This window comes from Corvus hawaiiensis, chromosome 9 (assembly GCF_020740725.1).
Source record: "Corvus hawaiiensis isolate bCorHaw1 chromosome 9, bCorHaw1.pri.cur, whole genome shotgun sequence".
Classification (NCBI taxonomy): domain Eukaryota; kingdom Metazoa; phylum Chordata; class Aves; order Passeriformes; family Corvidae; genus Corvus; species Corvus hawaiiensis.
The window spans coordinates 19,767,428-19,828,375 of NC_063221.1; the positions used below are offsets into that span (position 1 = coordinate 19,767,428).

General features: G+C 36.8%; 1 long non-coding RNA gene across 2 annotated transcripts; it reads left to right on the forward strand.

Moving 5' to 3' along the window:
* Nucleotides 1-11,388: 11,388 nt before the first annotated feature.
* LOC125329824 lies at nt 11,389-56,204 on the forward strand. Of its 2 annotated transcripts, XR_007205288.1 has the most exons (7): nt 11,389-11,542; nt 15,016-15,056; nt 24,839-24,954; nt 26,632-26,887; nt 34,601-34,629; nt 51,266-51,420; nt 56,130-56,204. It is a non-coding gene; the product is annotated as an uncharacterized LOC125329824 (long non-coding RNA). The 2 variants fall into 2 exon arrangements; XR_007205289.1 differs by lacking the exon at nt 34,601-34,629.
* The last annotated feature ends 4,744 nt before the right edge of the window (nt 56,205-60,948 follow it).

The window sequence follows — 60,948 nt, forward strand, 5'->3', positions numbered from 1 at the left end:
TTCTGAACATGCCTAGAGGGTAGATTTTGGGATCATGCAGGGAAGTTTCACTGCAAAGTCCAGAATACTGACTCACAGTATTATAACTCCATTCCTGTTTCCTCTAAAAAATAACCCCCCAAATTGCCAAGGGAATACTCAGAATATGGATACTGATCTGTGCGCTATGGGGCTGTCAGAGACCTCCCTGAGATTTTATTCTCTGTCAGAATTTGGATAGTTTGCTCTCTTTGTATTCTTCTTCACATATTTCTGTGCTCAGGACTTAAGGGGAAGCATGATTAGTACCTGTGCTGCTGTTGTACACTGTCAGCTTAGGATGGCTGCAGACCTTTTCATCTAATCAGCACTCATGTGTCAGCTAATGCAAGCGTAACACTAAACATGTTCTGATCATCCCCCAGAGAAATGACATTTCATCTCTGGGTGTACATTGTGAGAAATCCTAAATGTTTTTCTCATTGGACTGAACACTATGTGAATATCAAAAACCCCAGCTAAATTCAAAAGGTCACATTAGACAATTCTGAGGTGAACAGATGTGACTGGATAAGGTTACAGCTAGGTACTTCATGTGCACTTTTTAGACTTGTGTTGGGAATTGCATTTCTGAAACAGTCTCATTGGTGCTGTTATGCAAATTCAAGTGTAAATCACCAGGAGACTGAAAACCAAGCAAGTCTAAACCCTTAGTAATACATTTATTGCACATTAGATGAGTTAAAGCAAAGCCCAAAGACGTACCCTTCTGTGGAGTTAAACCATAATTAGATGATAAATCTAGAATTTTATGATCTGATAAATAATTTTGAGATTTTTTAAATGACAATTTTTTCAGTTAATAGCAAATTATCTGAGGAAAAACACCTTTTAGTTGGCATGTTCTACTAAGTGAAATGTAAGGCTGTTTCTCTAATGAATACTCACAGTTCTCACCACCACTGACCACACGTGTGAGTGTACTGTCAAACCATGAACAGACTTCTCTCTGTATTGGGATCAGCAGAACTGTATCACAGTAAACAAAGTGCAAGGCAAAGTAATGTATTTTTATTGTGGGATTAGGAAAGGATTAGTGTAATTTGGTAAATGTTGTCTAAGGAAAACTCCTGAAAGGATTACATTCTCATCCCCACAGTTCAGAACCTCTCAGATACACTATATTTTCACTAATGCAGAAGCTACAAAAATTTCTGGATATCCATGTTGACTGTTCTGATAACAAATAACACATAAACTTTGCTTTTGGATTAGTGGATGCCAATGTTCAGTATATGAATTCCTAACCTGTTGGATTCTGTTGCAGTTCACAAGTCAAAAACTTGTGATGCTTCTCACTGACATTAACATTCTGCAATTAGCAAGTTCTGTGACTATAGAGAATCAAGCAGAGATCTCAATAAGGAAAAGGATTTTAGATTATAGTATCTTAAAATCATAGTTCCTGCTTTGGAAATATACTCAGTATGATAGTTTGTAAAGATAAAATGCAGAGAACAAAAAATCATATAAGTAGAAAACTAAATGTAGCAAATGGTCCCATATTTATATCTCAGTAGTCAGAATACAAATAAACATCCTTGGTAAAAACACATCAGTGCTTCCAATTAAGGTAATATAATTGCATGCTTTGAAGTGGAACAATGGAAAATTCTGACAATTCACTTTATTAATATGAGGCACAGACTTCAGAGATGTATGAAAATAACATTTAATCTGTTTAAAGCATCTGCTACTATATACTTTTTGTATAAAATTTGTGTGTTTTGTGTAAACATACACATTAGATCAGTAAGTAGATACCTAACTAGATAAATACCCATTACATGAGATCTGGTCCTGTCTTTAAAAAGCCTTACATTTTCACACATTAAATTTAAGTCCATTTTTAGTGGGCACAGATACTATAATGAAGTATGTGATTCTAATGCTCTTTACCAAGGAAGGAATCACCACCCTCACGGCCCTAACTGGCAACATTTTTATAAACTCTAAATAAAAATTATTGATGTTTCATTACTTATACTGATAGTTGGACAATATAAATAAATTAGTGGTGCTTTTTCTCATCATATCACATACTCTTTTTTTCTTCCTCCATCTTCTCATTTGGAAATTTGTGGTGGAGCATTCTTCAGTTGGAATCACCAAAATGTGTGCTTACATTCCAGTCTGTGCTCATGGGACTTGTTAGCCTTGATTATAAAATTGAGCTCTTCTTAGTTAAACATCTTCAACTAAAACCAGCTGTTTTGTCATAAATATTTATGTATGGACAGAGCTCTACATTAGTCATTTTTAAAAGATATGGGCTACAGTTATCTTCTTTGGGTGCACTGCAATAAGTGTTACAGACAGCCAGCTCATGGTGTCTTTCCATGGGAAGGAAAAGCAGCTTCCTAACAAAAATGAGTAAATGTTTACTCTGTCTGTTTAACAGTCTGGCCATTGAAGCAGTTTGTCTAAAATACTGTTCAGTCACCAGAGGGGAAACTGGGCCAGGCATGCAGATTTCACATCAGGAAGGCAGAGGGGGATCAAGTAGTTTCATCCTCAAAAGGGGGTCCTTTAAATCATTGATACTGCTTCTAGATAGCATAACTCAGCTTCTTTATGCCAGTGCAGAGCAAAGCAGAAAGGAAATTTACATACTACCTCTCCCTCTGGAAATGTTTTAGACCCTCCTAGCACTTAGTGGCAGGTTACAAAAAGGGCAGGTGGGAATCAAGAGCAGTGGTCTGACCCTGACACCAGGTGCCTGCGATTGCCTCAGTTTGCTGTTCCCTGTACCTGGGATTTGTGAACCTGGTCATCCATCAAAGTCCACTGCATACATAGCATTCCCCTGAGAGTGTAGGGAAAAGGGATACAGTGTGCTGCTCTGGCTGTGCCAACCCCATGCTCTTCCTGTGGGGGTTTATTCCACAGAGCATGTTGGCACTGTTGACTTCCTGGCTACAAGCCCGGAGCAAGTTTCAAAGCTGAGTCTAGAAAGTCTTTGGGTAGTTTCCATGCTCCCTCCTTGAGTTGACGTTAACAAGAGAAGTATTTGAGTAACCAAGGCTTTTGTGAATGGGGAAAAATGAAATGAGAATATATTAAGCTGGTTGTAAAAGGTGAGGGATAACATCAGTGTTTGCTACTGCTTGGTGGAGAACTGCAGAACTGCTACTGCGTTTGCTGCTGTCTCTGCCTGTGCTTTTGTGTATTACAGTCATAATGCACTGCCACAATTGCAAGAGTTGCTCTTGCTTTTCATTCTTCCTTTATTAGCGTAAGGAGATTTTTACTGAAATTTGTTGCTAATGTGTAATCCCAGTTGTATTTTAAAGCATAAAATCTCTTGCAGTACCTGAACTCTCCTGGCCTGAAGCAACAAAGCAAACATAATTTACTGATACACTTTGAGAAGGAACTGCTCTACATTTCCTTCTCTTTTGTACAAGTTTCTGTTCCCAGCTAGTTACTCTTGATGACTGGCATAAATTTACTCCATTTTCTTTCACATGATCTAACGCTGTTGTAACTGAGGGAAGATGCTATCACACAGTTTGCCTATAATTTGAGCAATATGTTCTTCTGGCCTGATGGAATCTTAGAATAATTCAGGCTGGAAGGGACCTCATGAGGTCTCTAGTCTGCCTGCAAGCTTAAAGCAGGGCCAGCTGGAGGTCAGACAAGACTGCTAAGGCTGTTCAGCTGGTTCTTGGAAACCTACAAGGAAGGAGACTGCGCAACCTCTTGGGTCCTTCCTGTTCTGCTCAGTTCCCTCCACTAAGCAACAAACCTGCCTGCACTGCGAGTTTAATGGCAGATAGGTGTCCCTTTGCCTGCAGCAGGTCTCCCACTACTGTCACTTGCTGCATCCTGTTGGTGAGGCTGCCCAAACCAGAGGTTTCTTCCTTTAGTCTGCTACCAGGGAACTGAACCTACTTTGGAATTGCAAAGCTGCAGGTGGAGAAGGAGCCAGGTGCCAGAAGCTGCAAGCCTTCAGGCTTCCCGGTCTTGGGAGTTGTCATGGTTTAACCCCAGCCAGCAACCAAGGCCCACGCATCTTTTTGTTCTTGTGGCTTGTGTGCATTTTTAAGGAATTTTTAGTGTTTGTGAAAGGATGCAACTGAATAACTCAGTAATGGATTCCTAGGGTAACAGCATTTTTACTTTTCCCCATTGCTACTGTACTTCAATCCTGATCTTCAAAAATTGTAGCTTGCGGGTTAAGGCAGCAGTTCAGAGTCTTTGGCCTTAGGACAGCACAGTCATGACAGACACTGATCGTACAGCGTGTGTCAGACGTTCAGGATGTGTTTAAACACAGGCTCCTGCTACATTACATAGAGAATGCCTGGGGTGATAGTGATTGTTCACCATTTAGTATTACAATATGGTTTTTTGTTGGTTTTTTTCAGTAGCTGCTATCTGAAAAAAAAGAGAATACTGAATTTTAAATAGAAAGTGCATATAAAGATTTTATTCCTTACAGTATTTTGTCAGTACAACACTGCCATACCAAAACAGTCTGAATTTAAGAAAATGAGAAACAGGAATCTTTTTCTTCTTCTTTTCTCCTCTGTGTACTCCTTGGATACTTAGAAACAACCTTGAGAGGTAAAAACTTAAGTACTGGAGCCTGAGTGTAATTATGCTTTAAGTTTAGAGTGTCACCCCTATAAGTTACTACAATTATTTCACATGCATTTAATTTCAAGTGAAATTATAATCTTATTTTTATCAGAAGTAATAAGCCTGTAGTTCAGAAATGAGAATGGGCTTGTGAATATGTAGCAAAATATTAGAAATATGGTAAAGTAGATCATTAGTTACAAAGTCAGTGCAAAAAGTCTACTAATAGACATTTCTTACAATCAGGCAAAAGGAATAAATATAAGCATGAAGTTCTCTTCAGCAGCTTTTTCCTGTGAACACAAGGCAATGAATGTGAACACAGGAAAGAATTTTAATATACCTTCACAAATATCACTTGTCAAGAGCTTGCAACAACCAGTATTACTTGTCAGTTTATAGAGCCTATTTAAATTGTATGTAAAGAAAGAAGTGTTAAGAATAATAGCCAGAGTTGGCCATGTTACTGTATAAAACACTATATGCTGCAGTGCTATTGAATTTGGGTCATTGGGCATCTTAATGTTGTTACAGAAATAAAAATAGTCTATGTTTAAAGGTCTGTATTTACACATTTCTCATACCTTTTGAACCATGTTTGTATTGATACATTTCTCTCAGCTTTTGAGCCAAGAAACCTAGTAGGTTTTTATGTTCTTTTGTAAATAACAGACTTCAGTTAACTATAGTTGAATTCACCTGAAAACGTCACTGAATTTTGCTAACTAAGTGGCTTCCTTCAGACAAAATGACACCTATTTGTGACTGTCAGTTGAGCCATTAGTGAGAGTGAACAAAGTCCTGTTTCTCAGTTCAGCTGCACAGAAGCTAGTTTTTTTTTTTTTTTCATTTCACATATCAGTCATCTTACTAGGAAAACTGTTAAAAATACTTAGGGAAATGCAGGCATGATGGGAATGGCCTTTGACTGAAGGGGAGTATGGAAGAAAGTGTTTTTTTTTAAAGAGGAGTTACTAGTTATTAATTAAAAACAGAATTATGGAGCTTCCAAAAACAAATATTGAAGTTCTTGATATTTTGTTTCTTGTCTCCTCCTGAGTTATTTTTGTACCACTTCCCTTCCATCTTGAATAATATAATCTTTGTTTCCTTTACAAAATACTTCCATTGTTTTCCACTGCATTTAATTTTCAGAATGGAAACATGACCTAAGAAGAATATTGTTGTCTGTCAAGATGAAACACAATGCATTCTTGTGATATATTTCCCTTGTTCTGTCCCTATTTCTTCTCTATTTCTAGGCAGATATTTGTGGTCATTTTCAACAATGTAAGTAGTGAGGCATTGGAGAAAGAACAAGAAAAATGACTGATTTTTAATTGCCGGGCTTAAATACCTTGAATATGGTCTCAAGTGGGATCAAAGGTGGCAAGAGTTTCATTACCCGTAATTAAAAAGAAAGAAAAGAAAACAGAAATACAACAAATGAACTGAAATGGACCAGAAAATGGACAGGGAAAATTGATCTATTTCTCTCACTGGTATTAAGGTCAAGCAGATAACGTGTTTTAATACTCCATTTTCTTGTAGTCAGAACTTACTCCACTACTATTGCTGGGCACTGGTTAAGTCCATTCTCCATTTTATTAACTTATCCTTATCATAAACTGCTAAGCTTGGCTCCTAGTGAACTTTTCTGTGAACTCTGCCAAAGTTCAGGGCCTGAAGTCAGAGATATGTCTTACTCCTTTCCACAGACTATTCCTACACATTGCAGAGTGTATTTCAGGGAAGTCTGTCAGCAGTAATCTCATATTACCTCCTCTAGATTTTTTTCATCTCCTCACTGTCTTTACTTTTCTTTGTGGTCAGTCCACATGTGCCTGTGGCAGTATTTGTCAGGACCTGCTAAGTGGGTGGCTGGGCCAGTTGCATCCTGATGAATGTGCAGGGAGTGCAGGGAGGTCAGCCACAGGCGTGCTTTGCAGTGCAGGCAGCACAGGGCCAGATTGCTGTACAGACAGAGGATTAACTATGTGAAAATACAATTCAGACAAGACCCTTGACAAATTTTATGAAAATGATCTACAGTGAGGAATTTGACGAGGCGCTCAGTGCTGCAGTCAGCACTAAATCCCTTGTATTTTACAACCCAATAATCAACCTGCTGCTGTGATTATCAGAGTGGAAGAGGATGAGTGGCGAGAGTAAGTGGCTGTTGGTGTGGTGCCCAGACTTACCAGGGCCCTGAAGCAGCTCCACCAGGAAGCTATCCCCATTTGACATCCATGTAGTCTAAGAAGACAATGAAGATTTGGGGAAAAAGAGATTCATGAAGACCTTTATTCACTCGCCTTTGTCGTCTATTTACTCTGATCAGAATCCTTTCTTCACTCTTTTTTTCTACTACCCCAAAGTCAGTTAGGAGATCATTTAAGATTTTCACCTGACAAAAAAAATGTCATCTAACAATCTACCGCTTTACCAGCATTGATTTATTCTCTCAGACACAACTGTCACCAGCTCTAGGACTACCAACTGTTTCACTGTTCACAAAATATCTCTAAGAAAATGTCTTAGTTTTTCATTTCTTTTTGTTTCCTTTCTTTTCTTTAGAAAAAGTCCCATTTCTCCCCAGGAGAAGACAAAATTTTTTGGCAGATTAAAAGTATTATATCTGTAAAGCCGGCAAAAATAGCAAACTTGGGTGAAAATATCACCAAATCACTGGCTTTTTGAATTTTAGAGAAAGATTTTTTTTTTTTTTCCCAGTTCCTTTTCAGTTTATGGTGGCTCTTTGGCATTTTTAATAAATCTGATACTCCTAGGGAGGCATGAAATCCTGAGTGAGAATTCCTCTATTAAGAATTACTACACCAAGACCATGTATGAAACCTGAGACCTGTCCAGTCTTTCTTGTGCTTTTCATTGTATCCTGCCTGAATTGCTGTGGTTCAAGAGCTCTTATCCACTCCAAACCTGCAAAGAAGGGAGCAGGCAGTGCCCTGGAGACCATTGCATAACAATGGACTGAATGGTTTCCAAACCAAACAGGATATTAAATAATACAGATATTGAGTAAGTTCTGCCAGTTCAGCTTGACTGCAAAACGAGAAATTAGGATTGGAAATGTTCCTTGTCCTGTAACTGCTGTCTCACCCTCCAGAACTGGCAATGTGATAAAGAGGTACAGCTGAGGGTTTTTCACTTGCTTTTTCGCTCTTAAGTGTCTTTCTCCCTAGGATGAGATTCAAGTTAGCAACCCAAGTCTATCCTTTACTTTATCCTCAACTCTTCTTTTTCTACTAAAGTCTTCATTGAGCCCAGCTCAGATGGACTGGAGGATCCAGTTTGGAGAGGTAGTTCTTGTTGACATGTTCTGCTTTTGTCCTTGTCTGTTGAACTATTTGCTCTAAGATGTCACTTGTCACAAATTTAAGGGTCACAGAAAATCATGTTTCATATGGATAAGATTATTACTGGAGGAAAGTGTCAAGGTTATAAAGGTTAGATGTGTTCTTTCATCACCACAGAATTAGGGGAGTGCAGTGGAGGGAAGAAATAAATATTTTCAAAGGATAAGTTAGTCTGCACACAAGAGGGAATTCCAGTGTTTCCTTTTGAGTTATTTAATGCAGTGGCAGAAGAGTGCTTTTTTTGTAAGGAAATTCAACTTCTCAGTTGCTAGGAAAAGTTGAACTCTTGCTCTTCAGTGACTTCGAAAAGATTTAAGGATCACTGATCAATGGCCGTGCTTTCATGTACATGAGGGGGAGGATATCTGATTAATGACCTGTGACACAAGCTTCACCTGTCCGTAGGAATCTGCATACCAGCTGAATACTGAGATGACAAATTAACAAAGCATTTTGTATGGCCTTCACTGAAAAAACCTATGGGGTCTGGAGGTCAGTTTAGCAAGTGCAAATGCATGGTTATTTTTAATTACATATAAGCTGCTCTTATCCCCTGAAATATTAGAGAGGGAATTTTGCCATCAAGTTTGAGTGTGGACACACTTCTTTTTTCTTTTATTGGCCTGGAGATTTTCCCAGTGTTAATACTTTAAGAATACAGCTCCACAGCTTTTTTTTTCTGCTTTTTTTCCTACCTTTTTTTTTTTTTTTTCAATTAATGTGTTACAACTGACTCCTTGTTTGTAAGCCTGAATCTAGTCTTTTGTTTAGTGAGGATAGACAGATTAGACACACTTCTAAATGACCTATTATAAATCGTAAGGGCTGTGTTTAATTGGGAAAAAAAATAACAGCTGCTTAATTTATGGATATGCACAACAGGACAAACAATTTCAACATGGCAAGCAGAACACTCATCATGGATAGAGCTGGCATAATTTCCTCATGTGTCACAGTTGCAGTAGGAATCCCTTTCTTTTGGAGTTAATTTAGTACTTTAGAAAGGTGCCGGATGGGGCCCTGGAGACAGCAGCCCTGGGATGGGTGCAGCATCAGGTGCAGTGCAGGTGGCACAGGCAGAGACCTGGCAGCTTCTGCTCCAGCATGGATTTGCTCATCCCATGGGGAGGGAAAATCACCAAAGGAGAGAAAATGAAGGTGCCAGTGTCCCATGGCCTGTGATCTGAGATTGGCAGCAGTGGTGTCCATTTTGAGACAGAAATTTGTCCACTGTAAAGAGCTGGGTTCTTCTCAGATTATAGTGAGCACTCAGTAGATAGTAATGAAGCTTTTGTCACTACACTGGCACCTTCTCTTTTGTGAGGAATATGCTCATTAAAGAAATAATGTTCATTTTAACCCATAGATTTGATATGTGCAGGAAAAGAAAGAGCTAAATGACTGGAAACACGACTTCACAGTCAGGTAGTCCATACCCTCAGCTCTACATAAGCATTGTGCTGCACTCATTAATCTTTTGTGAGTGCCTTTCAGTAGATTATTAGGAAACATCTGTTTAATATTTATTATTTTATTTCCTTATTATTTTATTTCCTTTCTTTTATTCTCAAAATATTCTCCCTAGGGGCAAAAACATGTGTAGTGGAAGCTATGATTTTGACAGTATAATTGTTTGTATTGATTCTTTTCTCTCTTTTCATTTCATTTCTTCTCTTTTCTCTTTTCTCTCTTCTCTTTCTCTTTCTCTTCTCTTTCTCTCCTCTCCTCTCCTCTCCTCTCCTCTCCTCTCCTCTCCTCTCCTCTCCTCTCCCCTCCCCTCCCCTCCCCTCCCCTCCCCCCCTCTCCCCTCTTTCCTCTTTCCTCTTTTCCCTTCCCTTCCCTTCCCTTCCCTTCCCTTCCCTTCCCTTCCCTTCCCTTCCCTTCCCTTCCCTTTTTTAATAAGTATTTCATAAATATTGTATGATCACAGAAGTGCACATTGAATTTATTTCTGCCTTCCATCATTGGGGGTGTTCTGTCTTCTAAGTAGATGAGTCGTAACTCCCTTTCTGAGCTTTAGGGTACCGAAAGAGCAAAGTTGTATTTTAAGTTGTTGAACCCAAAATTTAATTTATTCTTCTAAAAATCTTGGCCCCAGGCTACTGTTTGTCTTGAAAGTAGTAACTGAGATTTTCTCTTGCTTTAGGAGTCAAAAAGAAGTCACTGTAAGGGAGGATAGATTTGCTCAGGGCAGCTCATGTATTACAGCATGTTGTACTAATTGGAGTTTCCTAAGGTGTGATGGCTTCATGCCCAGGAACTCTATGGCTATAATCCAGCTGAGAGGTGACGCATGTAAATAACCAAAAGCTGGGCTTCGTCTGCCAGGATAGGATGGAACCTTGTAGCAATCAGTGGTAATAGAAACTGCTGCTTATGGGTAGTGCTGTGTAACTTAGTTGCATCAAGGAATCCATATCTCTCAAGCTACGTAAATAACTGGCTAATTTGGGGCACACTTTCAATCAAAGAATTCACCTTCCTTCATATTCTTTGTAATTCCTCCCTCTGCCTCTCAGTGCTCTGTCTTTTTTAGATTCAAATGCAGCCTGCTGTCTTTATAAATGAATTGATTTTATCTAAGCACTTTGTATACTGGAATTGTGCTAAAACAGAAAAAGCTGAATATGATCGTTTTAGTGACATACAGCTCTAGATGATCTGACAAATTCTCCTTGGTGATTGAGAGTAATACAGAAAATGACTGGAGAGAATGGAGTTGTGTGGGATGCCACAAATGAATACAGCAAAAAAGAAAATCATTATGACTGTTTGAGGAGAATTAAAAGCTGTGTACTCTTGTCACCTCTTTCAAAAGATAGCAAGATATTGTCAGGGAAGCTGGTGTTGAATGCATTTGTGCAATAAGTGTGAATGTCTTCCACCTATTTACAATTAAATATCCATCTCAATTTCTAAGCAATTTTGGTGCCATGGTTCAGGTCTACTAAAGCTTCTTTCAAGTCTAGAATAGTTTCAATCCTTTAATGCATTTACAGTTAAATTTTGTCCATCTCATCTTTGAGCCTTTTAAAATATATATTGATTATCACTAGATGAAGCTGAATGGGATATTCAGGGTGATCCTATCAGTGACACCTGGGAAATAATGGCATATTTGAAGAAGGAAGAGAACAGTCTCAGTTTGTATTGCTGACTGGCAATTATACCAGAAATCAAAGGGGCTTCTGTCCTTTAACCATCCACACACAGCTCTGGCATTCCCTGGTGTGCAACTCAGTTCTTTGACTCATCAGCCTTGCTACCATTGCACTGCTTTCATTCTCCACAGCTAGATTATTGGTAGTTCTTGTTACAATGATGCATTGATTGCTTCAGTCAGGAATGTCCTATGGTTGTGATTTTTTCTGTTTTTCTTAAGACAGGAAAGATCCTTGCTGAATCCAGGTGTTGCAATGCAGGATGTGATGTGTGATGAAATGCCAGGACTGAAGACAAACTATTATTCAGCAGCTCTGGGCAGAGCAGCCCTCGGGATTTGGGAAGGCCTTTCAATGGATGTCATCTTTGAGTGTAACAAGGTGGTAAGTGTGATTCAAGTCCTTGCCATTATTGAGTTCTCTGTTTCAAAACAAATCTTTACTATAATCAATAATGTCTGAATAACAGCATCTTGTATTGCCTAATTTCAAGGGTGTCCAATGAGTCAAAAAAATGTGAATCAACCATGGATTTAATTATATAATCTTCTGTCTTGGTACATCTCATCTGGATAGAAATAGACAGGACTGGATATTTTCTATAAAGCCTTGTCTTACAAGATTTCTAGCTTCATCAGGAAGGTTCATTAAGTACTTAAAAGTTAAGAAAATTACTGGACCTCCCAGTCCTCTGAGACTAACTTTTTCCCAGCTACAGAGACCAATAAATATCTGTATCATATGTTGCATTTCATGAGAAAACAGTTGGAGCATTTTTTCAGTCTGTGGGTACTTAAAACTCTGTGCAGGATAACATAACATGTGAATTTGGGGGCCAGGCCAGTATACCCTTTCTTTTCCAGCCTTTAATTTTCAAGCCAAACCTGTGTATCATACAGATCAGTGTGTGCATTATTTTATAAAGTCTGGTGTGCAAGTCTTAGAAGTCATTGAGGTGAACTATTAAACTTGCTTTGGTTTCGAAGGCAGGTCCATGTATTTAGAAGGACGCAGTAGGCTAGAACTCATAAAAAGAATTTATCAATTTTTATTGTTAATTATACCCTAAATTATTAAATAATGGAATTTTCTAAATGCAATTTATTTTTTACCACCTGTTGCTGCTAGTCAGCTTCCTGTGCAATTTAGACAAAGGTAAAGGACTGATGCTTTTATTTTCTGTGCTACATAATACTGTATTGTTTGTGTTCACATATAATGCAAAGCAATGTCAAAAATCTAACAGATATTGTTTTAAATGGTATCATTACCTGTGATGATGTTACACACATCGATTAGTATGAAAACCATAAAAAGCTAGATCAGCGTCAGCACAATTTCTGTGGGAAATTTCCTATTATGTAATGGACAGCATTACCTTTTAACATGCAAGTATTCTGCTTCCCCTAGTCTTAGGAATGAATTTCTTCTTGTTGAGAAGGACTAGTGCCATAAAATGTGCTATCTAACTTCAATAGAAGGGAAAAAATGATTAAAAAAATCTCATCCAGATACAGACCTGATTATGATCTTTGGACATAATCCAGTGGGAGTTTTTCATGATTATTTTTAAAGTTTAAAAAATGAACTTTAAAATATGATCTGAAAAATGAATACAGAGTACCTTCTTATGCAGCACTGCATTGTAAAAAAATGAAGAGAATGGAAGTTTTCAGCATAATATCTGATAAACTGTAAAACCTGCATATATCAAGCAAACTGTAGTTTATGAGAGGAGGCTTCTTCTGTGCATGTGCATAAGGTACTAAGAGCAGACTCATCATGCTTGAGCATAAATGAAAATTTAATTGACAAGTCCCAAAATTATCTGTGTAACAATATAGTCATATAATTAGTATAAAAATAAATGTGCAAGCCAAGGATTATTATAGGAAATGTAGTTTTACTGTAACAAAGGATTGTGACAGAAAGATACTAAATACAGAAACGTGCTTAGAGTCTGTTTTTTAATCATTCTCCACAAATATTCATTTTACTCACAGTGAAATCCCAGTGGTTTTTTTCTGCAGTGTTAGTGTGGGAAAAGGAGTAGCTGAAGGACAATTGAAAATGGACACTAATATGATAATAATTGAGTAAGCAACCAAATGTCTCATCCTAATAAGAAGAGTAGACGAACACAGTATGTGCTGAAAAGATAGGACTTTTCTCAGCTTTGGCTGTGGTTGTATCTCAGATAGCAGCCTGCCAAAGCAGCCTAAATAACTGGCAGCCAAACTTGCCTGTTCACATAAGGCTCTCCCATTTCCCAGTTCTAATTCGTTTCTATCCCTGTGACAAACACTAATACTATTGGAAATAACTACATATCCACCTGCCAGTATCCTTGTGCAGGAATTTCTGCCAGTCTAATTGAGAAGGAAGTTCTTGGCTTAATATAGGAAAGAAGGTACCTGGTTATTTTAAGATCAGTCTAGAAATTGTCGTCTTGCTGCTAATTCCTATTCTCCACATAATTCAGAATATAATGCTTCCATGTTACGAGGTCTTGCAATGGTCCTGGAGTTATCATCAATCATTAAGGTAAAAGTTAATAGGACACAGTTTTAGAGGAGATAAGTATAAATCCCTTATCTATACAGATATGCTCCATTTTTCTAACATGAGTATTTTGAAATGTTTACTATCTGAACTCCCATCTCATATGACTTATCGCAGTTACCCCTTATACCTAGATCACTTACAGCCTCAGCATGTAGTTGCCACCTGCAATCGCTGCTACTAACCTCAAGCTAAGTGAAACATCCCATGGAATATCTATCAATATAAAGTCTATGCAAAAAAAAAAAAAGCTTTGGATTTCATTAAGATGACACTATTTACTGTGTTTCGGGTTTGTTCTTTGGCTATTGCCTTTTCACTTGTTTATTTCCTGACCTTTCCTTTTATTTTTATTGTATACCTGTATGCTGTTATGTTATTGAATTTTGAAGAACTTCCACCTTAAATATTCAGATTTTAGCCACAAAATGTTGTTTTCTAAATATTGAGCCAAACATACCTTATTTTTCAAAGGACAAAGATATAGTCCCAGCAAAGCTGATCTCTCCTCTGTCACTCTTTATTTTTCAAATGAAGTGGAGCTCCTGCCACAGAATTGAAATTAACTGAAGTTAGTAAAAATTGCCTGGATAAAACACAGTTTAAATTTTGACGTCTATCTTGAAGACAAACAATCTCAGAGTTAAAACATTAGAATGATTTCAGTGTTCTTCTGGAAACATTCCTCCCTTTCATCTAAATTCTTTTATAAACCAAAAGACTTTTTGCTGATGATCTGCCAAATGCATATTTTGGGGTTTTTTTGAGGGATCTGGAGCAGACAACAGATCTGGTTGCTGTCTAGAAGTCCCATGCACACTGGGGATATGTTTTTGGCTCCAGTCAGCTACTTGAAGGATATTCTGGGTTGCCTCTTCTCTTCAGTAACTCCAAATAGATGCATGGAGGAGGAATAATCAGCCACTGGGTCTGCTACACTTAGAGAGACTTGGAAAACCATCACAGAGTTTGGTATATAAGAGAGGGGCTTTTACTCATCAAATGAAAATGGAAGTTCCTTATTCTAGTCAGGACATCTGGTAAAGATATTTGTCCTATGTGATTTTTCACCTGATGTTGTCTGCATAATAATTTTTGCTCAAACAAAAAGTGTTCCTTGAAGTAAGGCAGTTATTTTTAACCTCTAAGGCCAGAAGCAAACTTTTCTGCTAAAAACACAAACACACTGTACAATTTTGTAGAGCCTTTGATAACTGAAAAGCTCTTTAATTTGTTTTAATATTTCCTTTTTTTCTTTCATTCCCCTTTTGCAATTGGTCTTTATGCTAAAGAAGAAGAAGCAGCCTTGGAAAATAGAAGGCAACTGTTTTCTGTAAGTGGTTTTAAGTCATTAGATTTCTTTAGCTCTTGCTCACAGCCCCCCCTTCCCTATTAGAAGAGTTTCTATCTTATGCCACAAGCAAATGTAATTTCTGTTGTTGCTTCTTTGCAAAATCCAATTTGTTATGATGTATTATGCATGCGAGTATAATTGCAGAGGAGGAGTTAAACTGAATGACAGTTTAAAGAGGTGCATTCCTTTGGCTGTGTCACTCACAAAGAGCAGCAAAAAGAAAAGTGGGACAAATTGATGCCCTGATGAAAGTATTAATCTGCTGAGACTTCAGATGAAACAATGGGACTGCCCTAACCAAGCCATAGCCTCTAGAGAACAAACTTATGGCACTGACTTCTGATACAGAGATTATTGTAGCCTCAGCAGCAATATCAGTGCTAAGATCTACTGTATTCTTTGTGTATACATTACTAGCAATTAAAAATGTGCTTGTCAGTAGCAATCTTAGCATAAACCATTTTTTCCCAAGAAATGTGAGAGTTTTATGAGATCCTGTATAATGAGTTATTCTTTTGCCATTTAAATATGTAAAAGTAATAAATAAGAGCAAAATAGCAGGGTGGGTAAGTATTCCAAGTGAAATCTCTTTAAAGAAAATGTGTAAGATTTTCACTGCAAATCAGGATAGAGGTTATAAATACAGCAAATTATATCTTTGTAATTCTGATGCTGGGGAACATGATGTATCTATTAAAATAATGGTAAAGTGGTTTATATTTCTTATTTTCTACAACAAATTATGGTGGTAAAAAAAGAGCTTTTAAAATAAAGCTTTTATTTTTTTATTCTGTATATCACTGAACTACAATTTCTTTGTAGTATTTCAGAGATAACTGCTCTGAAAATATTTGGGCCATGTGTTTCTGCATTGTTTTCTGTGTCTATCCCAGACAGCCAGATCAGATGGCAACAGATGTGTGGTGCAGGAAGATTTCATCAGTAACCTTTGATGCTGACGACTTCATGCTTGAAACTTTCAAAGTTACTCACAGCTGCCTACTGTGGGAAAGGACCCTGCAATCCAGGATAGTTCTTCTTTCCCACTGCCTCTCATTATCCAGTTCCAGGTCTTTGAGCAATAAAATGAATTGATTGTTGGCCTTAAGTAGTTACAGGAGTCTCTACAATACAAAGGTCTGCATGCAATGGGAAAGCAAGACTGATGTCTCATATTCCTTAATTTTGTATGAATCAGATTAGATAAATCAGCTTCTTAAATCTACAAATGATAGTTTTGATGGTTGAGTGGGAATGGGCATCGGAGTAAAACTAGTCAGTTGTAGCATAATATTGGCTCTCTTCAGGAGCACTGCATTTCAGAATAAAATGTCCTGTCCATTTCTCCTGAACATAATGAACTAGGCACTGGAAACTTGCCTGTTATTCCTGGAGTCTCTACTCATTAAGTATTTCAATATTTGTATGTGAAGGTCATCGATTTACCCATTCAATCACACTAAGCTGTTATTTGTGGGAGCTTGGACTTCCTGTAGTTCTGAAATTCTTAACTTTTCACCATGTCTCAGTACTTAAATTCTACATTCCTTATTAAGGTCAGTGGGAAATCTGAGAAAAGTAGGTCAGGTCCTCCTTCCTTGATAAACTAGTTAGGTATGAATACATACTACCAGATAAGAAAGCAGTCTGACGTTGTAGGTGCGACATTATGAGACCTCCCCCAAAACCCCAAAATGGTGGAAACAGGAACTTGTTGGGTTTTGGGGGTTTTTTAAATAGAAATGTCAGTATACTGCCATCACCTACTCTCCCAAGAAACACTGCATTTTTCTTTTTTTTATCTGGATTCAGACAAAATCAAGTCTCTGTATTCTTATGGACTGAATGGGATCCTATGATAATAGTTTTATCCCAGTGAAGATCAATTTGAAGAAAAAGACCTCACACATAAAAGCCTTTTTTGAGTGCTAGTTAGCAAGTCCTTTATAAACAGAGTCTGTTTATTATTTCCGCAGAGTTGTCTTATCAAATCCTCATAGAAATGGAATCTATCTAAAAGTGTCTTTAGAAATTGCAAACAGATACATAAATTGAAGCAAAGTCTTGATATTTGTGAAAATAATCTTTTTACTGGATATTTTTGTACAAAGTGAAATATTATGTTTGGTAATTTCAAAGAGACACTTTAGGCTTCTGTAATAAATAGTTCTGTTATCAACACATGCACAAAAGTCAAGTGACTACGAATTCTTAAAGAAGTGTCATGTACTTCAGCAATAAATATTTCTTAGAGTAACAGAGTCCTGAATAGAATGGAAATACTCAGAAAAGAAAAGAAAAGAAAACAAAACCCTTCCACGTTTTAAGCCCTTTTTTTGCCAGCTACCCCAGCTGGTAAAAAATTAATGTACTGGTATAAGTATTGAATATATTTTTAAAGCTGACACTTGTCTTCCCCTCTCTGTGTAGTGGGCGTGTGAGTGCCGGTCAAGCCACCAGCTCAGGTGAGAGAATTCTAGCCCAGGTAGCCTCACAAAAAGCGCTACTCACAAAGAAAATGTGAAAGAATCAGTATACTGATGCATTTTCAAAATATTCAGCTGCTGAAAGCCCTCCATGTGCCTGCTCATGGCATCTGTGGCAACCAGCCTCAGGATCATGGATCCACAGAATGGAGACTGCCAAGGCACACTATTTCACAGCTGAAAGAAGCATAATTCTCCCTCCAAAGTTCTGGTACTAAGTGTAAAGCTGAAAAAAACAAACAAACAAACAAACCCCATTGGCTTAAGAGTGCCTTTCTATTTCATAGCAGATGAGACACTGCTCATAAAAATCAGCACTGTCTTCTGTTATGGAAATCCTCGTGTACACATCCATCAAGTAAAGAATCTAGCATCTGTAGGATACTCAAGTAATTGATTTCAGAAATAAATAGTGAAATTAATAACAATCAGCCAGTGGTCATTTAGTCCATTTAACCATAGTATTATCTCTAGATATTTTTATTTTTCTGTTCTTTTGCTAGAATTTCTGTTTGAACAGTGTAGTTATTACAGATTTCACTACAAAGGTCACTCATTTGCTCTCACTAGGTGAAACACTTTTGGCCAGATAGCTCATAATACATAGAAGCAGGCAGATAGAAGAGAATTTTGGGAAACCATTAAGTAAGACCTATTAAGTTTGGCTCAACCAAGCTTTTTTTTACAGTGAATAACTTTGTTCTTAAAGCCCAGTACAGAAGCACTGCAATTTCCTGATGATTTCTGTAACTGGAGTCAAAATGCCTTCATTGCAACAGTGGTGAAAGGTGGGACTAATCCCTCCAGCCCACATTGATTTAGACTCTTCCTGCTGCTCTGAATGATCCCTGGTAGTTGGTTGTCCTAAGAAACCATGCAGGATAGATGGGATCATAAGTTTATCAATGTAATGAAATTCAGTGCTCTTTAGGAAGATTCCTTGTGGAAGAAGTAAGGAAATAGAAGAAGATATGGCAGTCTTGCAGTAGGTTATCCATAGAATAATCCCTATGATTCAGTTAAGCCATTTCAAAGGTGATTTCTGCTACCTTTTTTACCAGGGCACAATGAGGAGAGGCTCCAGACATTATTACAGGAAAGTGAATCATTCACTGTTAGGCATCTTTACCTTATTGCTCTACATGTTATAGCTCAAAGAAGAAAAAAAGCACCTTTCTTTTAAAGGTATTGTATTCTTGTTTGTTTTTAGAGTAAGTAATCTGTAAATAGCTGCTGGCATTGTTTTTTCATCTGCTGCTTGGATGGATAGGTCAGTTTGAAAGAGCTTCCTTCCCTGACTTTTAAATATAAGCTAGAAGCGTGGTATCAACTCTGGGTTTTTTAATCTCTTTATTCACACTGCATCATGATATAAGTGAGCATGATTATTAGTAGTGTCTTGTGATATATTAATCACAGGTTAAAAAAAACTGTATCAAGACTTATGGAATTTAGTCTGGAGTGTTTAATCTTGAAAACGCCTCTCTTTAGAAGCAGCTGATAGAATTCTCTACATTTTTAAATACTGGAACTTCCCAAACAAGTTCAGTTTTTACCGTCTTGTACTATAGACTGTAAGTGTCTAAGAAGATAGCAGGATCACAGTTATTAGAGGTTTAAAAAGACCTCTTTATTCATTAAGCCAGCTCTCTTTCAACCAAACCTATGTTGTTTTCCATAGAACATGCACTAGTGCCTTATCACAGGAGACTTCTGACATTGAAGCAGTTCCACAGAGCAGCACTACATTAAAGACATTCAGAAGCCAAGTGTGGGTTCCAGTGGATCACAGCCTCTCACCGAGGCTTTGACCTGGAGTCAGCCCTCACAGTCAGGAGCAGATCAGGACAGAGCAGTCCCATTGCTCTCACTTGCAGGTGTTCCACAGGCCTTGGAGCAGTTTTGAATGTGCTGTGAATTCCATACAGGCCTTTCAGATATCCTGTGCCTGGGGACCCCCCCTCACAGTGGGAGTCAAGGCTGGGCACCCCTGCCAGCAGCAGCCCCAGGGACATGTGTGCTGTTTGCTCCTGCACTTGGCCTGTGTTGGGGCTCCAAGCAGCAGCAGTGTAAGTACATCAGAGCATCTCTGGGACAATGGTTTGGTAGGAAGATTAAACAGGAATCCAACCCAAAACTCTGCCATTTGTCATGCGGAATCAGGGCCTGATTCAAAACTAGACACTTTTCTCTTACTTTCTGTGCCTTTATGATTCATCTGAGTTTATTTTTTTGTTCTGAAATTTATTAAAAGAAAGAGTGTGTATCAAAAGGGAAACAGGTTTCAAAATGTTAGCTTTGAAGCTTGTAATCTCCCACAGAAACCCAACTGAAACTTGCAGCGTGGTTTGCCCCACAGAGGGGGTGAAAACATGATTTGGAGCAGCGTGACAGTGGCTGTCAGCTCCAAATTCTTCAATTAAAACGAAAATCCTTCTGCCCACAAATTCTGCATTCAATTAGAATGAAAATGTAACAGAAAACTGGATGGATTAAAGAGCACGTGTTTTTCTTTCTCTTCGGTAGCCTAAATTCAATATAATGCAACTTTGTTGTTTCGTTTGTATAGATCTAGTTGCTTGCTTTGGTCAGGCATTTCTGTCCCAGCCTTCTTGAGCTACTGGAGTTGCTAGTGCCTCTTGCATTCTTTCCATGTTGTGCATACAGTGAATTTGTATTATCTATTGTTTGTTCTAAACTTCTGACTTTGTTTTGCCAAAGCTATCTGGTTTTAAATTAGTAATTTTCGCTCCCTCATGCAATTCTTCTAAATTACTTTTTGGAGTACTGGCTATTAATATTATCTTTGATGTTTTACTTTATAGTCTTCCATTTTATTTTACATTTCACAGGTTCCTAGTTGCAAATAATCCTACAGGCAATTTTCTCACATTGCAACTATTCCTTGAAAGATATGCTAATGTAGCAAGGCACTCGCAATACTGGGGGTTAAGTTAATCACCCAAAATGAGCCGTATTACTGTCAGTGGTATATAAAGACATCCCAAAGTGAATTACTAGGCAGACTAGCATTAAAGCTCCTTTATAAAATAACAGAACCTGAAGGTGTGCAGAAGTAAACATTTGTTTCAGAATCTGTTGAGCTAAGGAATCTGGGGTTTGTTTCTGTACTTGAAGATAACAAATGAATACAATGTTTGTGTTGTCTTTAAAAAAAACTTTGCAATATTATTTGAAAAGCCTTTGTGAATTAAAAAAAAATCAAAAATTTAATAATGAATGCCTTTATATTCATATATTTGCACATAAAAAGGTGTTTCCTGCTCTGTGTTCAAACTAAGTAGGGCACACAAATAAGAAACTGATAGATTAAATTACGTCATTTAAAATGAAAATTGCAATAATTCTCATATCCTTAGACTTATTTGCAAGTATCCAGAAGACATGTCCAATAGACATATATCTTAATATGTGCACTTGATAGTATTCACAGTATATGTTTAAACAGACAAATTGAACACTCTATTGGAAATATACCCCCCATACCTAGAACTATCAAACAGGGTGTCCCTCTGCTCTAGCTGGGCACACAGAACAGTTCAGCTGTGCAGGCTGAAGAATGTAGTCAGGATCCGCAGCCAGGTCTGACTTCTGTTGGTTGCATCATGTACAATGCAGCAGCACTGTGCTACATGGACAATAGATTAAGGAGTTTCAGATAGTCTTAATCTGTTCTGTCACAAGGGTACTTTCTCTTTTTAGAGGGAGGCAGAGGTACAGCTCAGGGCTGTGTTTTAAAACAGTGGTACAGCCGTACTTCTAATGATCTAGATTTGTGTTTCCTGTCTGGAAAAAAATGAAAATAAGATTTAGTTACATTGTAGTGATATGCATTTTTATTGGAACAAATATATTACAAAGAATAAAAGATAGGGAGTATGTAGGAAAGGTTTACGTGGAACACAGTATTTATTTGCCATGCATATTTGATATGCTTTCATTAAATACGCAATAGAAATGTCAACATAAAGTGCTGTTTAGATCGTCCTATAAAAACAAACTGCATTGGTATTAGAATTGGAATGCACTAATCTTTGGTTAAATACAAGCCTTATTTGCTATCCAGCAAAGAAATATTTGCTTGAGTGTTGTTAAATAAGCATATATTTAACCTAATTTAATTTATCTTTAATTTATAACGTCTGATGAAGTGATACGGTGTCAGTGTAACCAGCACTTTCCTATACCATCATCTGTCATTACATGGGGTTTTTGCTCTCTCTCACTCATTGGCATTCAATCACTAGCAATTATCACCAGCCCATGCCTAAATTGAAATTATTTTAGCGGTCTTGCTGAACCATGACCAATCCTTCTTACAAAGAAGAAATAGCATCCATCTCTTCAAGGAATATTTTTGTAGCCATACAGTCATCTGACACAACTGTAACAGATAAATCTGTTCACTAGTAAAGTAACATTTGAGATAGATGCCCGCATTTGTGAGCTGGAATTTGAAACTAAATGCTAAACATTTCTAAATTTGGGGATTTTGGTTTGCATTGTTTGATTGCGGTTTTTTTATTTTGCTGGTATATATATGCTGACTTCGAAATTTCACTCAGGTTTTTAAATAGTGCTTATAATGATGGCTAATATATACTGAAAATAGTCTTCTACAACAAGAAAAGGAAGAGTACTTTTAATCAGGATATCCAATTAAGGAATATAAAATATACCATACAGGATTGTCATCCAAACCTTACCTGTACCAGCAGTTTATAGGGAACTTTAAATTGAGGTTTATGCCCTGAAGCATAATAATATCTCTCCCTTATAGCCTTTGCAATTATTTCGTTCTCTGTAATGTAATTGTGGATGTTCCGACTGTCTATGTACCCAGTATTTTGGGAGGAGCCTTACTGCACTATATTATTAACATAATAGTATTTTTAGAAGGAGTTCCATAGGTGTACAATTTATCTAAAAACTGTCTTTCTACAGTCTTTCTGTCGGTTTACCCAGCAAAAGTGCCTGCAGTGAAGTGCGGAGAAACCGGAGGCGGATGTAAATTCAAGCCCTGGTAACAATCTAAGCGAGGCGGCCCCGAGCCCAGCACAGCCAATTTACTTTGCTGAGGAGCTCAGTAAATCAGCTCCTGCTGAGCCCGTGCTGCCGTGGTGCCTGCCGGAGTCCAGGAGAGCGGGGCAGAGCCACCGTGGGGCTCTGCAGGTGCTGCTGTCATTCCTGATGGACTCGCGGGGTAGCAGGGACACAGACACTCAAATCATTGCTTTCCTGTTTCAGTGGGTGGCTTCCTGGGGGGTATGTTCCATCTAAAACTTTCCTATATTTCTTGCTCTGACATTATTGCTATGATTTTTATCTTCTCCTCTTTCTGGCCCCTTTTTCAAAAAGGAACAGCAGATCCATTTTTACTTGGTTTTGCTTTTAGTCTCTCTCCAGTTTTCCACATGGAGTGACCAGAGTAAGAGGCATGTTATCTCCTTCCACGTGCATCGCACTGCTGTCTGTATCTGCCACATCTGAATGTCTCCTGTGTAAAATAAATAACCAGGATGGTGCCCCACAGCCTTTAAGGAGATTTACTTCACATAAAGCCATCATGTGTCTGTGCCCAGGAACGTGCATAGCAGGCTCACTGCGGCACAGTACCCTGAAGAATGTGCATACCACACATGTTCCAGAACTAGGAAGGAGTTACAGTGTGCACAAGCTGTGCTGGGAAAAAATTAAATTCACAAGGGAAACTAGAAATAAATTTTGAAAAATATCAAGAATAACTGAAGTCCAATCATTTTTATAGTCCCTCTCCAAATGTTAGTATACCTTTTTTCTCTCCTCTTCCTGTTCTCATTTCTTCGTCTTTTTGTACTGTGTCCACTGTGAGTCTGACTCTTTAAAAATATGCTTTGATAGAAATAGCATCCTCTCAGCTCATTAAAACCATGCTTCCATGGTTATGCATTGCTTGTGATAGAATAATTCAGCATATATCTTTGTACATGAGAAATACAAAGGAAAAGTAACACAAAATTTGTCTCATTCAACAGGTTTATTAGAGTAATTTATTCTTTTAAATACCTGTTAAAGTAGATACTACTATGAATGGAGCCAGGCAGATAGACAGACATGCAAGGAAGACTTTGTACTTTATTGCTTTGGATGATTGATGAAAAATTATAATCTTTGGCAAAAACTCTAAACTTTATAGGAGGAAAAGGACACAGAAAAAAAAAAAAAGACATTACTGTATTTAGGGATTTCATTACATCCTTCATTAAAGATCAGAACAAAAATGCAGGATTTTAATAATGAGGTATAATTCAAAATAAATTAGACAATTAGAATAAATGCCTCATTAAAATAATGAGATTTGTGTGCTATACAATGGCACTTGTTTTTTCCTCATTCCAAACTACGCAAGTTTTGGTTGATATGTTGAAGTCCCAAAAATGCTGTTCTGCCGAAGGAGGCTTTTATCGAAGCCGTAAGCAAAGACTGGCCTGGAATGCATGGCACTGGTGAGCACTGGGAGCTCCTGTGACTCAGAGGGATGCAGCACATCCTTCAGAGACAACTGGCAGGGTCCCTTAGCTGCCCTGAATGCTTTTTGGAAAAAATGGTGTAAATTTTGTCACTTCAAAAATTATCTTTTGGGGGGAAATAATGCACAATAAAATGGCTGCTAGCATGAGAGGAACATCCTGTCCTCCAGGCTTTTTCATGAAAGAAACACATTTCATTGACATTTGAAACTACCAGAGACACATTTGTTTGCATTCTCATATCACGAACACCTAATCAAAATGGTATGAAGAGGCAGGAAAAACCATTACCAAGCTGAGCCCAAATATGCCCAGTTTCAGCCTCAGAGAAATTTTTAGCCTGAAGTTATAAGCCACTGCAAATAGGTGTTTATAATGGAAGTGCCATCTTAACCTTGTCGGTAGTGGCACTACTGCTTTGCTATAATATCTCCTCTCCTAGCATCTGTGAAATTGTAATCTGTCCTATGGCTGGTAACTGAGGAGATGATGAAACCCAGGGATATGCTCTGAACTACCTTAATTTATCTGTACTAGGCTTTTACTGACACATAAAAAGGGAAGGTGAGCAGTGGGTAAGGGGCTTATGTCAAACAGATGAGTGTGGGAGAAATGGAAACAGGGTACCACATGACTGCCTGCATCAGTTACCAGATTATTTTATCATTTTTCTTTCTCTTCAGGAAACATGCAGCAAAATTGTTCATTATGTTTGAAGGGTTAATCGATAGTATTTGTTTTTCAGTCTGGTGGAGCTACAAGCAAGTCAGTGTAGGACATCATAGTCTCACTAATGAAGATGTTATCTCTGGAAACTTTCTGCGTTACTCAGCATTAATTCCATCCAACTGCCAAATAATGGTATGTGCTACACTGATTCTTTGTAATTAAAATAGCTCTTCCATTACTGCTCTTATCAAGTAGGCATGATGAGACAGAGCTGTAATGCTATCTCTGAAAACAGCTGTGGTAAATATTTTTGTTGTATAACCACCTAGTAATTTTTCTCTCCTAAATCATTTGTTGCCTTACCTAACCTCTTTGTAAATTGGCCAATTGTATCTTTACTCATACAAATTATCTTTAATAGTCCATGGTCCAACAAATTAACTTATTTTTCAGACTGTTATGTTTCTACCTGTTAGCTCACAGTAATGTTTAAGGAGATAGGACTTGGCTCCTTGAATTTCTTTCAAAATTAACCTTTTTCCCATTTGAGGCAGAACACTTAAATATTGGGGCAACAAGTGATATAAGCCTTGAAAGAAGACAGGATTGGCAGAGAAAGCTTTGCTTATGACTGAAGTGGTACCCTGTGTATTTACCCAGGGAGAGGACCAAAAAAGTGTCACTTCAGTCATAAGAAAAGCTGATGAGTATCCTTCAGTCTGCAGGACTGTTCAGACAAATCTGGTGAAGTTTGGATTTGATTCTCTGCAGAAAAAAGGAATTAACAGAAATTTCTGCCATCCAAAATCACTAAGTTTGAACTACTCCACTTAGCCTTTCTGTAGCCAGTTCTAATTTATTTCATGTGCATAACATAGAACAGCTAGAACAAAGGGTTCAGAGGGGCTGTCTCTTGGACACGATGCAGTGCAGCATGTACCTCATCCTCTGGCCTCATTTCCTCAGAAATTACCCTTGCTAATACTCTGGTTTATCCTTGTAATACCTTTTGATTTTCTCACAGCTCTGTGAGTGCTCTTATTCTGGCTCAGGCACAACAGTCATCAGTGATTTCTCAGCACCTCCCATTATTTACATTTCTGCTGATTCTGGGAACTAGTTGGCTATAAGGGACTAAATTTTCCTGTGGGTGTATTGGTTGTTAGTGACCCTGTGGACAGCCAGTGTAGGCAGAGTTGGAGAGGCAGCTCCTGCATGTGAGCATGCACATGTGGTCAAGTCTTAGAACTCTCAGCCTATTTGAAAAGAATAGTTGTATTTACCGGACATAGATGATATTTATAATATTATTTTCAAATACACTATTATCATCTATTTTTTCTAAATTTGAGTATAGAAGTTTATGAAGAATAATATAAAATGGTAGATATTTTGGAAAACAGGAAAAATCCTAAAACAGAGAAGGAGAAAAAGATATAAAATGCTTTTCCCCCCCTCTATCAAAATGAGACCATGCAAACCCAATACAATATCAAATCTAATTTTCAGTAACACTCAACACCAAAGTGACAATTAATTCCTTTCACAAGGATCTGTACAGACTTTTTCCCATATTGTACCTTGTAATAATGTTTGCCTAATCATCAGAAGACTTTTTCAAACTGTTTTGATTTTCTTCTTGGTAGTGAATTTTATTGTTTTTTTAAATTGGCATTACAATTTCAGCTCTCTTCCTGAAAAAAAATGTGATTGCCCTGTAAATAATGTTTAGATAAACTGGTTGCTTATCTGAAATGTCAGTTTTTCTAATACTTGTTAGGACACTGTAGAGTCATTCCAGAATTGCCATAAATTTTTACCATCCTATTTTCTACATATTCTGATGCTCTTGTGCTGTCTGTTATCCAGATGTCCTTCACTACCAAGATAATTCTCTGAATAACTGCAACAATGTTGGGAAATGCCACCTGAAATTGGATGACAAGAGATAATTTTTTTATTTCATGGGTTTACAATAAGCTGTACCCACTTCAGTGGACAAAAAAATGAATGCAGAGACTTTTATCAGCTGTTTGGCTGGCATGTGTTTGCATGTGCCTGAATCCATTTCCTGTTTGCTTTCCAAGATCCTGATACAGAGTGCAGCAACATCCAGTAGCACGAGGTAAGTCCTCTAATTGTAGCTGCACTCTCCCCTCCATGTTAGTGTCTTTGCAAAAATTTTTGTTTGAAACAATCCAGGTGGTTATTTCTTGTCAGTCTGTCTCATGTCATAGTCTCAAGCTATTAGTTAAGAAGATTCCAGAGCTAGAGGTGTCTTCTACAGCAAAAAAATGTAATTAAATACACCTCAGTTGATTTCTCTCTGAAACAAAGAAATAAACACACTAGAGATTCAGGCAAGACAATCCTAGGAGCCTTCAAAATACTTTTATCATTCAAAGTACACAAACCCTTTGCTCTATCTGGCTAGACACAAAAATCCCTGAGATATTGAGTCTTGATTTCTGCTTAAATTCTGTAGCATTTGGCAAATAAATCTATCTTTCTCAAGTTTGAATGCATATCAATATAAAGTATATGTAAATCATACCATTTTTCTTTAGTGAAGCTAGGTTAAAAACATCCTCTAAAAGCACAAACCACAGGAACAGAAACTGAGAGAAGCATTCATTGAAATTCATGCCTCTGGAATTCATACATTTATATAACAAGTTTGTTGTGGTCTTTCAAACTGGTGAGCTAAGCTCTTAAGTGTGCAAAGACAACCCACTGCCCCCTTGCCAGACCCCCTCCCCTCATTCCTTACAACCAGTAATTTTGAATAAGAAGCATCTGCTCCTCCTCTGTGGTTACTTTTTAATTACTTTGTGTGCCCTACTTCTTTTGTTAAGAAAGTCTGAGGTTTCCAACACCAGTTGTAAACCGAAAAAATGCTATTTTGTGGGCTAGAACTGAAGTCAGAGTCAAGTACTTCTCTCAGAAAAAAAAATTACTGAGGATTGTAGGGATTTAGCTCTTTCAAGAAAATGACTTTTAAGACCTCCAAAGCTGCAAAATTATTCCAGTAAGAGCATTAATATTAATCATGGTGTGTTGCTATTGTTCAGGAGAAGTTAGCACTGAACTTCACAAAACTCTTTCAGCCTTTCGTCTCCAACTGTATAGATGTGAAACTAACAATAAATCTTGTTGACAATTTCTTCCACAGCTACTGGCAGTCAGGCAGCTGCAATGTGAACAGCGTCATGCACAATATGTGCGGCACAGCCAACACCCATTAACTATCACCCTAGTTTCTCCTCTGACTTAGAGAACATGTCATTTTTCCCCAGTGAGCAGCCTTTTCAAATGTTGAATTAGTAATATTAGCAGAAAATAATACTAATTTTCTAGCCAGGCTGTGTTTTTCCAAAGTGTTCACAATGGGGTCTGATAACTGCTTTGTAGAGAAGCAGAGCAAAGATGAAAATTCAAAAACTTTTGTAAATCATTTGTATAAGACATAGAGAAGTGGTGTGAAATTGGTTTTTTTTTTGTTTTTAACATGAAAATAGTAAGAGCATAGTTTAAAAAAAATAAAAGAAGTGGAATTTCAACTCTACTCAACAACAAACTTAAATGCATTCTAATATAGAAGCATATACATAAGTTCTGTGAAGAAACAGAGCTAGAAACATTTAGAACTATATGAAATAGTTGTTTAAATAGGGTATTGTCTTGCTTTCTATATTTACCGGCTTTAATGCCTAGCTCGAATCATATTTATTGAGAAGAAAAGAAATCTCTCTGCTATAAGCAACAAATTTCTATTTTATATCATGCATTCATTGCTTGCATACAGTTTCCACAGACATCAGTATGAAATCTGAGTAAATACTCATGTAGCATATGAAAGTGAAAAGCACAAATGGACCAGGGTTGATAGTCTTATTTTTCTAATCAGTTTTCCTTTGCAATTCTTACAGACAAATGCACATCCACACTTATTTCTGAAGCCATACACATATAGATAGATAGACTTGTATCTAATTTTCATAAATACACACCACCTACCATAAGTAAAAACATGACATTCAATAGACAACAGAGATTTGCTGTGGACATCTGAAAAATTAATTCAGCACCTTTCTTCTAATGAATTTCTTTATTATCAGTTTGTGCTTATTCAAATGCAACATATGGATGCTCTATAAGCAGGGGTTATTACAGCCGAAGGTATTGCTAGTTTTCCACGCTGCAAAATTTGCGGCAGGTCACCATTAAGCCAACTGATTTAGTACAAGGAGGGAAAAGGAGCCACTTTGGTGGCTAGGAAAAAAGGCATGGGAAGTCTTTGCCAGAATTGTCTAAAATTTGGAAAGGAGCTTGTGAATTATTTGTGATTGTCCAAGGAGTTTTGTCCACATCTGTATAGTACTATTTTGTAAAGCGAGAGGCTGTAACCTCTCTGGAAAGTGGATGGCATTATAGTAATACTGACTGGAGGCAGAGCTTATGTTACTGAGTAGCTTTTTAATCTTGCACTCCCCAGAAGGTTCCTCATTTCTAGGACCAGGGAGCCAGCTGCTGCACACAGGGAGACCAAATTCTGTCTCCTGTGACTTCTGTCCAGTCATTTCTCAACTGGACTAATGAATTGCTTCCAATTTCTAGAGGAGCCAGAGAAGCCTACAGCCTCTCTCTTGTCCACAGCTTGAAACTCCTTCCTAGTTTTTCAGCTATCATTCGCGGATTTTGATAAAATTTTAGGAACAGTCTCTGTGTTGCTTTGCTGTGCTCTGAAAGTTGTGTTACAGGAAAACTTGTAATGTTGGAAAAACTTTATTTTGTTCCTGGAGTTGAACAAAAGGTTGAATGAAAAAAAAAATACACTGGCAGGGAGGCCTGTGGGGTTGCTTCTGTTCTGAGATTTATTACTGATTTACCTAGGCCAGTCATGGAAAACAATTTCAGTTCTATATAAACTGGATATCTAAATCCATTTTGGACAGTTGGCCTGATTTGTATCCACAGATTTCCCCAAAACAATGACTCAGGCATTTCTCTAAATATTTGATAATCTGGAGAGAGGAACATTGCCCAAGGATTATGGAAATAAAATAAATTTCATAATTCTAAAATGTGTTCTGGGGTGCTTAACATCTAGTTCCCAGTTTTATCATTGCCCTTCCTGGGTCCATTGTATATGTCACAGACCTAACACAATTTTGACTTACAGTTTTTTGGAATGGTTAGCCAATATTTTCAAAACATTATAATAACCTTCCATGGAAAATTCTAGGTACAAAAATGTACTGCCCCTTGCATAATATATTAGATACTGCCTTTCTTTTATTTTACTTGAATTTTGAGAAAGAGTTAGTGGGAAAATTCAGCACTAGCGAACTGAAGCAGTGATACAGGTTGTAAAAACTGCCCCTGTGCAAGAATGTTATGTTTTTATGGAAGTGAGTCTTCTGTTTTATGCTAAGCAATTGCCCTGTGTTTTAATTCCCTCATAAAAATCACAAAATAAAAATGGAGTAAAAAAAGGAAAATAGAAGAGTATATGCTGTAAATGTTACTTTCACATATTTTTTTTCCCCACAAAGAAAAGGAAATTGCTAGAAATGTTGATTTGTTTTAAACCTTTCAACAGTTAGAGATTATTGAAATACTAAATTACTGGCACACAAGAGAACCAGATGATTGTTGTTCCACATTTACAACACAAACCAATTGATGTCTCAGAAAAAAAACAACTGCGGCAAATATTTTGAGTCTTAATTATCAGGCTGAAAAGGCTGATGAACAAAAGAGAGAAGGGGGGATGTGTGGAATAGTGAACAGAAGGGCAAACACGTTAAAAAAATTTTAAAGCCTTTGTCAGGCTCAAAAAGAGAAACAGACTTAATTATTATTTTATCTTCATTCCATTTCGGGAGCTTTATCTGAAACTATAACTTACAAAGAGCAATTATAAGCAAATGGCACCCAGCATGAATACTTCTCTGTGATTTGATTGTCTCATCCTTGGCTCTTACATCAGCACAATGATGTGATGCCCATTGGAAACCAGCATGACTAGGAGTGTGAAAGGGAAGCCATGCAGTGATTTAAACCTATAGCTTCATTTATCTGCTCCATATGGAATTACAACCTGGACAATAGTATCAATCCATTAAAATGAAGGGCTTATTCCAATGGAACCTGGCTGGATTAGTTAAAGTATTCTGCAATTCATGGAGAACAGCAGAGAATAAGGAAATAATTTCCCAGAATAATCCAGAGAATTACTTTATGTTTCTGATATAGACCGCCAGGGAAATAATTTAAAAGCATTTTTAAATATCTTCTATTTTCTATTATGAGCCTTTGGATTTCCACAGTTTGAGAGAAGTGAGACATTGTGGCTTAGAAAACTAATTACAAAACATAAAAATGCTCAAGACTAATGGAACAAATCAGACAGAAAAAAGATTTCCATATAGAAAGATCAGTGTTGGAATGGAAGCTACAGATTTTACATGTCTTCCTCTCAACATCTTCGTTATACATTCTCTTTGTTCCTGTTAGCTTACTAATTAGCTGTGATTTTTTTAATGCCCCTTACACTGGGTTAATTTTGTCTTACTCAACAGCAGGGGTTTGTGTAATAATAATTCACAAAGCAATGTCAATGATTAAAATCCTTTCATTAACATGGTACCTTAAAGATAATGAATGTGAAGCTTTTAGCTAACCCAGTCTCTAGGCTCAGAAAGGCAGTTTCGGCAGAAAATAATAAAAAAAAATCCTTGTACAGATTAGCTTTTGCCAGCAGAACAAATGAGATCTTTGTTTGGGTCTATTACAAACACAAAGTCATACAAATCAAAGAGCATTTATTATGAATACAATGATGTAGCATGCTTCTCTTGACAAAAGAATTCTAATAATGTACTTGAAGAATGCAAAACAGGCATTCAGAAGTGCTAATTTTCTGGTGGTTTTTGTAGACAGCATTGTCAATGCACAGATAATCAACTGCGAGGTCAGAGTGCCTTGAGCTGACTGTTGTCAGAGATGTGGTGGAAGGTGCTGTGGGCTGGATACGTCATTTCTTTCCAGCCCCTTCAAGAATTTTAAGCAGGTCTATCTGTCAGGATACAGGAAGTGTGGTTCAGTAATTAGGGACACAAGAAGAATTACCATTTTGAAAATTTTTAATACGTGCTAGAACAACTGTTCTGCTGAATTTGTTGTCTTTTCTAAAAAGTACCCTGCCACCTACATTGTAATGGTTCTTACATCTCATTTTTACTAAGTGTAAAAGATGTTTGCTGGATGAATTCATCCACATACAAATAGCATAACTAATAAAGAAAGGTGCCTTGGCAGCAGCAGGAGGATAACAACTTTGAAAAGAATAGGAAGTCTCATTCAAGTCAGTCACATTTTTCGCCCCTTAATGCATAGTTCTTTCACTTCGTGGTCTTGAAAACTAAGATATAGTGTGTCTATATTTTCTACCCTCCCACTGTACTAGAAATCTGGATTTGTTTTAATTTCAAACAACATTTGTTCAGTAGCCAATTTACATTATTAAATTCTGGCTTCAATAGGTTTATGTAAAAATGAGGAAAAAATCTCCTGTCCCTGACACCATCTTTTCCAGTTAGGATTGTAGAATTTTTGTGCATTTTAAACTATATTTTTCCAGTGCAATGGACACTTCTAAATCTCAAATTAAGGGAGCATGCTGCAAAGACTCAAGCAAATCTGTGTCTTTACAAAAATAGATGCTGTCATTGAATTAATCTCTGTGCTTGCTAAGCCTCTACTGCACTGAGGGTTTTAGCAAATGATCAATATGAACAGAATTCATCAACAAATGAGCTTAGCTGACATTTTCTATGAGTTGATAGCCAGGTGGGTCTTTCAGATTGTTTTTGTGCTGTGTCATTCACTCAAGTAAGTAATTTAATATGCAGGTCAGTAAATGGGTAGGTAGTGGGAGCACTTCAGTTGTAGCTTCTCTGTAATTTTCCTGTGGATAATTTCATATATTTTTGTCTTTAGTGTGTTGCTGTCTCCATTGTTCTCATAAGCACAAATAATTGCTCCCATTTTTTTAAAGGAAAGAAAACAGGTGATAGCCCCCTAGAAAGCTGAGTCACTGAGCTGGCTACTTAAATTAATATAAATATGACTAAGTAAAAATTTCATCTGATAAAGGCATTGATATGAAAGCTGAAATAAATCCTTTTTTGTAAGAGACTGTCAAGACAAAGCTTAAGGGTTCAATTTGCCCAGGAAGATGCAGAAACTGTGAAAATTGTTAATTTCATCTATGCAAACAAAAATGGACTGTATCTTGTTATTTTTTCCTCATATTTTGGCTTACGGGCAATAATAGCCTGCTAAATTTGGTTCAGCCAAGCAAAGTTCCACACAGTATGTAACTTGCCTTATAGCTCTCTCAAAAAACACCTGCACTGATCCATATAGATTCTTATTTCCTAGAATGTCTCACAGCCTTTAAAATTAAGAAGAAAAATGCCAATTTGTAAATGGTTAGTATTTAAGTAGTGTTTTCTGGTTCAGTATTTTGAATGTGTTTGGTTTTACTTTTATCATATGCTTTTATTGTTAAGTACTCATGGAAAAAGTACTTCCTTTTCCAGAGATGTCATTTAAGCCCTGTATTTCACTGATTTCCTCTCCCTTTTTTCCATTCTGATGTGAAATGCTCCCCTCACCCTTCCAAAAATAAAGAACTTTGTCTCATCAATAAACCTTTTCCTAAAAGAATGGGCTCAAATGGATCAACATCCTGACCTTCATCTCTCTGTCCTGGATGAGCTGTGCTTAACTGAGGCACATATAGATACCTATCAGGAGATACCTGCTTCAATATCTCTTTTAAATCATGCTATGCCAATCATACCTTATTGAATTGAAAAATGTGTATCTTATAAGAGTTATCATTTTCTTCTCAGCCTGCAGATGTGTGAGAGTGTATCTTCAGTAAAGACTACTAATAAAAGATCCAGACCTATTGTTCCTATATATATTGCCATATTCTGATAGACATTTCAACTTCTCTGGCAGGTGAAGTTGGCATACATTATAAAAGTGAGACAAAATCAAGTGAAACTGAATACAGATAATCTCATAGTGGGTGAAGGAGATATTCTTCCCTAGAAAATATTTTGAAGCAGCTTATTGCTGTATGAATGGAGATCATTCTCCATGTACTAGAAAGACATTGGAACGACTTGATTTTTTTTTTAAAAATTTTTATGAGAAAAACAAATAGTGAAATAAGTAAATAAAAATAGGTGAATAAATTGAAATAATTGTTAGGTTATTTTTGTGTTTTTTTTTTTTTTTCTGAAATGTCTGGTTGCAGTGTTAGGGACTCTAAATAGTCCTGATTTTGGCTGCAATAAAGTTAATTTACTTCTTAGTACGTGGTGCAGTGCTGTGTTTTTGATTTAGTATGAGAACAAGGCTGGTGATGCACTCATATTTTAGTTGTCACTAAGGCATGTTTATTCTAAACCAAGGATTTTGCATTTTCCCATGCTCTGCCGGTGACCAGGTACACAAGAGAACTGTGGGGGAGCAAGCCTGGACAGCTGACCCACACTGGCTAAAGGTATATTCCATACTATAAAATGTCATGCTCAGAGTATAAACTGGAAGGCTTTGGCCAGAAGCCCCCAGCTGGGAAAGAGGTGGGTTACTGGGTGGTGAGCAATTGTATTGTGCAGCATTGCTTCTCTTGGATTTCATTCCCCTCTCTCTGCTTTTCATTATTATTATTGTTGTTGATTTTATCATTGTTTGTTTACTGTTATTATTGATATTACTATATTTAAATTATTAAACTGTTTTTATCTCTCCCCAGGAATCTCCTCCCCATCCAACCAGGGTAGGGTACGTGGAGCGAGTCAGCAGCTCTCTGGTAGTTTGTTACCAGCCGTGGTTAAATTACAGCACAAGTGTGTTGGGCATTGGTGGCTTTGCCTCACAGTGGAGCTTGTAAGAGGCCCTGTTGCAGCTAGCATAGTGCTGTCAGTGTCCTTATTGTCTGGGCTGAGATTCCATTGTGGTGTATCGTTAGCAACAAGGATAACCTTCGCACTGAAGTTTGTTGCACTTTTTTATGAGCTCTGTCTCACTGACATGCATTCTCCCCAGCCTACAGCCACAGCCTACTAGTCTGGCACAACGCTTTTGCATGTAATGAGAAAAGTGAAATCATACTGGACAAAATTAATGGCCAGTCCTTTCTGCTGGCTCTGTAAAGACTATGACCTCAGCAAAGCCGAGTCAGTGTTCATGCTGCTACTTCTGCCTGGAGCTGTGCAAGTTTCATACTTCTATAAATTTGGTCTAGGGAAAAATATATTTATGTAGCTGGAAGCCAATAGATGTGTAGATCAGGATTTGGTCTCACAGGTCTAAAGAATAACAGCCTGTATGTGATATAAGTAGGTGTTCTGTCAAGTGCAGTCTTTATCTTGGCCTTGCGGCAGACCCTTCCCTCAGTGAATCCTGCCTTCTTTCACCTAGGACAGGGTGGTTTTGGCTCACCTTGTGATCCAGATGTACCACAGGTCCAAACAGAGATTATTGCCCCATTCTGACAGACTTTGGAACAGCTAAATGCAAATGCTGAGAGGAAAAGGAAGAGAGACTTATAATACAGCTATTGGCACAGTTAGTGTAAAAATTTTCTTGATTCAGTAACAAAAATGTTAGGCTTTCAGCTTCGTGGAACAGAAACACAGAACAGACTATAATTCCTTGGAGTAACCATTCTGACATGTAGCCCCTTCTGAAATATAACTCTGAAACAATCCTTTGCTGTCTCCAGTAGGGAGAATAATTGCATATAACAGCAAGGTCAGGTTCCAAGATGGAAAGCCACCACTCTCCAAGTAAGAAAACTCTGAAAGCATTTTGGAAGAACTGCTTGATTTCTGTGGTTTTCACCTATGGTATTTTCTTTATTTCTTTATATTTCTTTATGGTACTAATACCATAAAGTCTATGGTATTCCCTCAAAATAATGTTTCTACGGCAAGTGCTAACTGGTCCTTCAACAAGGACTTGAAAATGGCACCATCTTACTAGTTTTGACAGGAGTTCAGGTTTTGTGTTTGTGACCTATCTGTACTGTAGCTGTTATTGTCCATTGTTCAGAACATCTCTGTGCGGTGAAGGAAGTGGAAGCAGAGCTGACTGGCAAAAATTAATAAACAGCCAATACAGCCTTGCACTGCAACCTGTACTCCTGTCCTTACTATTCCTGAAATAATGAGATACTCAGGGCGTGTCTGAGTACTATACTATGGTTTAAATCATAGAAATGCACTCCTCTGATTGTCAAGTGATGATTTTATTTCTTCATCTTGGACTAGAAACCAAACAGGAGTCCATAATTAACTGATCATTGCAGAATTAGATGGCATTAAAATTAATTTATTTTAATAAGCTGTACTACTTGCCCAAATGAAAGGCTTAGTGCTCTGAAGGACCTCTGAAAAGAACAGGGAATAAGTTACTGATTTAATTATCTATGGTTAAAGAATGAGAGAAATGTAGCTGAGCCAAATATGTCTTTAAAAACATATAATAAGTGCTGCATATCCTCATATCAGAATGGGGAAATAGAGAAGAAAAGACAGAAAAGAGCATATAAGCACACTTGTTAGAATTTCTTTGGTTCAAAAGATTACTTCGATATGACATTCACTATTGGCTGTTACAAATGCTAGAAATGCCTGTAGTAACACTTAGCAGCCTTGTTAAGAGATTGGTGAGTAAGGATTTTATCCTGCAGTCTCTTGAATTCCCTGCCACACCTATCCTTCATATTCCTTCTTCACGATTCATGTCTGTCTTGATTCCACATGGGTAGAACAATCTTTGGAGTTGATTTATGCTGCTTTTAATTTGGCTAATTGGATCACAGCCAGATGATGTGGATGATGTGTTTCTGCTTTTTCCTTCACTTCTAGCTCTTTCTGGTGCATTTCATTATGATCCCTAAGGTAACTCTCTCCCACAAAACACTGCAGAAAACTAATCCACTATAACTCAGAAACCACTTTAAGACAAGGAACAAATTCCAAGGCAGTAAGTTACGCTACTTGAACTCACAATTACATAGATTACTCACACTGACACTCATGAGTACAAAATGGGCACATACCTTTGTGTAAGTGAGATGGAATAAGGCATAGGAAAGATATAAATAGGATATGATCTGCCTTTAGCATATATCCTGCCAGTAACAGCTTTATGGGTTCTACTCCTCTCAGTCATTTTCAACATCATAGGTCAAACTCGGTAGCAATGCTTCAATGATATAGTGGTAAATGATATCATGGCAAATCTCAGGGCCTCCTCTGGAAGAAAATTAAAAATTATATCAACCATGAACTCTTTTAAAATGTACTTAGATACAACTCTGAATTTGATGTTATCTGTGTTCACGTCAATACAGATCACGGTAGATGATTTTATTGCAGAATATGTTACTCCGAAACAACATTATTTCATATTCACTGTGTGGTATCAGAGCGGTCTTTGCTTTGCTGCAATTAAATGGTGGTGATGGTGCGATGATGGACATCAACACAGTGACAGAAAAAAGGGACATGTAAGTCATCCTGAGTGTAATAAATGCTTGAGAATGTGACAATAACAATTTGAGAGTCAACAGGGAAGCTTGGCACGATGAAGTGCGGTGAATCAGGATGATCAAATGATTTTATTAGTTTGCTTTTATTAGTCAGATCTATTTTCATTTCTTTAATATGACCAGGGAAAAAAGAAGTAATTGTAATCAGTTTATCAAATACAACCCTGGCAAAGAGTATGCCACTGGTAACTTGATTTTGTTCTAACTGAACACACTATGTTTTGACTAATCTTCAGCATCCAGGATCATTTCTCTTAAAATGTCAGGAAGATGAGTCAGAGTAATAGTTTATTTGTTTTCTTTTGGTGTTGTATTTAAAATAAGCTCCAAATATATTTTACAGCTGACCTTGTTTCTGGCAGACATGGGACAGATGAAGCTTAAAAAACTGAAAAACATCTCAATTTATCTTCAGACCACCAGCTGAGAGTCTATCAGGGACAGTCACAATATAAGCTTTGCCACGCCCCTGCCCTATCCCCCCGCTACATGAACTTCACCTAAAATAATCACGTACTCAGTGGGAGAGTAGGGATTCTGTAACTGTGATAGCTAATGCCCAAGGCTCCCCTAAGCAGTGATGAACAATTATTATAAACTATTCCAAATTATAGACTGTAGGCACTGTGATGGAGACTTTTGTAGACTGGACTGAGACAATTACCAAATGAAGGAAAATATTATTATTTTAGGAAATGTAACATTTTAATACATTGTGAAAAATGATGAGGGAATAATAAATGGAGGGCATAAAAAGAGCTAATAATAAAAAGGAGCTTGGTGAGAAATCCCGCTGTCATATTTGCATTTACCCTGAAACTAATGCCGTGCACATTTTTGAATGCAAATAATTCACATGAGGAAGCAAAATGAGGATGTTAATAATCATTTTTCCCTTAATGAGAAGCTGTACTTTGATTGAAAGGAGCTTTAAGGTGGCCTAAACTAGGCCTAACAAAGGAGCTTTTGTGAGGGTTTTTTTTTTGAGACTTTAAAGGAATAAGTTAGAATAATATTCTGTCACTTAAAACCCCAGCATTAACATTTTTATCACAAATCTTATTCCAAATTAAAAAAGACGTGTTAGGAAAATTATTCATTCCATATGGGATTTTCTTTTTCACTGTGGCTATTAACTTAAAATGCTTTTTCTTTTGGGAACAACTTAAGTTTTTAGGTTCCTTTTCTTTTCTTTCTTTTTTTTTTTTAAATTCTCATTCACAAAATAGATTTTTTTATCAGATCCTTATCTCAAGACTTCCATACCAAAGTTCTAGGTTGCCTTCCATCATTCTTTTACTTTGTGAAGGCTTGTTAGTCTCAGATGGCTTAAATAGAAACAGGGTTCCTGAATTGACTGGAGTCTCCATCTTCTTACTGCTGTATAGAAACCATCATGAATTTTGTATGAAACATTTCATGAATTGTAACTAGATTAATTCAGGTTTGAGAACACCATTTCCAAACATCAGGAATAGGGAAGTATTGGATTAAACTGAAGACACATTGCCAGTGTTGGCCATCACCTTTTTATCCATTCATGGGGAACCCTAAGAGGATATAATTCTATTAAATTAAACACACCTTCTGTTAAAGGGACGTGAGCCAGATTGACTTGTCTCTGCATGGCCTGTATCTTATCACTCTCCCCAACAGAAGAGTATTGTATAATTCCCTGTGAGTCATCAGCAGTACACTGAAGAGCTAATCAAACATCCTTCCCTGTCACCCCATGTATGCTGGAAGACAGTGTTCATGTTTTCCGTGAGGACTTCCTGCAAATGGGGTTGATTTCTTTCTGTGTGTTTGTTTTCAGACAGTATTTTGAAAACAGCCTGTGGGTTATGTGTGCGCTGCACTGCGTGTGGCATGTGGCTGATCACTGGTGTGTCGTGTGAGGCACTTTCTCCTTGATTGCACCTGTTTTAGCAGAAAAACACAGAATTAATATGATGAATAAATAGGAGCAGTACAAGGATCTTGGTATTCAGACTGCTCCACATGGGCTGCCTGGCCCAGAAGTCCCTCCTCCTTTTTGGCTGACATGGAATAGGGACCCGTAAGTCCCTCCACACTACATCTATGTGGGCAGCCATTCTACTGCAATCACCGCTTATGCACACTTTCAACTACAAAATTCCTCTTGCAGTTCATATGAATGTTTAGATGGACTCTAAAAGGCCAAGTACAAATTGGCTCACAAAATCAGAATAAGTTGCCGCTAATAATTCTCTCCTGCAGTGACCATCGAGCTGTAGTGGGCATCTGCGGGGCAAAATAAATATTGCCTGTCATTAAGATGCACCATCTTTCTTATATTTCTCTTAATTACTTTGATTTGATGCTTCTCATCACTCATCAGCTGGCAATGGCACGGCAGGCTAGATGTGTTTGTAAAAGCAAATGGTGACTTAGGGATTGTTGTTAGCATTTCATAGAATTAGTTTGTGAAATGAGCTAGGTAATCGCCTCGGCCCCTACATGACTGAAACTAAGCAGGAACAAAGTTCAGTAAATGGGATTAATTTTGTTCTGCATGCCAACTTTACACACTTAAGTAATTTTCTCTTACATGTTTATAGGTTTTTAAGACATTATGATACCTCCAGTATTGGCTTGGTTAATTCTCCTGAACAATCCATGAAAATAGATTGATGGTAGTAATGACTGAAGATTTTAACATATTATTTAATTAAGGAAGCATTGCTTTGCCTCTTTCCCCTGAGGTTTTTTTCAGGCTTCTCATTAGTGTTGCAGCATGATAACTTCAGGTTGATCAACCAACAATTGTCATCTCTAATGGTGCAATCCTGCCATTTTTCTCATGTTGTGTAGCATTAACTCCACAAATAATCCAATTCAAATGCATTCGGTTGGATTATTCAATTAAATAGCCAACACTGAGGTTGGCTGGGTATCAATCTCAGGAGCAGCTTCCCAATCATCTGAGCATGCACTTATTGAGGACCTGATCCTACAACAGCTAATTTGTCTTGAACTACATGTGTGAGATTTATCCATGAGGTAGTTTGTGTGCATAAACATGTGCGTAAATCATTGTTTGATTAAGGCCGTACACAGTGCAACTAATGAAATGAATTTATTTGTCCTCTTTTAGGGTCATAGATATTTGTTTCTCTTAACAAGTATGTGTGACTTTTATGGGCTAGTTTCTGATTATGTTTTAGACTTAGAAAAATATTGTTTCATGTGGCTATGAAACTGTGCTCTGTAACTCCTTTCAGGCATATTTTCTTAATGTAAAATGGTAAAAGAGTGCTTATATTTGTGGAATGGCTTCCCTGGCACTTGACAACTTTTAGTTCAAGTTTAGTAGGTTGCAGGTTTAATAGTTTAATTAAATTCTCTAATGTGTATTCACTATTCTGTGTGTATAGACTGACTTTTTAATGGAAAAATATAAAACAATCACTGTACACAAAAAAAAGGTATTCTTTAAGTAGATATATAGATCAATTTGGAAACTGTTCTGCCTGAAAAGAGAACCCTATGCAATTCCTAGATTTCATTCTGAGGAAAAAATGCATTTAGGCACTATTTGCCTTTCCCAAAGAAAATTATTTGTAGGAGATATACTCAAATGAAGAGACAATTATAGAATTCAATACATATATTTATATTTTTCATATGCATATATGCTGTGTTATTTTATTTGAAATATTGTTGTTATAAAGTGTGCCACAGGACTCTATATTGGCTAGTATTAAATAAAGCAAAGTTTTTTTAAAAAAGCTAAAATAAGCCTTGGATTTCTACTTCAAAAAAAAAATTAAATTAATTTGGACTTTAAAAAATTAAAGTAAAAAGAACTGCAAAGTCTTTGGCATGTACAGAGTGTGTATGTGTTCAATATTTTGTTCATTGTCTTATGGCATTGGTGTTTGCTCACACTGATTTATTGGCTTGTCTGTTTCTGTGCACATGTGCATATATCTGCACTTGTTTTCAAAAATTTGTGTCAGTGATAATTTCAATGGGAATATTCCTAGGAATTCCTAGGAATCTGTCACACATGGTACTTACGTATGGATACTACTTTATGTCCTTTTCCACAGCTTCTGACCTTTTATTTAGGCTATTTTTCTCTCTCTCATCCCATGAGCTTTGTCCCCATAAGACTTTTGAAGTTTTATACTTTCAGATCTCTAACAAAGAATAACAGGGGAGACAGAAACAATTGGATAAAATGTCATGGATATAATCTAGTCCCACAGAACTCTGATTTATGTTTACTAGTCTTTAGTTTTCAAGTATATGTCACTTTTTACACCTTTTCCTTTACCTTCAGCAAATACTGGATAGGTCTATGTTGCATTTGCTAATTGGAAACGTTACAGGTTTTGCCATCTGAAAACTGATAGAAGCTTTATATTCTGAGCTGAAAGCAAATGCCTACAACAACCATAGGTGCATATGGTATTACTATAAACTAGTATTTACAATCACCCTCTACCCTGTATTCTCTGAGTGTGCTGTATATTTATTTATGTAACTGTAGAACATGACAGTATTTTTCCCTGAAAATTGGGATTTGCAAGTACTGAGGGTAATGCAGAGACTAATGAATCATTCTTTTAGCCATGTTGTCTTTATACATATATGTATAAACCAAAAAAATTAAAAGAAATCTGGTTTCTATTTAAATATAGTTATATTTTAACTAGTGTTAGACCTAAAAATTCTTTCAGGCTAAAAATACCAATAATATACTATAAAAAATAGACTGAATCACCAAGTATTCCTGAGGCAGTCTCCTGACTCACAAGTATTGTTTTTATGGCTGTAAAAGCCAACAAAAGCTACCCTGACATACCCAAGATTAAAGTTTTTGCAAGGAAGGAACACTTTTAATGTATTAAAAAGTGTGACATATCTTATTGTTCTAAATAAAGTTATAATGATTTAATATATACTGTAAACTGCATTTCTCCTTAGACAACCTCTTATCACCTTAAATTAGGATTTTTGTTTTCGCCTCGCCGTCATTAGTAGAGAAGTCAATGGGCTCATTAACAAGCTAACAAAAGAGACTATATTGCTCCAGTTTTACTCGAGAACAGAAAAAGGAATTACATGCATTAACTGCACTAGGAATGTTTTTCTTCTAGCATTGGAGGCTGGAGAATTTAGATAGGTACTGATGTAGCTCCTAGATCATGTTTTCTCCCTGTGAGACACCATGCTGGACGCTTTGCCCTGGATCCCTGTTGGGAGTGGTAGAAATCATACCTTTCATGCTACTTATGGTAGCTGTAAGATAATGACTGAGGGAAAGTCACTGATATGGTGTGGGGAGCTTTGGTGATTTTCTTGTTGTTATTTGCACAGCAGGCATTAGGGCAAATGTTTATCAGGAAAGAAAAACCTGAGGGTTAAACAGAACTAAAGAGAAATTCAAGCATGTTTAAACAGTTTTCTCCCAGGCATTGTACCAGTTCTTGATTTGCATACCTCTATCAAAATTAAACAGTGTTTTAAATTTAGCAATCTTTTGTATTCCTTATTTAATTCTGAACTCCTGACTTGAGAATTATTAGTAACATTAAATATTAGTCTTACCATGTTAGCTAACTAGTAAATGGAAAAGATGTCTAAGAGGTCTTATTATTACCCTTACTGGAAACATTTCACATAGTTAAAAGGTACAAAAGACATGCTAATATTAGAATCCTGTAGAGGAGCTATCCAATGAAGAATAAGAATATTCAATATAATACCAATTAAAATGAGATGCAAAAAGGATCTAATACTAATTGCTTTTATCTCTAAATTACTGAAATAGTCATAGTCTAGAGAAACAAGAATCCTATTATTCCTAATTTATTCTGTAACAGATAACTGCGGTGGTTTAGAGATAGACAGAGGAATTTAGTTTTAGGATTGGTAAATCCTTACTGGCATTTTGGATTAGCTAAGAGTAAATGCAGAAATGCAAGTGACTTGACCTAATGGAATTGAAGGTGTTTAATTTAAATAATGGGATGAATATCAGTGGATTTTACTTGTTAGACCTCTCTTTTTAAAGAGTATTTGGAACAGACATATTAATGAAGATTGTAGGTGTCAAATTAGAAATAAATTGAATTTTGTTCATTAAAATTTATATTCTTTCTAGACTGCACAATAGAAAGTAAAATATACATTTGGAGTTATTTGTTACTGCTATAAATTCTAGTGTCATTCTCAAAAACTTATCTTCTCATAAAAAAAAAATAATTTAATCTAATCTCTTAGGAGGTCTATTGCCAATAGTATCTCACAAATGATGCTGAAATTGAATTGCAGAAACAATGGTTGTTTTGGTTATTTTTCATGGCTCCATCATGCAGCTTCCTTTTTATCATTAGCAGATTCCTAGTTTAGGTAGACTAAAGTGAAAGTGTGAAAATGTGGAATTAGCATCTCATTTCAGAGAGCAGTACATTTAGCACTTCTAGGTTTCCTTGATCTCTTTTGCTTTCCTGACACAGCAAAGGACATTTTTCAGGGATTAAGGAGAGCATTCCTTCATGAATGTAACATGGTGTATTGGTTACATCTCACCTTATCAGCATGCACTCTGCTAGCACATGTGCAATGGTGCTCTAGTTCTTCAGACACAGAATGGGCTTTATTGAAAGATTTCTCTGAATATTATCATTATATTAAGTGTATGAGGTAGAGCTTTTCTTCAATCAGTTATATGTCTGTTTGAAATTGATCTAAACCACACCTAATGTCTTTGCTTAAATCTCTATATGCAAATGAAGAGCAACCATCAAATTCTCTTAAGTTTTTCTAAAGTTGACTTAACTTTCTGACTGATTTTTTTTAAGGAAACTGGAAAAAACTAAATCCTCATGTCAAATTTGGTTAAGAAAATGAAAAAAAAATGGTGGACTGCAGAAGAAGACAAAGTTTATTTGCATAAGATACTTTGGAGGAGCAAAAAAAGCTTTGCTGACTATTCTTGTCCAAATAAGTGCTATTCCATCCTCAATTTTCCATTTTCTCGTCATGGGAAGGATTTCTTTTTTCTTTTTTGGGGGGGGGAAAAAAAACCAAAAAGAAACCTTCTCTTTAACTGTGTGCTAATTGTGATTTATTGCTCTGTATCTTTTATAGTTCTGGGTTTCTCCAGAGCACAGAAAACATGGAGGAACACAGTTTATAAACATGTGTTTTCAGCCTTACCATGGGGGTTCCATACATTCCAGCTGGCAACACTTTAGCTTCCGATTTGAAAGCCATGAGCTTTGTTCCAGTTCAGTTCTTAATTAACTGCATGTCCTGAGGTTAGTTATCTCAGATTCCCTTCATATAATCGAATACAATGAAAAGAAATTTCTGTTTTCTCTACATTTGGGGCTAGATCCTTTACAGTTGTATTTCTGAACCTTACCTGAATGTAAAGTAGGTCTGGTTTGGTTCGATTGTTTGTTTTTGTTTGGTTTGGTTTTGTTTTTTGTTTTTTCTTTAATTCTATATAATTAGTATATAGTGTAGGATTACAATTTTTTGGTCTTCACATGAAAAATCTTCTAAGTGATAAGGGTATATAATAATTAATTAATAGATTGGAAAGGTGCCATTTTTTTTGTGACTTGGAATTCCAGCTGATCTTGGGTTTGGTAAAATAGATGTGATAAACGTCTGTGTGTCCGTGTATGTCCTCACTGAAGAAGCCAAGGTTTGGCTTATGGAGGTCCATTGACAGGAGTTCAGCAGGAGTCTTGGCTGTGTCCTTCTGTACCTGGCTGGCCTAAAATCATTTCATTAGTCTTTCACACATGCAAGCAATTAATTCACAGCTCTACAAAATCCTGTTAATATTTTAGAGAAATGTATATTTGTGCCTGATGTTTTTAAAAAGAGTTCCAAATGAAAACATTTAGAAAATGTTATCCCAGAATTGTGCAAAGACAAAGCAACCTTGCATTTTCTAATGTGTAAGGAGCTGACTGGGTGAATTAGAACTTGCCACAGTGCTCTAATTTGTACAGCTCACCTCTGAGATAATTTCCCAGTTTTAAAATTAATCTGTCATTATGTTTTGTCCTTTTTGAGAATTTTGTAGTCATTTTTTTCTTAAATTACTCAAAGTAGAATTTTTTTCTTTAAAAATGTAATATTTTTGAATTCATCTTGGAAGTTTAAAAAAATGTTTTAAACAGCTATTAGTTCAAGATAAAATAATTTCTTATTTTCCACCTTGGAGGTTGTTATGAACTTCTGCATTTCCATTAAGTGATCCTATATTTTCTTCAGTCAATGCTATTTAACTATTCCAGTAATTAATTAAACCAAAGAATGGTTCCTACTGTGAATCTTGCCTACATGCTTTTAAGTCAGTGTGTCAGAGGTGAGGATATGCTTGTAAAGTTTGACATTTAATTAAGTTGTTTTGATCTTTTGTTCTTCTTTTTTGCACATATTAATTATTTTACCTATGAAGTCTAATTCAATTCTTTAAGGTGTGTTGATGTTTTCATAATAATATAACACGGCATTGTTTCTTGTGTATGAGAGTTATTGTGTAACTGTGATCGCAATATACCCACAGCTTTGTAACATACAGTAACTATACACTCATGACCCAAGTGGATAATTCTGATTATTTTCCTTGTTAAGATAAATGTCAATAATTCGAATATGTGAATTTATTTCCTTTCTAATGGCTACATGTAATATAATGGGACTAAGGTCAAAGCTTAGAGAAGGAAACACTTTTAAAAGTGAGAAATGTGTGAGCCCTACTTTTTACTGTATATGATTATTAACAATGAACTTGCCCAGTTCATTTCAGCAGGATTCACTGGAACTCATAAATTAATATGGTCATTTGAGAAAAGTGTCCATATTCTTCTATAAATAAATCTGCACCTGAAGCCTCTTTCCTGCAAAGAAACTTCATGCACTGAATGCAATTGTAATATGAATCTTCTGGTAGTCTTGGTTTTGGTGGTTTTTTTCCTACTTGCCTAAGCTAGACTGAATTCCTCCTTACCAGCTGTTAGTGAACCTGGAATAAATGTCAGGGAACAGTGTACACATCTTCTGACAAATACCTCTAAAAGGGAAAGCTCAATGGAAAACCTTTCTGGGAGGCAGTAATTGGAAATACGGTTCTACAGAGGTAGTTGTCCATTCCTAAAACCTTCATCTCGACTACAGAAGAGATAAGGATATAAATCCTTTATTAAAACTATAATTGCCATTTTTTTTTTCTATTAATGATGCTTTGTATTACTTGCCTTGCAAACAAATGTGACCCTGGGAGTATTGAGAAAGTGAGTAATCATCTAGACAACTGACAATTCTTATTCTTATTTGAAAAAAGATGTGAAAGAGCAGCAGAAGGCTTGTTACCAGAAATGCAGTCACAAGGTAATTTTTCACTATTGAAAATATGATCTAATACAAGTCACAAAAGCTAAATTCCAGTGCAATGAGCAATGGTTGGATCAGCAATTTTTCATAATGAAGGAAAAAACTGTTAAAAACAAAGAAAGCTATGACCTGTAAATTGATCCTGTATGCATGAATCAATCATGTAAACGTTGAAAACCTCAGAACCTTGTTTATAACATAATAAAAATAAGTTATTCAGCTACAAAAACCTAAACTAGAATTCACATTTGGATATACAAAGCTACACAGTGGTGCTTCATTAGTATTCAAAATTACCATAGATAATGTTCAGATCTTGATATAATTTCTTAAAACCATGTCTCACCTATCTAGAGAGCCCTTGTTAACACAGGCCAGTGGATTTTCATGCTATTAAGGCTGCTTAATTTTTGGTTCTGTGCTTCCCCTTACTGCGATATTCTAATTACCCAATGACACTACTTACTGCATACTCCTCACACACTAGCTATGGGAGAAGTTTTTTTAATTGAAGAAAATTACTGCAAGTTTAAGATTCAACATGAATAAATTGGATAATTTGATAAATTTTGACATATTTTAAGACAATAAAAAATTTCCTCCTTTTTTTTAATCAAACCATTATTTTTCTGTAAGTTCTCCAATAAGGTCTCCACCTCTCACCTACCAGCAAAAAGAGCATGGCACACTCCCCCACATCATATGAACTGATGGAACTTCCCTGCATAGCTGGGTCTTTTTCCATCCATTTCAATCAGAAATCTGCTCCAGAGAACAAGCCAACCCTTGTGTTTCTATGAGATCTGCAGCAGCTCTATGTGACACATATCTCCACACTTCTGTAGCTGACTTCTGTGGTGCTTCCAACAAATCTGCTTCCTTCAGATCAGCTTTAGCTGCTCTGCTCAGAGTGCCTGCAGACTCTATTCATTATGAACAGTAGGGTTGTGGGGAGGAAGAGTATAAAGAATAAACAAGTAGATTGATACAAGTGATTTTGAGAAGGGAGAAAAAAAATCTGCACAGCAGAGCACTTTTAATCTTATTTTATTGCAAATTTGTGTTCCCTCTTCATCAAGAGGGAAGCATCAAACTTTAATAACACATGGCAGCCTTAAGGAAAAGGCAGAGAGGATTTTCTTGTCTTCTTCTTAGCAGATATAAGCAGCCAGTAGTGGCCAGTCAGTACCCAAGCAAAAGATGCTTTCGAAGTGCAACAACATACTTTGATAGATAAATAAGCAGACTGTGGAATTAACTGAAGATTTGAATGCAATTCAACCTTTTAAAATAAATGATATTGTCAAGACTCTTCAGAACCTCCTAATGACAAAAAAAAAGCTTCATACAGTGATGTCTTAGGAAAAAATCAACAGACATACGTTTTATTCTTTTTGGACAAAGAGCTAGAGAAGGTAATTGTGTATTAAATACAGTTGCACAGAGAAGGTAAATGAGACTCAACTCCAGCTGTGTCTGATTTTCATAAGTATCCAGGACTGTAGTTGATGCTGCAGGTCTCAGTTTAGCACAATTTACTGGAAGCTTCTCATTGCCCTTGACAATAAAAAGAAAAAACCAAAGAAACAAACAAAAAACCCTAAAGCTTCTTTTACGTTGATATCACTTCATCAGTATGTTATTGGCATGCTTACACAGTGTGATAGACCTAAGCTAATCAAATGCAAGATATTAAGATAGATGTTGAACAAACTTGTTTGCCTCCCAAAACATAATGACTGTATGATGCTTTAAGTGGGTCTGATTGAGTTGCTATTAAGGCTGCTTTACATTTCCCCTGGAGCACTCTGTTCTGTTGTCACATCCATGCTGAACTATAGCGCTTTCATTGATTGAGACAAGCGCAATCACCAGGTCCATCAGAGTCCAACCCAGTCAGTAATATTTATATCATTTCTGTCATAAGGGTGTGTATCTGTACATAGTTCAGCACTGGAATAATCATTCCAGCAGTCTCTTTACGCATCTGCAATTTTAACTGCGGTGATTGTCTTGGTATATTGTTGTTTACATAGTCCCTCGTACTCATGGAATGGTATTTATGTATTAAATTAATGCATTTTTTCTAAGTAAAAAGTTATTTTATGACTAAAACTCCGATGAGAAAAAAACCCAAACAACCTGTGGGTGGAGCAAAATGAGACCTTTTGTGAGTAAAGGGCCATGGAATGCCCGAGGATCCCAAATGCTTATTGTATGGGGAGGAAAGTGATTTATAATGTATGCTGAATGAATTCAGGGTTTGAAAACGAGCAAAGGGTGAGGTTGATTGCTCCTGGACTGCTTTTGTTAAGAAATCTGGCATTGCGCTATACATAAGTGTGTGTAGTGACAGGACCAGGGGGAATGGATTCAAACTGAGAGCAGATTTAGATCAGATATCAGGAAAACATTCTTTATTGTGAGGGTGGTGAGGCATTGGCACAGGTTTCCCAGAGAAGCTGGGGATGCCCCACCCCTGGAAGCTTTCAAGACCAGGTTGGATAGAGCTCTGAGCAACATGGTCTAGTGGAAGGTGTTCTTGCCCATGGCAGAGGGGTTGGAACTAGGTGATATTTAAACTCTCTTCCAACCCAAACCATTCTATGCAAAGGTCCATGTTTACTGGCTCCTATATGTCTCATGACTGGAATAGTCCCACGTCACCAGAGTGTTTTGCAAATAGTGGGAGTCCAGGAGCAACAGACAGATAGTTGACATCTAAACTGTTCCACAATAGGGGGGTTTTTTTGAAAATAAATTTTTTTGCTAGTGGAATTAGACGGATAAACTAGTATAGTGTAACAATTAAACTTTACATTATTTTTGTTTAAACAGGAAAAAAACAACCTGCTTCTTTCGTTGCTTTCTAATAATAAAACAACAGTCACAACAACTGTTAAGCCGAAACAACTTGTTTCATGAGGAGGGCTAAATCTAGGGTCTAAAGTTAAATATAAATAATAACCATTCAAAAGGGATTTTGCTCACTAACAAAAATTTAGGTGTATAATCCCAGGACATGTAGTCTTTTCAACATTACATGACTACAAAAACATGGTGGAACTATAACCTAAGTTATTTGTGTGGTAAGTAGAGGCATGTGAGGCTATGTGGCAAGATATGTTTCCAGAAAACTCCTTTAAATTACTCCTCTGTCTGAAGCTAAGTTGCCTGGAGTAGGGTTTTAAGGTTGAATTCTGCCTATTTGGGATCTGCAGCCCCAAAGCTCCCCGTGTTATACACCTAGAACTGTTCTTTGAAGACCAGAAGGTAGTTTGCTTTTCAAATGCACACGTGGAGAAGAAACCTCAAGGTTAATTGTGGGGTTTTTTTGCTGTAAACCCTCCCAGGATGAAAAAGGAGTTTAATACGTTTCCTATTTGTAGTGACCACTCTACCTTCTAGGCTATTACACCATCTTTTTCTTGCATTCATTATGAAAGAATATTTAGCTCTATTTTCATTAAGACTAAATTATGTGTATATATTTGTCAAACCAAACCACTACAATATTATGTATATTTTTCCTCCACCCCCTGGATTACACCCTTCAGGATTTAAGATATTCTCTGAATAATTTTTGGATTCCTATCAAGCTTAAGACAAACTAAATGAACTGCTAAAACTGGAATAGTTTTGAACATGCTCTGAAGCAGACTCCCAGATCCTAGAGGAATTAGACTAAGTCAAACAAAGAAATGTCCCTGTGGTTAGATGGTGGTGAGGCTGACGCTTTTTCAATCATAGTTCTAGTCTTTTCCTCAACTGCAGTTGAATGCAGGAGAGGAAGGGTTGGTTGTTTGGGTTCTTTTAAATGTCTCTAACAAAGAGTGTTTTTCACAGCAACACCCAAAACTTTGAGAGACATAATGTGCAACTTGACAGAGACAGAACTCTTAACTGTGAAGATACTGGTGTTAGAAAATATGGATTGAGAACCTGAATATATTTTTATCCAAAAGAAGTAAAAATCAGCTTGCATTTTTTTGTCTTGGAGACTATCTCTCTCTCCCCCTGTAAAATAACCAATTTTAGCTGTTTCTGTTCTCCTATTTATCTCAAATGTATTAGAGAAAGAAAAGCAGAATACATCTTCTTTTGTCAAGGAAATTACAGATAACAGTTTCAGTCTTGGAGTAATCTTCTAAAATTGTCCATGGCCAAATTCAACAGTGCAACCCAGCCCAGCCAAGTACTTCAGTATGCACATAATTTTATTCATGTACTTAAATCCCTCGGACATCAAGAGGATTTAATCAATGTTTAGGTGCTTTGCTGCAACAGTGTTTTAAATTGGTAGATGAAAAATTTTAGACAGAAAAAGGAAGGCAGTTTTTGCAGTCTCTACTGGTAGTTGCCTAAAAATTGGTTTGATTTTTCAGATAATCCTAAATTCCTAGTGTCACCAATTTTCTTTTATTCTTTTGGTGCCTTTTTTTCAGAGCTATTTTGTATTCTTCTTTTTAGGCTCCTCAGTTATACACCACTCCCAGTTCTAGTCTGATTTCAGCAAGCAGTGTTTCAGCAATTGCACAGGACAGACATAATTTCAAGGCAAATCAGGCATATCCTAAACCAAAATGGATTGATCCTACAAGAACCCACTCCCAGCACTTAACAAGGTAAATAGAGAATTTCTAACAGGTTATTTTCAAAAGCAGTTAGGTGCTAACCCTAGTGAAAGTAAGTGATGACTTTGAAAAATATCACCTGAAAAATGTCAGCTTTTCCATAGTCTTTTGGGGTTTTTTTAGTTTACATAGATAGTATCTTCTTAATTGGGATGACTGGTCTTTAGTATGATCAACTGTCATTCCACTTTACTGGCAAAAATATCATGAAGTATTAAGATGATTAATGTAACTGTCAGGTGAAATATTCATAATTTAGCTGACCTACCACACATAAAAAGAGATAATATGTTTCAAGGTTTATGTGCTTCACTTGCTTTGCAAAACAGCCTCTGACTTGAGTAAATGCATGCTAAATTATGAATATGAAGAAGGGAAAAGAGAAAAAAAAAACCCTGTGTTTTTTCGTTGTTTAATTTTATTTCAAATCAGTCTTTAGAAACAGATCCTTTTACTATGTGTTTACTTAGTCATCACCCTGATCTGAAATTTTGGACTGCACAGAAATTATTAATTAAAAAGTTAGTACTTGAAAATGGTTTGCATTAAAAGAAAATCCATGGATCAAAAGAGAGGGAGAGGTGATATTGGAGTGTCCTGTGAGCAGAGCTCAGCTTTGTGCTGCTGCTCTTTTCCCCATGAAGAGAAGGAGCTTTCAGCACCAAGCCTGGATGTGTGGCTCAGATGAGAAATGGAGTGTGTGCAGGCAGCTGACATGGGTTCACTGCTGGCCAAACTCTGCCTGTCAGAGCCCGTCCTCAAGAGTACCTTCTGGGAGAACAATACTGCTCTTCTAAAGAAGCACTCTGAAGTGCATAAGGCATATGGAGGCTCAGTAACTGCATCAAGAAAATAAACAGCACATTGCATGTGGGCTTTTTTTTCCAAAATATTTTTTCAAGTAAGTTAGGAGCATAAACAGAAAAAACTCTATAGGTGTGGTGCCACATGCCATACCTGCGCTCAGTTTCACTGTAATTACTGTGACTTGGGCCTGCACTACAGACCAGTCTGTGTATTCTTAATCCTTTTCCAGGAGATTTAACATGTCAGTGTGATGGATATGGTGATGATTGTTATTCTGAATGGCACCACTTTTGGTTTTCCTTTTCTCCCAAACACTATTGACTTACCTAGTCATTGCAGCTAGTTAGTGAGCAGCAGGATTAGGTAAATCTGATTGTTCATTTCATAAAATTTTAATTGTTTTAGGTAGCCTGCTACGTGGATGTTTAGAATCTTTAAAGGATTTAAACAGAGAACACATGGGAAAGACTATTTTTTTTTCCTTTTTGGCACATTTTGAATGCTATTGATAAGTATGGAAGAGTTCTAAGTATTTATTGGAGTGCTGTGCTGGAGCTTTTTGTTTTCAGTATAAACTGATGGAGATCAACAATTTTTTGATACTCCTAGTACTAAGTGCTTATAAAGTGTTTATATCTATAATCGTGTCGAGTTATGTTAATGAAGTACTGAAAGACACTAGTAAATTTAAGTGCTCAAAAAGTGCATTACGCTGAGTGTCACCTAGGGGCTCTTCACATCAGACACTTGGGGGACAATTTTTTTCTTCCAAGCACCTTTAGAGCACTATGTCTTAAAGTGTCTTTCTAGCATTAATTAAATTTTAAAAAGCAAGTGCGTAGTAAGCACACATGATTTACACTAATCTTTTGAAATGCAAATGTATTTTAGACTAAAATACCCTTCCATTTTTACGATTCACTGCTTTCCTCCTCAATTGTTCCCCACACCTTTCTTGTTGAGTATTCAACTGCTAAAACCAGCCATGGGAAAGGCAGGGACTTAACTCCATTAGTAATAATTAGGCAAAAAATGAGAACTATTCAAAGGATCAAATACCCATATTAGGTTATCTAATAGCCTTATGAATAAAAGTCATGCTAGCTCAAGAAAAATGCTGTATAAACCTCGGGCACTTCGAGTTTTTTCTTCAGCCTGCCCCTCCCCTCTGGGTTGTTCATGACATTTATGCTGTAGGTTTGTAGAGTGGCTGCAGCTGACAAGAGTTATGGTTTTCTTCCAGTGAACTTAAATACTTTTTTTGGTCATTAGCCATATGTCAGAGTCATGTATGTGACCTCCCAAATACTAAATGGTTTGGCCAAGATGATGGAGTAAAGCAGGAGTTTGGGGCCCCACATCAAGATATTGAATTCCATTACTGTTGTAAGATGGAAGAGCTTCATATGGCACTATGCATTTTTAGTATGAGGACAGGGGAAAACAAATACAGGTTCTGAAGAACAGTTTGAAGACAGAGACAGCAGAACCAGGATGCCAAAATTCAATACATGCTGCCCTGAAGAGTTAAAATAAATAAAAAAATAGATTAAAAATTCTGAAGTCTGATAAAAAACAGGCACTTTTAGGAATATTATTGTTGTTGTTATTGTTATTGTTAAATATCCTACTTCAAGGACTATTCTGTTTCATTATAGAATATTCTTAATTTATGTGTGAGGATAACAATCCTTACATTACCTAATTCTGACTAGAGTCAATTGAAATTATTTTTTTCACTTTTTTGAAAAATCATATTTACTCCCTATGTCAGTGTGCTGAGAAAGGTAGTAATGATATATCTGAACTTTAAACATCTTTAATCTTTCTCTTTATCTTTCATTCTTGTTGCACAGCCTCAGCAATCACATTTCAACACTCCATTCCTCAGAAAATCTCACAGATTTAGAAACCATAGTGAGATAAGATTCTCCTTTGACCCAGAGACACATTCAACTATGTATTTGGAAAGTTTTTTAAATAGCAATGTCTATTGAAATTTTCTAAATACATAGAATTCTATTTGGCAATGACTAGAAAATATCAGACAGGTGGCAGGAGTCCACAGGAGTGTAGAGGTGAATTGTGTACTGCAGGTAAAGAGACATCCCAGTCAGTCCTTACTGAAACATTATCAGGGAGGATCTTTTAGCCTAGAGTTTGTAAACTGAATTGTTCTTAACTTCATTCCCAATGGAAAGATATCTATTTCATAAGTGTCACTCTAAATGTAGCAGGAGTGAAAAAGCCAAGAACTGGGCAAAATTGAGCTTGTTTTACCAGTTCGAGGTAAAATACCTTGTCAGGGCATCTGAAGCCTTTCTTGCAGTTGCTTACACTGTGTCATTGTCAGAGCAGCTTTCACTGCTGTGCAAAGCAGAGAGCTTTATGCTCGACAGATCCCAATGCAGCTCTTACCTGCAGGTTGATCCAGTTATCGGTGAAGTCAATTACCAAGGGGCTGATTTAGAATGAGCAGAATAAAGTCTCCAGAGTATCAAATGTAGAAAACAAAATTTGAAATGTGATTAGTTTGAACTGTTATTGTCTGCTGTTTGGAAGGAAAGGAATCAGTGCTTTGATTCTCTTCTGTAAGGTTACCTATTATGCACCATATCCCTCTTTTCTGTCCTTCTAGGTACTTGATTGCCTATTTATTTGCAATAGTCTTTGGAGGTAATGAACAGATTAAATTTAGATAGAGGGCTCAGATTCACTGTTGGCACAGCTCTGCAGAAATAAATGGAATTAGCCAGGAGAGTCAAAATACCTTGTGTTCAGCAACCATAAGCTATCTGGCCTGTTGATGATTTCTAAAATCCCTCCAGCAGATGCCAATGTGTGGTCATATGGTGCAATTCTAAAGGGCAATACATACAGGTCTGAAAACCAGAAGTCATTGAAATACAGAAGCTATTACAATACCTAGATGAAATAATTGTCAGAATGACTAAAACTAAGCATTTGGAGAAGGGACCAGTGAAATAATTATTTTTGCATTTGGGCAATGTTTCGTTTCATAAAGTGTTGGGTTTTTAGCTTTTGGAGGGTTTTTTTGATTTATTTGTTTATTTGTTTATTTTGGGTAAAAGAAACCTGGACTGGTGTGGATACAAGTCTTTTTAATATGGGGTACATTCCATCCACTGAATGCTATGAGTGGTTAGACAAATGGTATTGGTTACTGTTAAATGATTGACTTTGCAACCAAAGCTTCAGCCAACAGATAGCTTCCAGCATTGCTCCCACATGCTGCCAGTGTTCACTAATTCCAGGGTACAACAGGTCTTGGAAAACCTCAAATCATCTAGCAGACATTTGGTGCTTGTCTGTCTAGGAAACAGAAGAGTGAGTAGCATACAAAATCAGGATCCTTGAGGTCCAAATTTGAAGCCATAGCCATACACAGAGCAGGACAGAAAGGGGCACTGTCAGAGTGATGCTAAAAAAGGTAAACTTATAGGAAACAGGAAACAGAGAAAATCCTGGGAGCAAAAAGAATGAAGTTAACTGAATATACGTGCCATGATATCCTGGCAGTCTATACCACTTTTTACTGCTGGCCATGAGGGTCTCTGTGGTGTGGCTGTACAAAGCTGTGGTTTACCAGAAGTGCCTCTAGGCTTTTTAGGCATCCAACTCTTGAATGCAGAAATTGTGAGTCTCTACTTTTTACTTTCCTATGTCCCATTTGCATAAGGGAATGAAAATTTAGCCTTCAATAAAAATGTCTTATTTGATGTATATCATATGCTACAGATATTTTTTAATAATATGTTCATACATGACATACTTGGCAATTATTTCCCATTTCTCTAAACTTGTATATATCTTCCCTATCCAGTCACTTAGTACATAAATCCAATGATGTGTTTTTCCCTCTACACCTACAGTAAGTTAGTTTTCATAAGGATGAGAAAGTGCCTCCTGAGAAAACACATTGCTGAGAAGAATTAGAAGACCAAAGGTAATAGATCTTTTAATTTAAGATAGAGCTACTTGCCATTTCTGTTCTTTTAAAAAGCAGTCAATTCTAATTATAGAGATTTATCTTGGATTAAGGAAAAAAATACTAAAGTAAGCACTGCTTCTCCTACTATAACTCTAGGGTTAAGGCTTTTCTAAATGGGAATTATGTGTAGTGAAGACAGTAATTCGACTGCCATCAAATTCGGAATTAACTGTTCATGTGATAAAAAATTTGTTCATCTGAAACTATTTTCAGTTTGATTTTACATTTTAAAAATTGGAAAAAAAAAGGCATTACTGACAACTGCCGGTGTTGGGGAAGAAAAAATGAAGAGAAGGAGGGGTTTTCTGGAAGAAAAAAAGCAGTTCTTGAAAGCTAATATTCAATTTCATCCACAGAATATCAGAATTCCAATGGAGGAAAACATTTGTGATCCATTTTAATTCAACTGTTTTTAGGGTCCAATGCAAATAGTGAAGGTTTCAATAAAAACCACAGACACTCTGGCTAAAAAATTACTAAAATGGAAGAATCACTTTCAGTACAGTTTCAAAGAAAACTGTTACATTCCCTTTTTGCTATTCCCTTTTTTCCTCAGGTCCCTGAAATATTTTTGATTTTATCATATCTTCCTTTTTTTTCTGATAATATTTGTTCTTCACATGGAAATTCTTTAGTACACATCGAAATATCTGGTATGGCTCCCTGAGATATCATTTATCATGGGACTGTATATCACTTTCCTTATCTGGGCTACAGATGTGCTGGTCTATATTCGGAGACTTCTTTCTCTTCTGAGCTATCAAAGAATCTATGGAAAGGAATGGGACAACAAAAATCAAGCTACCTCCAACAAAATAGGATTCACAGTCTTTGGAACTTTTAAAATATTCCACTCTTTTTTTGTCCTTGTCACCCTCTTGCTGTAGGAAATTGTCATGCATAAAGTAGACTTGATTGGCTTTTGCATGGTTAGTTATTTAGGATTTAAATGATAAATTAATTAAAATAATTAAGCACATATTCTGGTTACTAAAAGGTGGTTGGTTAGTGTTAAATTCTAAGTTCCTTGTTAAAAATAGGTTACCTGTCTCAGTGATGGCTTTTAACACTACTGATTGTTTACACCCCTCAAGTAATTATTACAATAATTATATGGAAGGTTATCAGTGATAGATCTAAGTGTGATGTTTATATCAACCACTTGTTATTAAATTAGTTAATGTTCTAATATTTAATGGAAAAGTTAATAATCTTGCTGTAAGTGTCTCCCTTCCAGAAGCTGCAGCAGTTAAGTGGTGATATTAACAACTCACAGACTATTTTTAGACCCCCTCTGAGGGACTGCTACCCCACACCACGGCAACCATGAATACGAATGAGGGACTTTTCCCGCCATGGTACCCAGTGCCATCACCCCAAGGACTGACCCCTAGTAACAAGGAGCCATTGGATACAGAGCATTACCACATGAACCAACGTACCCAATCAGATAAAACCTCTGGGTTGCACTGTGGGCTGGATTTTGGGTGGATCTGGGAGGGAACAAAGCTTATAAAAATGGAACTCCTCTAGAGGGAGTGTCCTTTCTCCTTGGACTAGGCATGGGAGAGATGCGGCACTGTGGCTCTCGGTCGAAGTCTCACCCCAGAGACCCTAATAAATATTCCTGCTTTTGGAACAGCTAAAGCCAACACAGTGCTGTTGGATTGCTGGCCTAGGGCTCATAGCCAGTACGGCTCAAAGGTCTTTTATCTCCGTGCCCGGGATTTTTAAAAATTAATTTTAAATATTTTCCTTTCTGTAATAATTTCTGAATTTCCTCTTGTTCAATATATTACCTTGTTTTGAGGAAATTCAAGAGTTGTTTCCTTTTTTAATAACAGAAATGTAAGCTGAATTTATTTAGTACAGTAAAAAATCAGCTTTGTGCCAAACTTTCTGGCATTTCATTGTTACTCACATGGGCAGAATGGTAAAAATGCTGTACTACCTCTCTCAAAAATCTTGGTCTTGATACTGCACAGCAATATTTGCCCTCAGTTGGTTTCTGAGGCAGCAATAAATGATCAGAATATTCAGTATATTTTATTAAGAATATCTATGATTTTACCCTGAAAACTACAAGCCTCTGTTAAAATATTTAATTTATCTTAAATTATCTCAACATTTCTGTAAGTAGCTTTGGCAGAGGATGGGCACATGGCCAAAACAAGAATTTGAAAATAAATATTGAGATCTGTGCAATATCTTTTTTTTCCCCCCATGGTTTAATAACTCAGTTTTCAAATTAATATTCTACTGAATAATTAAAAGTTGTGTTCTTCCAACTGCATTATACTTTTTTACTCACCACCCTATTCTTGTTTATCTTAATACAAATATTCCTGGAGTTACATTTTCTTAAGAAAATAACCACAAGATGAGAAATCTCCAGGGAGGAACTCTTGAAGGATATCTACATGCACAAAAATAAGTGATAAATAAATATAAAAGATGAGTGTAAAATTGTAAGAAGTATATCCAAAATTATGACAATCTAAATCCACTTTAAAGGAAAGTGTGGCTAAGTTTAATTTCAATGGTTATTTGAGGTACTTTGCTGAGTATACATGACAGCTGAAAATCTGTTCATAAATTGATTTTTTTTTTTAGATTGATGACCATGATGTAAAAAGAGACAGAGCAAACCAAGCAACTAACAAGCCTTGAGACAGTGTGATTATCCATTTGAATTTTTCTGATTATGAGTGGAAGCATATGCTGTACTTCCACTTGGCCATGCATGACCCAGAGGTTGCACTAAGGATATAAACAAGAGTGCAGAGTCTTTGACTAATTACTGAAATGTATCTTCATTAGACTGGACTCTGCTATTCTGAAAAAGATTTGACAGCATAGTGGGAGATAGCGAGCAGTTGGCAGAAGACTTCAGGCTCTAAAGGAGCTGTCTGAGATCTCCCTTTCTCCATCACCAAAGGATTGGATGAACACCTGGACTTATTTTGCAGCTGCAGCAAGGGCTACATCTTTGTGGACATTCCAGGAGACATCTATCCAGCCCCAGAATTATCCCACCCAATACCAATAGAAGTGCTGAGACCAGGCTGACCCCATGCAGGGGTGACATTTCAGCTGGAGAGATGACCCAGCAGGAGATGACTGAGGAGGCAGTGCAGGTAAACATGAAGAACAGGAGTGTTTTCTCCCGCAACCTGGAGTGTACAAAGGTGTTTGGGGCTCTACCAACAGTCAGTTGCTCTTGACCCAGTTTGGGGACGTATTTTACTTGCTTTTAAAGTAGTTTCACACTCTGCTGCTGTGCTTTCCTAGATTAATGCTGTTTTTCCACAGTATTAATCCATGTTAATTCCATTGATTGAAACTTAGTTTTGTACCAAAAAGTTTGGTTGCAAGTGGGAGTGTACTGACCAACATGGGATCCCAGCAAATTATTTTTCTCCTGGTTTTGAGTGGGAGTATTTTTGTTACTCAATTTTTTAAGAACTTGAGTTCTAAACTTGGCATTTGCTGCTACTGAAAACTTCTGACTGAGCACTGAAAATACTGTATACACTAGGAAAAAAATAACTCTGCTAAGTAAAGTGGTATAACTCAGTATTGTAGTCATTAGTAATCTAATTCAAAGTCATTAGAAATCTAAAAGAGTAAATTTTTTAGCAAACCTGAAGAAGGGTTCCAGAGTTAATGAATAATTCAATCCATAACTGGCCTGAAAGAGGAGTGTTGAATACTTTTGTTTAAGATATTAGAAGGAGACTTTGTTCAGAAGGAAAATCTAATGCATGTTCTGCTTTTAAGTGTCACTGAAACAAGGCTGTGTGGAGTGTGAACCTTCTGGTAACACTTGCATGACCCCTCATCAACTGCAATTGAATGCTACTTTTACATATGACTAAACATTTCTGAATTATGGTTTGGTTGGGTTTTTGGTTTTTTTTCAGAATGTTCCTCAGAGCATAATTAATAGTTTTAAGTTTCAGATTTGAGAAGAGCACACTTGATCATTTGCTTCTTCCAGAGTATAAATGAGAAACTTTCACAGCTACAGTGTAAAAATGAAAACAAAATCTGGTCAGATCCATGGGTTTATGCAGCTATTGAAATGAACCTTCACTAGTGAAGTATCTTCTCCTGGAACTACGACATGCTTCTTTAAAAAAATTCAGATTTTCTTTGCAAATAGAACAGCCCAAGGATCTGTATCAGTCCTCCAATATTCTGTTTTTCATTTGTAGCAATGCCAAGAGTAAAAGGGTAGGAGCTGTTATTTAAAAGTCTGTGGAGACAGTTTTTGGTTATTTTCTTTAACTCACTGCTGAATCTGCTTTTAATATATGTGGAGAACAAAGCAGTTCAGGCAAACTTTCTAAACGAAATGTCTGAAGAGAGGCAATGCTTTGAGCACTTGAATGAGATGCTTGTAGGAAATACTTTTCTAGCACACCAGCTCTTCAGCTTGATTGTAAATGGCTCCAAATATCTACCACATTGAAAAACAATTAACTTATCAGTGAGGAGCTGACAGGTTATTCACTTTATTTGGTTATTTATTTATTTATTTTATATAAAATCCTTCATGGATTAAACAAGTAACAAGTTGTTCACACAGGAAAATATGTGAGCTTAAAGAAAAGACACAAAAGCTCCTCGAGGTGCATAGTTATTCCTTTTGCTCATTTAAAACCCTCATGCAAGCACGTTTGAGTGGTGTGGTGTGC